This window comes from Pleurodeles waltl, chromosome 2_2 (assembly GCF_031143425.1).
Source record: "Pleurodeles waltl isolate 20211129_DDA chromosome 2_2, aPleWal1.hap1.20221129, whole genome shotgun sequence".
Lineage (NCBI taxonomy): Eukaryota > Metazoa > Chordata > Amphibia > Caudata > Salamandridae > Pleurodeles > Pleurodeles waltl.
In genome coordinates, this window is record NC_090439.1 from 988,218,433 (window position 1) to 988,290,521 (window position 72,089).

General features: G+C 44.5%; 1 protein-coding gene across 1 annotated transcript; it reads left to right on the top strand.

Annotated features, from left to right (window-relative positions):
* The first annotated feature begins 9,520 nt into the window (after positions 1 to 9,520).
* On the top strand, positions 9,521 to 57,527 carry FAM83A (family with sequence similarity 83 member A). The gene is made up of 4 exons (XM_069220690.1): positions 9,521 to 10,335; positions 18,144 to 18,311; positions 23,240 to 23,364; positions 55,520 to 57,527. The coding sequence occupies exons 1-4, from the start codon at positions 9,859 to 9,861 to the stop codon at positions 56,061 to 56,063; spliced, it is 1,314 nt and encodes a 437-aa protein (XP_069076791.1). The 5' UTR covers positions 9,521 to 9,858; the 3' UTR covers positions 56,064 to 57,527.
* The last annotated feature ends 14,562 nt before the right edge of the window (positions 57,528 to 72,089 follow it).

Here is a 72,089-nt window from a genome sequence, read left to right on the forward strand (position 1 = left end):
CCCTCTCTTTGAGTTGGTGCTTTCCTTATTGACTGTCTTTTAAAATGCTGTTTTGGACCGTGTCTCTGCAACAGATTACCTCACGATTTGACGTTAACACTGTCCCCAGTCCACCCAACACTGGACACACTATTGTTGATTTCCTGGGGTTACAGCAAACTATATCAGTTTGAATATTATGTTTTGTGTCTCAACTTTAGTGTTGTTTTAGTACTGCTGAACCACTCTGCTTACATTCTTAGGAAGAAAGTCTGCCTTTTTATACTATATCTACTAGGGTTCAGCCACTGGAGCCAGCTTTACTTATCAAGGCGCTGCTTTACTAACTTTTTGGGAGTAATGTCGTGATGTGGCATGTCTGGTTTGTCCACTGAGTTAGGAAAAGGGATGTGTGGTGACATGATGTGTGTAAGCATGGGCTGAGTAGACATGCTGTAGAATGTTGTGAGAATGTTGCTATGCGTAAAACGTTGGGGTCTGTGTACTGGGTGGAGCCTGGGAGTTGATGGGTGATGGGAGAATGGCCTACCTGCTGAGCCTGTAACCTAAGAGGCTAACGTGGAATCACCTCCTACCTGAATGACACCTGATTCTTGTACGAAGACTAAGCCCTCCAAGTATAACAAGATCATACCCTGCTCTCCCCTGAGTTAATAAGTTAATAATACAGTTTATCACAATGAGCTTCTGGAATATGTAGAAGGAGGAGGCAGACATTATACGTACGCAGAGACGACACAACTGTTTTTTTCCCTTAGCTGGAAACCACAGTCTCAATATAGATGAACTGAATATGTAGACTGAAGTAAGGCAACTGGGAAGTCTATTAACTAAAAATTTTAAATCTGTATATGCACTGTTTTTTACATTTGAAAGAGCCTAGTACACCAGAGGGGCATAAAGGGAGTGAAGTTGGCTCACACCTGATATCAGGTATGTGATACTTTATGTGTTATTGTTAAGTATCATGTTTTATCATGAATAAAGTACTTTTCTTTCAGCTACGAGAAGCACCGGGATGGACAATCACATCATTGTGGTGCTGGGTTGCTAGGTGTCTGTTGAGCTTGCAGCCTGTTGCACCCCACAATAACCCGCGTAACTGCTCATCAATGCTACATCTGACAGTCAAGTGCTGAAGGGATTGCACTTGGCCCAGTTTGCATATTAGGATGGACACCGGGACAGAACAGGCAGTATGTACCAAACATGCCCTAATTTATCTGAAATTGGACTACCATTCCCGCATTGGGTTTAGCACGTACAGTGGTGGTGATAGTGTACCATATTTGTGTGCATCACTATTTGTGACAGGAACGTTTTAATTTGTGCCACTGAAGTGAAGGCCTAATGACCCATTTGTGTAAAGTCACACTTCTATGTGCTATACTGGTTCTAGTGTTAACATCCAAGTGCATGTTCAGTGTGTGCACGTGTGGCCTGTTTGGTGCATGCAGTGCATGTATCAGTGAACCAGAGCACTCTGCTGACTTTTGGCTAAGTTCACGATAAAGAAATACCACATACATTCTTAAATAGTAATGGAGGCCTCTGAGTTCAAATTTGTGAGCATCCGGCCTGTCCATGTATACAACATGGAGGTGAAGTTGTTTTCCCTGAAAGTGGAAATGTATTGCTCATATTAGTAAACTGCAGGGAGAAGACCTACACATTTAAATGAGGAAGGAGGCAGGACTCCTTTAGAAGTTCAAATAAGTCCTTATTATTTGCATGATTAGTCTTTCTGAGCACTGCCATTTGGTAGTTGGTGGGGCTGCAGTCTATGTTGTTCAGAATGTGAATGGTCCCTTAGCGGAGGCCAGCCCTTTGTCACTTTCCTGATCACTGTTCAGTGTGGCTGTAGATATCCAGGTGCAGACAACTCACACCTCTTTGTGCCTCTGTTGTGGGTGCTCCAGGTTGGAGACAACCCTGCTGTGAGGATCATAACTCTACAACAATGCTGCGTCTGGAAAACAGTGTGGAGAGAAGATTCAGAAAGCGCAAAGAATCTACATTCCCTCTTTGCTTAGGTTGTAGAAATATGGAGGGTGCTGTCCCACTTATTGTTCTTGATCCAAGTTGTCTTTTGCTAAGAAAGGAAGTGCCCCGCAGACTGCTGTGTAACCGCAGCTGGTGTCTGACTGGTGTTTGACTGACATCTAAATTCCAAGAGGTGAGGGAACATCACCAGGAATTCGACCTGGAATGAAGGCTTCCCCCTGTCTTGAAGCACCTGGAAGCTGAACTGCCTGCTAAGAGAGGAAAGGAGTGTGCCAACCCTGCAGGAGGTTTGATTGTCCAGGACAAGCCAGAAACTGCTGACCCCAGAGCTGGGGGACTGTCCATCCAAAAACCTAAGTAGAGCAATCTGCAAGCTCCAGGGACTAGAGTGCAGTCTTTCCCACCGAAGAGCCCAGCACCACTGTTCTGTCCTGAAGTTGTGCTCAAGTCGACCATGCTGCTAGAATATCCTGAAGTTGGGCCCGAGCAGACTGCTCCACTGCGATATTCTGAAGTTGTTCATGAGCAGGCCGTACCACTGAGAACCTGTGCCCAAGTGGACTATAACACTGCAACAGCCTGAAGTGGTGCCCAAGCAGACTGGGTCGCTGTAACAAACGACTGAATGTGAGAAGATTGGGTAGCTAACCCATCGTGAGCTGAGGCAGTCCATGCCACCTGCAGAAGTGTGTCCTGAAGCGGCCCTCTAACCTCTGGCCCTGTGGCTTACCACCCAACTCATGCAAAGCCCAGAAGCAGGCCAGCCGATGACCTGTGATGACACCGAAGCCTGCACGCCAATGCCATCTCCAGGTGGCAGCACTGCCGCTTCCAGTAAACTTGATCCGAATGCCGGAGCACTTGCAGCAGGTGCATCTCCTCCTGGACGAGAGACGGAGTGCCAGATACCTGCTGTGAGTCCCAGCTTCCACACAGCACAGGGCCGTTCCTGTTGTACCCTAGCAACTGACCGAGCTAGCTGTCTGACCCAGCAAGGTTCTAGAGGGTGAGCTGAGGAGTGCAGCTGTGGCAGCTGCAGGAAGGGTGGACACAAGAAGGACGTAAGACAGGATTTTGTTGTTAGGGACTTAATAGACGCTTTTTACATTATTTTTGAAGCCTGGAACTTAAAAATGGCGACGACGATGGGATGCCTTGGCTTCAGCTGTCCAAGGGCTCAATGATAGAGCTGACTAAGGAAAAACAACAGTCCTAGCTTCACTGGTGCCTGTGTGAACGTCAAGGAAATATTTGCTGTTTGAATTCAGGAGCCGGTGAGTGACCGCGCCTTGAAATGGGATACATTTTCTGCCAGTGTGCATATTACCAGAAGGATGGTCTTGAAGTCAAAAGGGTGTGTTAGGCGATGTGCCCAGCTGCAACTTTGTTTAACTTGGAAGTGCTGTGAATTGCGTGGAAGTGTGACTTATGGAAGAAGCAAGGTGAGGTGTTTGATTTGATTACAAGAGCAGTAAACCCGCAGGAATAGTTTTGTGCAAGTTCCATTATTTGCACTTCGCAAAGCACGCATCGGAAGCGCGCATCAGAGGACGGCAGTGATGCTGACCGCGCTCTGTCACTAAAAGGGAAACTGTGAATGGGTAGCAAACAGCCAGACAGAAGTTTACTTGAGGATCGTCATTAAGTGTGTACATAGATATTTAAAAGAAAATAAACATGCTTGCATAAAGTTACTTTCAAACCGACCTTGCATTCCAACAATGTGTCAGCAAGCGAAGCAGTAGCGTTCTGAAGCCTGGAACGCGTCACGTTCGACGTGTAGTCGCGCTGAATGTGACGTCGGTAGTTTAAGCGTGCAGTCGCACTGGAGGTGAATGCTGCACGGAGCCTATGAGTTTCTCTGATGAGCTAATGCTTATTTATCCCGGGAAGAACAACCTCTACTGTGGATAAGCGGCGACGTCAGGGCACAAAGCACAGACTATACCTAGAGAGCTGTAAAGAGGACACAAATAAAACGAGAAAGGCTGAACAACAACGGAGACTACTTTTATTTTTTTGGTTTCTTATTTTTTTTAATTTATTTTCTCTCTAATCACTTTGCTTTGCTTTTGGGCGGGAGAGCATTTAAATGAGCAGTATATTGTAACGCTGAAAAGAATGGACAATTGGTGGAAAGTTGAAAGGTTGTAGTGATTGCAGATTAGATTCTTAAGGCGATGTGTTGCATATAATAACAGTATATATATATATTTTGTGTCATCACAAAATTACAATGGATGCGTCACTTTTAGCACCCCCAAAATGTTGATAAAGTCCAGGGTCTCCAGTAATAATATGGGAAGCTGGTGTGATTCATTTGAAACTTTTCTGGCGGCAGTAGGAGGTACAACTTTTGAGGCAGCACGTAAATTTGCACTTTTGAAACATTGCGTAGCAATTGAAGGGAGAAAAGTTTTAAAAACACTACTCAAGCCAACGAACAGGGTAGTGAGCAACCATGATGGGGACGGGTAAGAAGTATCTGAAGAAGAGGATAGCACGTCCGATGAGTATGTGAGTGCGATGAAGGCTCTATATGATAATTTTGGTAAGAAGATCAGCATTGTGGTAGAAAGGCACACATTCTTTTCAAGGTCTCACCTACCAGGTGAATCTGTAGAATGGTACATATCTGCATTGCGAACCTTAGTCCCAATTTGTAAATGTAAAGATTTACATGAGGAAATTGTTTGGGTTCAGTTTATAGACAGAACTAGTAATGTTAAAATTCAGGAGAAACTGTTAGAGCTGAAGGATCCTTCCTTGCAGAAAACTATTAATATAGCTAGGAGTACAGAAAATACATCTAGATATGTGAAAGAACTAAATGGTGACCAATTCCAAGAAACTGATGACAGTAGCAAAATAAATGTAGTGCATAGAGATCAAAATAATTCATCAGTTAAGCAAAAAGCTTATGTTGCTACAGAAAAACGGTTATGCTACAGATGTAGCAGCAAAAATCACATGGCAGATGTGGAATCTTGTCCAGCCACAAAGGCGAAATGTTTTAAATGCAGAAGGGTGGGACATTTTTCTCGCATGTGCAGGGCAGAAAATCATATTGTAAATAGACGTAGATTGAACCGAGTGAATGATGAATATGAGAATGTTTCTGATGATGAAGGGAATGAAAATAGGATTGAGGTTCTAGTGATATGTGAAAACAATGAAGAAAAAATAAATGTGGTGGGAGAGATAAAAGAAGAAGCATACCATCTTACCTGATGCACTACGGAAGTAAATGGGAAGAAGGTTAATTTATGGGCGGATTCGTGCTCTCCCTATACTATAGTTGACAAACGTGTATGGGAAGGTCAGGGAGAATGTAAATTGATGACAGCAGATGTGAAACTAGAAGGCTACTGTGGTACAAAACTGCCAATTGTTAATTATTTTGATTGCCAACTGGTGTATAAGGATATATGTGCCAAAAAGGGAGACCACTGTTGGTTGGAGAGAACAGAAAGCTATAGGAATAATTCTGGATCCCAATCACCCTGATCAGGTATTGCTGACTGATGAGGTGTGGGATAAAAAAAATCGCAGGAGAAATACCCTAAGTTTTTTGCTAAGGAGTTGGGGTGCACAAAGTGAGAAACATTCCTCTTGCTTTAAGGGATCAACTAAAGGAGGAGCTGGATCGCTTGTGTGAAGCAGGTGTAATAGAGCCAATTGAGTCTTCTGACTGGCTTAGTCCCATAGTCTTAGCTCATAAGGCTAATGGAAATATGCGCATGTGTGTGGATTTGAGAGTACTCAATCAGAGCATATGAGTAGACCGTCACCCACCACCACATATAAATGTCATGATATCAAGCATTAGAAATGCTAGATATGTCTCCTCTATTGATCTATCCAGTGCTTATCACCAGATCTGATTACATCCTGATTCTAAACACTTAACATCATTTATAACACCAGAGGGTGTGTTTCAATTTGTACGAATGCCTTTCGGACTTGCTTCAGCATCCTCCATAGTTCAGAGACTCATGGGGCACATATTGAAAAAAATATTGAAAGGCATGTTGAAAGTATTAGTCTTCCAAGACGATATTTTGGTATGGGGCGGACATGCAAGGTCACAACCACAGACTGGAAGAGGTGCTTTCAAAAACTGCAAGACGTGGGTCTAACTGTGTAAGTGTAAGTTTGGTGTGCAACAAGTAGATTATCTGCGGCACACTTTATCGATACAAGGTGTAAAACCAAAAATGAAACTGTTAAAAGTGACTGAATATGCTCCTTCGCCTATTAACAAGGAACAACCACGTTCATTTCTTGGCTCAGCTGAATATTATTCTAGATTTGTTCAACACTTTGCTGAGAAAGTATACGTTCTAAGAGGATTTATGAAGAAGAATGTGCAGTATACATGGACACAGGAGTGTCAACAAGCATTTGATAAAATCAGATCAGATATTGTTAAGAATGTTGCACTAACACCATTTGTCCCTCAGAATGAGTCTATTGTAGTTGTAGATGTTAGTGCTTTCGGTCTTGGGGCTCTATTAATGCAAAAGAAATGTGAGCATGAAAAAGTTATTGCCTTTGCTTCTAACATTGTATTCTGTAATTGAAAAAGAAGCGCTAGTGTGCTGGTAGGGTGTGAACCATTTTCAGACCTGTTTGTGGAGAACCACATTTGAATTGATGACTGACCACAAACCATTGATTGATATGTTCACCCCAAAAGGAGCAGGAAAGGCAACACCCAGGATTGCTAAATTGTTGTATCGTTTGCAGGAGTACAATTTTAACTTAAGGTATGTGCCTGGCAACAAGAATTACAATGCTGACTGTTTGTCTAGATTACCTGTAGCTAAAGAAGCAGAGGAAGATGAAGAAACTAATGAAGAATGGTTAGTAGCTACTGTTAATGATGTGTATAGAAAAGCAATAACGGAAGAGGAGTGGAGACGGGCCAATTTGGAGATTGAAGGGTTAAAGCAATTGAGTATGTGTTTGGCCAGCACAAATGGGTGTGGGGAAAGTGTGAAGGAGTATGGGGATTATAAAATGATTTGGTCGGAGTTAGCTATATTTGACAGAATTGCACGAAGAAATGGAAGACTGGTAGCGCCAACAAGTTTACGTAATAGGTTATTCACCTTATTACATGAAGGTGATGGGGGCATGGCTGGCATGAAAAAGAGCATGTTTAGATTTTTGGTGGCCAGGGATTAATATAAGGAGATAGAGAGATTCGTACGGCAATGCTCTGCTTGTATGTGCAGTGATAAAAGTCACAAATCAGAAGAGACACCCATTAAGGCTACACAATTTTGGCACAAACTTGCTATTGATATCTGCGGTCCATTCAATAGTAAGGGAGTAGAGGGGAGATGGCCTTTAGTCCTAATGGACTATTTCTCTAAATGGCCTGAGGTTGCATTCGTGAAGGACACCAAAGCAGGAAGTGTGATAAAATTTTGTGAAGAAACTTTTAGGAGAGAAGATTTTCCTGAATGCAGTGTCAGTGACAATGGTCCATAATTCATTGTGGAGGAATTCAAACAGTTTTCAAGAAAGGCAGGTGTAACACTTTATAAAACTGCAGTGTACCATCCTAGGGAGAATAGTCTTGTGGAGATAATTAATCGTGTGCTGAAGGAATGTATGCAATTGGCAGAGGAGTGTGGTAAAAATGGAAAGGATGCAGTCAAGGAGATGTTATAGTTATCGCAACATACCCCGTACTACCACTGGGGAAACTCCTTTCTTTTTATTGAAAGGTAGAATGGCATGTACGGAGGAAGCACCTGGTTAGATGCATAGGTTTGTTAACAAAGTCTATAATAAAGGGAGTTTGGAGAGGAGAGCAAATACATAATAATAGGTTGAAAAAGAGCAAACACAAATTTGCTGTGGGTGATTAGGTAAGGCCTGCATTAGTGAGCAACTATAAGCAAGGTCTTACTAAATGGTCCAAGCTCAAGGAGGTAAAGAAACCGATGGGTAATTGTGTGTGGTTGAGTGATGGCAAGAAAGTTAAAGTAAGGAAAGTCACTTTATGCAATGAATTGGATTGTAAGGTTTACTTGGAGAAGGAAGTTGGAATCAGGCCTTTGTCCGAAAGTTACATTGAAGAAGGAAACCGTTACAGACCAAAACTAGACTGGCAAAAGGATCATGAATTTCTGTAAAAGTTTTTGTTCAGGTATTTGTTATGTGCAAAATATAGTACTATGTTAAATTATATAGGATGTATGTATTTAGGAATCTAAAATAATTAATTTTGTGAAAAAGGGTAGTATGTTGTATCATAGCAACTGCCCAAGCTGGCTGACTGGCCTATCAAGGTTCTAGAGGGAGACCTGAGGAGTGCAGCTGTGGCAGCTGCAGGAAGGGTGGACACAAGAAGGACCTAAAAAGGGGTTTTGTTGTTGTGGATTTAAACGCTTTTTAAATCATTTTTGGAGTCTGGAACTTAAAAGTTCCCCTCTACCCCCTTCCTTCTAAGGATCTCCCTCGCAATCTTGTCCCGGGCAAACAGTGTGCCATGAGCACACACTTTCAACTTCCCTGGAAACAACATTGAAACGTGCATGTAAGTACACTAGTGCTGTCAAAGTTATTGTAAAATGCCACTTGAAATTACGCTGTGGATTTTGAGTCCAATCACTGACATAAACTTGCCTCATGCAGCAAGATGGCCAGTCATGTGGATATCATGAAGGACCTCCACTGATGCTCGAGGGGTGTACATACGCAATCAAATACTACAACATATACTGCACTCTGAGAACTTATGTCATGTAATGTTGCATGTATTTGTATGGGGGGGGGTCTCAGCCTGATGGGTGTCCTGGTGGCTAGAGGATGGTGCGGGCCTTGCTTGGTCCCTTCTGAATATCCATGTTTTCAGTTTCTTGTGGGATTGAAGCAGTGGGCCGGCGGCTCTAATGCACAGGGGTGGGTCATTCCAGGCTTTGGGAGCCAGGAATGAGAAAGGCACCAGCCCTCTCCGGCTCTTCGAATGCGGGCGCTGCGGGAGAGTAGGAGGCCGTGTAGAGATTTCTGCTCAGGGTGTGAAATTTGATGCTGCTGTTCAGGGAAGCGGGGCCTAGGTTGTGTAGGGCTTTCTATGGGACCGCTATGCCACCTTAATTAAGTACGTTCAAGGTGACATGACAAAAGACAGCCACGGGAGCTCACTGCCGGGTGCTCTATTACGACAGCGCTTCGAGTCGACTTTGTTGTTATAGCCGCGCTATTATATATTGGCATAACCACATACACATGTATGAGCGGGGATTCCAACTTGTGCTCCTGTTGCTGCTTCTAGGAACATTATTATGCTTTATAAAATCCTGGCGGGAGGGTACCTGCGCCCCAGCAGCCTAGCGCTGCACAAACCCTGCTCCTGGAAGCCTCTCAGAAGAAGCGCTGACGGTGTGAATCCTGGCGGGTCCCTCGGATGGTAAATTGTTGAATCACATGTGAAGCCCCGGGGACAGGGTAGGCGTGTTCACATGAATACACTTATGGGACTGCAGCTTCCTGCCCTCCTGTAATCTGATCAGCTGTGCACAGGTGCATCTCCCGAGCTCCCTGACAGGCCGCTCAGTGCTCGGGGCGCTCACTCTGCGAGAGCCCTGACTGGGCGCACACGAAGGGGAAAGCTCGTTAGCCACACTTTCGTTTATTTTATTTTCCTCTTTATTTAGTTTACATCTAGTTTAAGAAGGACAGCTCGGTTTCTTTTTGGTCAGTCTCTAACCTGAAGTGACTGCTGTGCTTTGTTTGATTAGTTAGGTTGTTTGTTTGGTTATTTTGGCTAATATTACAATCTTTGCAAGGAAGCGAGTTTTAAGTTGCTCTGCCGAGGCTCCCGCGCGCACTTGAGCCATGAACCGGTCCAAGCACATCGGGAAGATTCGCAAGCGGCTGGAGGAGGCCAAGAACCAATGGAGCCGGCTGGCCAAGGTGGACTTCAGCCACAACGAGAGCGCACGCCTGGCCACCGACGCGCTGCTGGACGAGGGCGTCGAGGCCTACCGCCGGACGCTGCAGGAGGAGGGCGAGGTGGACTTCCTGTCCCCCGTCGAGGCCACCTTCATCACGGAGCACGCCAGGGATCCCTGCTGCGGCGAGGGCCCGGGGGGCGAGGAGGACGCGCGGGGGGCGGCCGACGATCGGTCCGTGGGCACCCGCTACCCCATGAACAACTCGGAGAAGGGCAGCGAGCCGGCGCTGCTGCACCAGTACGGGGCGGACGAGAAGCCCTACCTGAAGGACAGGTCCGCCACTACCGTCTACTTCCAGGGCGACAAAGCCAACAGCCTGCGAGAGATCGTCCGCCGCTGCATCCACCGGACCACCCAGGTACACTCACACTGCGCGGGTGTTTGCGCGCACCACACGCGGGCTCTGCTGCGCACGTACACACGGGCATACCCTGCTGCACGCACCTCCTGGCACCGGCTGCTTCTCACACTGCGCGGGTGTTTGCGCACTGCGCGCACCACACACGGGCTTTGCTGCGCACGTACACACGGGCACACCGTGCTGCACACACATCCTGGCACCGGCGCACATACACACGGGCATACCGTACTGCACACACATCCTGGCATCGGCTGCTTCTCACACCGCGCGCACCACACACGGGCTCTGCTGCGCACGTACACACGGGCACACCGTGCTGCACACACATCCTGGCACCGGCGCACATACACACGGGCATACCGTACTGCACACACATCCTGGCATCGGCTGCTTCTCACACCGCGCGCACCACACACGGGCTCTGCTGCGCACGTACACACGGGCATACCGTGCTGCACGCGCCTCCTGGCACCTGCGCACGTAGACACGGGCATACCCTGATGCACGCACCTCCTGGCACCGGCAGCTTCTCACACTGCGCGGGTGTTTACGCGCACCGCACATGGACTCTGCTGCACACATACACACCACCCGGCACCGGCTGCTTTCATCCCACAAACTCATACCTCCTTTGTTAAACCCTACTCGTTTTTGCGCACTGGACACACCACACCGTGAAACTGTTGAACGTCCCGCACAGCCATACCCTGTTGCGCACACCCAGGTACCAGCTGGTTCTCACGCCGCTCTGAGGTTTCTGCTGTGCTGCGCATGCGCCACAGAAGGCCTCAGTGTTGTGCAGGTCACCCAATAATACCCTTCCTCAGACCCCACCAAATAGAACAGACACGGCTGCTGCTCGCACCAGGCAGGTCGGTGCCTGCGCACACTGGACACCACGCAGGCACTCACTGCTGAACATACAACGAAGGAATAGCTCATTGCACACACCACCCACACCCATGGAATAGACATTGACTGCTGCAGACACCACCCTGATAGAGACCGGATGCTACAGACATCACGCAGCTTGAGGTCTCCACACACCGCAGACAGACCCCAGCAGCACAGACGGCACTAGAGCCACAGCCGCACACAACAGGGGTGTGCCACTGCCACACCGAGAGTCCTCTCTGCACGCAGCATAAACCCCCCACCCCCCACTTACACACAGGGACCCGCTTCTGCACACATGTAAGCACCCCAGCTGCAAACAGCACTTTTGCACTAGCAATGTGTACATACTTCATGCAGGGACCCCCCTCTGCACGCGCAGACCCGGGGCTCGTGGCTGAACACCTACCGCAGAGGACTCTGTGAGTACCAAACACCAACCAGGCGCACCACTCAGGGTCTGGTGGTACACTCACCAGGGACAGACCTCGTCCATCACACGCTTCCCATAAACCGATTACTGCACACGTCTGCAGAACACCCTGCCACCAAGAGGAATCCACCAAAACCGAAATATTCCTTTAGGGTTAGATCACATCCCATGGGGGCCAGTGCACTAAGGCATTTATGAATATATGACAGGAGTACTGTTTGGTTGGATTCGAACCGGTGCACTACAGGAAACACAGATCTCTGCAATTGGTGCATAAACAGACTGAGCTCTTTTACCATCACTCACGTGTGCTGAACATCGTGTGTCAATGGCAGACGATGGAGGCCTGCCGCGGACAATGGCGACAGACACCGTCGGTTTACCGCCTCCTGGCGCGGGGTTAGCGGACACGGACACACACACACACACACACACACACACACACACACCAGCCCTCCCCCCCTTTGACTGGGCAGAGCGAGGGCCGTGAACTCCTCACTCTGAGCTGTCGCCGCCTCGGGGCCAGAATTGTCGCTCATTCTGTGCCAAACGAGCCCAGCCACGTCACCGCCCGTGACGCACAAAAAGCATCAGGAAATGCAACCGTCACTGCGCTGGGACTTTTTTCACCCCCCAGTTTAAAATCTTGCCCTGCTCGAGGTCCTGCACACGGAGGCGTGAGAATGTAAAACCTACGTTTGCGAATGTAAAGTGACTCCTAGCAGCAGACGAGAAGATGTGGCCTAAACTGTCCAACATATCAGTTTTTAGCAATTCTCGCTTAGCCACGTTGTGTCATCTTGCGCGAAGTGCTTTATTCACTACAAAGTTTTTAGTAATAATAGCGCGACCTTGCCCGAGGATCACACATTCAGGGCGCTTTACGTAGAACTTTGTTGTTCTCTGCAGAGGGAGATTTCAAACCCAAGGTCAAGCGCCTGGTGGGTAGGAGGAAATGTACCTGGGGCAGTAGCAGGCAACACACTGATTCCAGGCCATCATTTTGTGTCCTTACACTTTTCCACAGAGAGACCAGCCATAAGAAACCAGAAGTGCCCAACAGGGGCGGTCGGTCCTGAACTACCAGCCTGGCCCCTCCATGCGACCTACTTTCAGGCTATTTTGACCTTACAAGTGAGGTAAAGTTTGACTCATATCAAACACAAGTAGGGGCCCTGATTTAAAGGAGAGCGGTACAGGGGAATAATCAAAAACAACAAAAATACAACCCCGGCCTCCCTACATGCACACAGTCACAAGAAGTAAATCACTCATTTGTGTATAATAAACGATGAAGTATCGATAGCAGTAAAATATCTGTGATTTACTTCTTGTGACTGTGCACACGCGGAGAGGGGTGTGTGGGACTTTTTGTTCTTTTTGGAAGTGTGAGTCCTACGCACAGTGAGGGCGGGGGCCTCGTCCGAGCACACCTGTTAGAGCATCAGTGAGAATACCAAGGGCCCGATTTATATAGTGGCGCCCGTATACACCCTGGAACCTGCAACAGAATATACATACATACCACCAGGATGGAGGGCTGCTCGCCCGACGGAAATACGGGCAGACTTTCAGTTTGGCCAAACTTAAACTGACAGCCCTGGGGTAAGGGCCATCCGAGAAATGACTCCATGTACGCCTGCCCAATTAAGGGTGGGCATGGAGTAACTTTTTTACTCCTCCTTCTGGCGGTAACAAACAGTAAAAGCATTATAATGCTCCCTCGCCGTGGAAGAGCACTTCCATTTCGAGGAAAGCGTTATATTTTTTCCATTCAAAAAGAAAATCCAGTTTTGGAATTGTATTGTTGAAAAGAAAAAATACATCTCCATGTCGGGTTGCACCCGGCTGCCGCAGCGCCGGAGCACGGAGTGATATGCACTGTCAGGAACCGCTGTCACGGGGGCTCCTGGCAGTGATTTATAAAGGACCACTTGCTTGGCAGTCATTTATAAATTAGGTGGGCGCCTCTCCACCACGCGGATGGAGTCATTTACGGTGTCCCCAAGGCAGGATGGTGAGCCACCTGCTTAAGTATAAATCGGGCCCTTGAAAGAGTTAGTGGCGGCGCTTGAATTGACTTCAGTCAGTGGTATCTACCCTGGGCTGCGTTCCAGATCCACCTCTTCACTGTCACCCCTTGCTTCACGCACAGCCTGCAGCCCCCCCCCCCCCCCCCCCCCCCCCCCGCACACCTCAGCTATGGCCCCTTCCTTCACGCACCATCCAGGAGTCCCACATCGGCCTGGGATTTCCTACTGAATGCTTCAGAGGGTCCCCCTTTCACCTGTCCCTGTAATGTTCCAGCTGTCCACGCCACCTAGAGGGCCCCATGAAGCTAGACCTTTAGGTGACCTCCTGCTGGGAGTCATGGGAGCAGTGATTGGCAGAAAGGGGGGCTCGGTGGTGTTGAAGGGGTGGCGTTGGCAGGAGCAGGCGATGTGTGTTTTGGACTCCACAAACAATGCATCAAAGGAGAGGGACACGGTCACCCCACAGTGTACCCCATTCCGCTGGGGCTTGATACTTACAAAGCAGCCATTTTTAATAACGACAGCCCACAACCTTTATTAAACACAACCAGGGCCAGAATACTTCCTGTACGTCCTCGGAATGCGGGAGGTCAAGGGTCAAAGTTTGCAATGACGGCAAGGCCATAGAGTCCCACACAGCAAGTAATGCTGCCCTTTGTCTTTATATATATATATATATATATTTATTTATATATATATATATATATACATAGAGAGAGAGAGAGAGAGAGGGCAGCCGGTATAGTCTACTATCAGTACACCATGGGCCAGATGTAGGAAACGTTTAGCGACTCGCAAACGGCAAAAATTGCCGTTTGCAAGTCGCTAAACGCGTTTCCCAATGCAGAAATGCATATTGCGAGTCGGTACCGACTCGCAATATGCATTTCGGAATCGCAAATAGGAAGGGGTGTTCCCTTCCTATTTGCGAGTCTGAGTGGTATGCAATACCATTTGCGACCGCGTACGCGGTCGCAAATGGTGTCGCAGTTACCATCCACTTCAAGTGGATGGTAACCCACTCGTAAATTGGAAGGGGTCCCCATGGGACCCCTTCCACTTTGTGAATGGACCCAAAAATATTTTTTCAGGGCAGGGAGTGGTCCCAGGGACCACTCCCTGCCCTGAAAAAATACCGAAACTAAAGGTTTCGGATTTTTTTGTAAGTGCAGCTCGTTTTCCTTTAAGGAAAACGGGCTACACTTAAAAAAAAAAAACCTGCTTTATTTAAAGCAGTCACGAACACGGAGGTCTGCTGACTACAGCAGGCCTCCATGTTGGCGAGTGCCTATACTCGCTATGGGGCCGCAATTTGCGACCCACCTCATGAATATTCATGAGGTGGGTCATTGCGACCCCATAGCGAGTTGCAGTCGGTGTCTGAGACACCGTACTGCATACCAATTTGCGAGGTGCAAATTGCGAGTCGCATGGACTCGCACTTTGCACCTCGCAAATTTTTAAGTTGCTACATCTGGCCCCAGGTTCTTTCCATTATTATTATTAATATTGAAATTATATGTCCATGTGAAATACTGTAGTAACCTTGAATGAGTAATATCACTCCCAGTTTCAACAATAACAATTCTGTGTAGGTTTGATTATAAATTAACTAGTAATAATAAGAAGAAGGCCCGCTGGTATTAGTAGCAGTACAGCGCAGTGGTAATCACCCCCTGTACTAGCGGTGCCAACCAGAGCTGGAAGAATCACCAGCCCAGCCCGGTTCTGATGGATCGATCACTAGCAGCTGCCGCAGCAGTTACAGTGATACCGCGGTAGGAAGCGCTGCTGGGGCATCCAGCAGCCGGCGCCCCCCATGACTCCGCGCCGCAGCAGTACGGTCACCACTGACACAGGCTAGAATAAAACATGCGTTGTGGGGTGCAGGGAACCCCAGCAAGAGCAATTGTAGCAACTGCTGCTCTTATGCTGGTGCTTTTATTTTTTTGATGTTGCTTCTTGTAATAACAATAATAATAATGTTCATATCGATAACAATAACATTAATATTATCAATATTATTAATAATAATAACTATAATAATATTATCATAGAATACGATGCGATAGAATTCCAGCGGGGACTTGCCCCCTGTGCAACTCCAAATGACATCAAATGACAATTGCTATTATAATATGTAACACAAATATGCATTATGTTGCGAATATAATACAAGGGATAATAATGTGCATTACTCGCACCGCGACGGCCTGCGTTGTTATGTTTAAATCGTCTTTATATCTTTACAAACACATCCAAATAGTTAAGCGCCAAAGATGCAAACTGTAATAGCAGAAAGAATTAGTCTTCACTTGTTTCACAAAAGGGCCTCCTTGCTCGCCATCCCGGGTGCGTCTCTGAATCACTTAGCAGCTCGTAGAGTCCAGTGAGGCTTGTAGAGTCCCTGGGACCAAAGTGCTTCTTAGCAGCCGGCGCCAGGGCTGCTTGGACTCGATCCACCTCGTGCCTCTGTTCCGTCTCCCTATATTCTCTATTTCTTCCACTCCTGCAGCTTCGTTCCAAGCCCCGTAGTTTACCCGTGACACTGTTCTCCCGTGTTTCTCTTCCTCCCTTTCTCTCTTTAGTGACTTTCTCTTGCTCGAGGTGAAAGTTTGACGAAAAATATGTCCAGGTGACCAAAAACGAGCGTTGGTGCCCATCACCTCCAGCCACTGGCACGAATAGAGCACCAAGGCCCAGATTTACTAATGCTTTGTGCTGGCATAAAGCACCATAAAGTGGCGCGGGGTATTTACTATCCAGCGCACAAGGTGTTTTGCCACGTTTTGACCTGGAAAGGTGCCATTTCCCAGCACAAAAGCACTTTATGGAGTACTGCAAAGTGCAAACAACTAGGTTTTGACACGAAGCTCGACTTTTAAGGTAGGTGTAACAGGGTTAGCTGAAAAACTTGAGGCAGGTGTAAATAAGGGGAAATGTGTCACTTTTTTTTAAAGCCTCATGGCATGTGTGCTGCTGCGCATAGCATGGATCCAACCTGTGGGAACCTTCTCAAGTTGTATAGGCATAGAAATTAGCCCTTAAAGGGCAGTCATCCAGTACAAATCCTGTGCTAGACAGCTCACACTCACCTCTGCACCATATTGCAAGGCAGCCTTGTTTGAGTGCAAGCATGAGGGATGACTGGGGCAGCAGGCCCACCTAAGTAGGTATAGCTGTGTGGTGAGTTTCCCCCATTGTGCAACACAGCACAGCTAATTTGGTTTCTGGCTGTGCTGCTTGAAAAAATAATGCATCTGGGCTTAAAACCTTGCTTTGCACTTGTAAAGTTGGTCTCAAATTCCAAAATGGCGTCAAAATATTCTTTGAGTGTTTACAACAAAGTATCGTTGTTTCTGCTTCCAATTTTTTAAGTGTTAATAATATTTCTGATCAATTATTTTCGTCTTTAACCTGGAGTCAACCTTTTGATCTGGTACAGCAAAGACGTGATCCAAGCAGGAGTGGAGCATTGTACAGAGATCTTCAGAGCAGGGAGAACATCTCAGACATAGAAATGTGGGGTCTGGTGGGACCAGATTACAGAAACCAGGATGCTGTATGTAGAGAGGACATGAGGACATGTAGTTGACACGTGCTATGAAGGCACCTACACAGTTGATTCTTACATATTTAAATTATACTGAACAGGATGCTGTAAGTACATGGTTGTGGTGTCTTTTAACTGGGACATACTGTGCAGAAATCGAAACTTTTGATTTTTACATATTTTGATTATTCACATTTGCAATTAGAGGCAAAAGTGATTTTCTCAAACACTATGTTTTAGCCAAGAGCCAAAGCTGGGATTTCGTAACCCAGCCATTCATATTCTACGGTAAACAGTTTAGCCACAAGATCACAAATCTTCCAGGTATTGATAGGAGTAGAGTGTATTTTGTAATTTCCATGTAGTTCCTGGTAAGTACAGATCCAGTACCATCCTTGAGAACTAGAGAAAGATGTGTTGCTACAGATTGGTAACCATTTCTCTGACACATACACCTTAATGCAAAGAATTCCTACTTTCTCAGGTTACGTCAGACATCAATTAAATATGTGTTCCTCTCCTGTAAAGATTTTGATGTACCTATCGCACAAATGATCTCCCTTGGATTTAAACATGGGTGGCTTGCTGGCAAAGTAAAGCCCTGACATACAACTAGATAGCCACCAATCTTTAAATCGACTGTGAGGTCCTGTTGAGGTTGCATGGTGTTTTTGGTAGGGTGAGTGGACAATTTGCTTGCCATACAAAAGTATCTATCAGTGAATAACAAAACAATATTGTGCAATCGTAAAACATCACATGAAGTGTGACGTCTGAAGAGTTGTCCTTGCCAAGAGTAGATATTGACAGTGAGCTGCATCTTCTGCAGGTGTTTTGCTGTTTCGCGACAACCCCTTGCATGTGTTCTTAACCATCTCTCCTATTGTTTCAGGCCCTCGCCATCATAATGGATGAATTCACAGATGCCGAGATCTTCTGCGATGTGCTGGAGGCAGCGAACAAACGGAACGTTGTTGTCTACTTATTACTGGACCTAAGCAACATAAAGCTCTTTACAGATATGTGCGACAAGTTGCAGATCAAAGACATTCACCTCAAGGTATGTCCGGTGAAGAATAAATAAGATTAAAAAGTATTAAAATGAGTTGACCTGCTCCATCCCGGCAGGTCCAGTCCATGGAAGGTGGCCTGTTAAGTCATCAGTGGGGCCTCTCTTGCCAAGGCCTTCTTAGGACGATGAAACGGACAAAAGATAGATAGGGACTGGAGCCTCGGTACCACCAAACAACCGACACAAGCAGATAGTGAATGACTGTGCGCAAACACTGATGTGTTTTAACAGTCAGTGCTGTACCAACGAGGCTGTGCCATTGTGTGCTATAGATGAGGCCATGTGGGATCCAGGGCAGAAGAAACCAACTGCATCAGGGCATCATTTTCATTCAGTGAGCTTTGTTTGCTGCCATTAGAGCAGGGCCTGTGTTATGCCCAAGGGATAATGTGTGATGTGTTCCGGAGTTGTAATATTTGTAGCTAGCTTCTAAGGAAAGGTCTTCTTTTATTGAAGACAAGGGAAAATACTTCCCAGTGATTGTATGTAGGGAATGTGGACGTTTACCTATCCCCAAACCTCCTGGGGTCCTCTGAAAGTAAACTTGTGTTGCCTCCCAACTCAATACCCGCCTCCAACCATAGCCAGATCCACAGCTCTGCCTTTGAGGGCTCCCTTCCCCATTGGGTGCAGTAAAAAGTAGGCTCCGGGTCTTGCCATAACATTTGTATTGTGCCGCCAAGCAGCAGTTCCCTCTCGGGAGGGTACCGGAGTCTCTGTAGATGGGTCACACACAGATCGCAAGCCTGCTCCAGTCCTCTCCAAGTGCCTCAGAAATGTGGCGAAGTCAGCGTCCTCACATTCTTATTACAATTTATTAGTAGGTTCAAAAATATCCTGAGCTGGACACCCCTTTCCACGTTTATGTTTTGTACTTTTGGCACTTGCTGGAAAGGAGCAATCTTGGTGGGGGTGCATGACCCGCTGCTTTACTTTCTGAGGTGAAATGTGGAGCCCATTGGCTCAAATAATCTTTGTCAACTCCTTTTATGAGAAAAAGTGCATATTGAATTTCCACAGAACCAAACTGGTCTGATCGGTATGAATGCAACACTCCTTCCCAAGAACATCATGGTTGTAGCGCAGAGTAACCCGTTTACTCACATTTTTCTAGTGTTGACTAAGTGCAGGCACAGTCACGGCTGAACATCCTTTTCGATAGGTTTCATACTTCTCTCTGGGGTTAATGATTCGCTCTCTTTTGATATGTGTCATGTCTGCTGCTTGGCAGCACAGAGAGAGGCCTAGGGCCAGATGTAGCAAAGGGTTTTACCCATTCTGTGTCTATGGGAAAATGTGTTTGTACATATGGCCCCTAGTTCCTAGTGAAAGGCCAGATTAGCCATAATCATCTTCCCCTTCCACCCCACACACACTTTTGAACAGGAGCAATCAATGATCATGTATTGGCCAATGGGATACTGTCGTTCTGCAGCGACACTTACATTAGCACTATGGCTAAGTTTGATCATTCCAAGCAACCAAACCGGGGCAACATTTACCAAGCTGGTTCTCTTCACCTGTCCTAGCTAAAGTGTGCGGGAGCAACAAGGCAGAATGGGTCATTCAACTCAACACAGGCACATGGAGGGGGGGACCTTAGCAGAAGGAGGCTGAGGATGCAGGGGCCCGAAGGCTAGGAGGCACATCGGCACCCTAGGGGAATTGAGCCTAGGGGTGAAGTCAAGGAAGAAGAACAAATAGAAGTAACGTGGATAAGAATAAAAACAGACACCCAGACAAACAGTCCTGGATGGCAGTCAGGCACCAGGCGAGACCAAGGGGCGATGTGGGAGTGAAATTGAGGTATTCTGCGGGATCAACACTTAGGCTGCTTAAAAGAGCACCAGCCCCAGTGACTGACGACATCCCACGCGCATAGGGATCAAAACAGTTAGGCCAATACTTTTCAAGAAAAAAACATCTATCACTTGGGCTCTAGTATTCAAAGAAACTAAACAATCAGTAAAATCGCCCTGATAAAAAGTAAAACAATGATTCGTAATATCACATTCATTATTGTATTCCTTTTATTATCAAATACTATAGAAATAAACGTTTCCTTGAACTGTATTCTCAAGACCGCTATTTTTTAAGTTCTTCATAATATTCCACATAAAACAAACACTTGTTGTAAGCCCCATTATCTTCATTCTTCCTCTGTTTTATACCATAAGGAGCTTGGCACGGCTGTAAACATACAGCGCTTGACAGTCAATTTGCAGGTAAGCATCAGTTATGGGTCTAGTCGAGCATGGTCGGTGGAGGCCACCCTCTGCGTCATTCGGCTGACTTTTAGAGCTAAATTATCCACTAAAGTCTGCTTCCCGTTCATCGGCATTGTTTACATCTTCGAGAAATAACTGAAAACAGCCGGACAGCCAAGGAACCACCACAAGTCGTATCACATTTTTTATTCTAGAAATTATTGTAGATAGGTAAGGGCACAATACTACTTCCACAGGCTTTGGAAATTTGAAATGGCCCCCGGAAGCAATTGCGTGGGGCAGCCTCCAGAGGGAGCACCAGTGCTTCAGGCAGATTTTTGTTATTGAGTCTTGAACTAACTGCCCCAGCCGGTGACATCCAGTTCTAAATATGTACACAGCGTGCCCTGTAGGTGCCTTCGTGTGTTTTTCGCTGGTGACAGGCTCTGTTACTTGTCATGCTATTGTGTCTGCCTGTCAGATTTCCACAGTGGTGCTACTTATCGAGTATTAAATACTAGTAACGACCACCACACTCTATGTAAACAACCCAACCTACAGTAATATCTAGGTACCACCATTTATGCTGTATAACAACATTTCTGATCAAACTTTTGCCGCTGCTTACAAATGAAATAAAGCAGCATATTACCAAGAGAGCAGGGAGTGGAGGTCGCTCTTTCGCTTTTCTCGCCCCCGGGCTCTGGAATGCTCTCCCGGGGTCCCTCGGAAGGCAACCGTCGGAAGCCTCTTTCAGGGAATTGTTAACAACACACCTTCTCTAAACGGGACCCCGGGAAACGGATTCATCGTGGTTCTGTGGATGGGTTGGCCTGCATCTAGCGCTGGGAAGCCCGGTTGGGTAGATGCGCTATACCACAGAGGGCGACCTTCCTCACATGAAGACCTCTTACCAGTACCACAATACAAGTAGCACAGCGCCTCATGTCATGGTCTGGGGGGCGCACGCCGCCCCCCCCCCCCCCGTCATGACTGCACCCCTCGGGGGTATGCGACCACAGAAGACACAGGTGGCCGCGAAGGCCTCCTTATTCTTTCGGGAAGCTGCGTTTGTTCGCCTCCCGCACCAACCACCGCTCCGGGCCTCAGCACCAGGAGGCTGTACAATTGCCAAACGTTACGCTTTATTAAAAATGCAACACACGGAAACCGCATTCCTCGAAGAAGAAGTTCCGTTTCAGGCTTTGCAGTTCTTGTAAACTTTTATTAGACGAATAATTTAGATCTGCGAAAGGTTGACAGTGAATTTATGCGTTTCTCTCACCCTCTGTAAACTGCGGGGTAAAACGACCGTGTGCTTACTGTTAAATAATATGTACCTTTGTGTCCGGACGATTTTTTTTTTTAATCTACGCAGATAATCCGTTTGCAGGTTTGAACAGTGGCATCTGGTTCCACCTTCTATGCGAGTTAAATCTCTTTTTCACATCCTGTTATATAAGTTGTGTAACTTTAATTAAACTGGCCCTGGTGCGTGTGAAGGCTTTTCACGTGCAGGCAGTGACCCAGATTACACTGTACAACGCTAAACCCTGTGAACACACTTTCGCAGGAGTTTGTTTCGGGGAGCAATGTTGTCCTTTCCACTGTACACTAAGCTGTTTATCTTCACTAGGGAGACTTTCAGGGACTAGTAACACAGGAGTTTGCTAGTAGTGCATGGAACCAGCAAGTATGCCTCCATCAGCAAGAAGCAGAGGCATTAGTGTGTAGTCCCAATGTGCAGGATTTTCACTAGTGCATAGTTTATGTTAATGTATAGAGTTGTTGCACCAGTATGAAGAGTTGCTATCAGTGTGTGATACTAGCATAAGTATGCAGGGTCACCATCAGTGTCTAAGTTCGACACCAGCAGGTACAACCGCCATTAGTATGTACAACTGCCCAGCCCAATGTGGTGGGTTGTCACCAGTGCATAGTTCATATAAATGCATAGAATTCCTCCAGTATGAAGAGTTGCCATCAGTGTGTGGTACTGCCATAAGTATGTAGGGTCACCATCAGTGTCTAACTTTGACACCAGCAGGTATGGCTGTCACCACATGTAGGGCTACCAGTAATGTGTATGATGACCCCCATATGTAGGAGTGTCACCGACTCAGTTCCTGTTAACGCATAGAGTTCCACAAGAGTTAACATCAGTGTAGGGTCCTGCCGTTAATATGCAGGGATGCCACCAGTGGCTAGATTTCACGCCAGCCTGAGCAGCTGCCATCAGCATGTAGTGCTGTAATTAGTGTGTATGACCGCCCCAGCGTGTAGGATTTTCACTGGTGCATAGTTTTTTTATAAATCACAGAGTTGCCATCAGTGAGTGGTACTGCTCTTAGTATGTAGGTCTGACAGTGTGTAGAGATGCCACCATAGGGATGCCACCAGAGTCCACGTGTTATAGGAGGCTCCAGCACAGCTCTCAGGTGAGTTACATGGTTTGCGTAGCAGAGCCCACTTCTTCCAAAGTCAGATCCCAGATGCTAAGGAGCACCCTTTCAAGCCCTCATGTTCGGTGCACACAGTCAGGTTCTTAAGCTTTAACTGATCTTGGTAACTGATACCCTTGCACTCTCAGCTGCGAAAGGACTGATGGATAATTAGGTTCTTGTGTACATATCACACGCCACCGTCGTATAGTCAACAGAGAGCTGTTGTGCGCGAGTCTAAAACCTGTCCCTTCTGTGTCCTTTTCAGAATATGTCCATAAGAAGTGTGGCAGGTGAAGTCTACTGTGCAAAATCAGGAAAGAAGTTCTCAGGCCGAATTCAAGAGAAATTTATGATCTCGGACTGGAGGTGTGTCCTCTCGGGATCCTACAGGTGAGTTCCATAGCCGGAAAGGTTATCACTGGAAACAGAGCTGGTTGCTGTGTGAATACACTATGTCACCTTTTAAAAACAGCTTGGAATAAAAAGCACGTGGATAGGTACTCACTTCCAATCCTATACATCTGTACTAACTAGAGACTTCTTCACTGAGACATAGCAAGTGCAAAATAAAGAATTACACAAATGCCAGAGATCAATTATTAGATGACTCGTGCACATGTGTGTGTGTACACTTTGTGTGTTGGCAGTGGGAGAGGTGAAGTGATTAAGTAGATTTGTACAGTGCCCATTGTAAACTGGATCACCTCTAAGCACTTGTACGATTTCATGGTGTAAATTTAATGCCCATAAGAGCTGTACAGCTCAGAGTACTGGAGGCATATGCTATACTCCATGTCTATAAATTCTCCTCCTGGTCCACACTGTTGTCTGTTAAAATAGTTAATTTCCCAAGTTTTTCTTCCATATTTGTCTTCTTCAGTCCTGTGTATCCTAACACAGAGTAATGATGCTTGGTTAAGCAGTGAAGTATCCACCCAGATGTTGTATTAAACTCTCTACAGGCAACTACCGCCTGTATCCCAGAATCTCAGCTGAATCTGAATTCAAGTACTACTGAGGACTTCTGAGCAGGGAAGGCTCCTTTCTTTTGACATTGATCTGCATTCCGTTCATCACTTGTTCTTTTTGCATTTGTTGCCCCAAGTGGGAAGGGTATGCCTAGATGTGGGTCCCTTGCCCCCTATGCCACTGGAGTCAAGCTAGCCTGGCTGATGAAGGGTGATACCTTGAAACTGGTCCCAGGATGCTTGTTTCCACTCCAGGGAGAACCTGGCTTGGCAGATCAGGCTGGACTGTTTCCATGGGGAGCAGGGTCAAGACTGATTTGCATCTGGCTGGGTCCAAACTGGAATGGCATGGGTAGTAAAAAAAACAATGGATTTAGGTCCAGATCTCTGTAACGGGGGTGAATGTTTGACATTGTTCAGCATTCCGTCTATCACTTGTTCTTTTTGCATTTGTCACCCTAAGTGGGAAGGGTATGCCCAGATGTGGGTCCCTTGCCCCCCATTCCACTGGAGATAAGCTAACCTGGCTGATGAGGGGTGATACCATGAAACCGGTTCCAGGATGCTTGTTTCCAGCCTAGGGAGGACCTGGCTTGGCAGTTTGGGCTGGACTGTTTCCATGGGGAGCAGGGTCAAGATTGATTTGCATACGGCTGGGTCCAAACTGGAATGGATGGGTAGCAAAAAAACGATGGAGGGACAGATCTCTGTACTGGGGGTGAATGTTTGACATTGTTCAGCATTCTGTCCATCACTTGTTCTTTTTTCCTTTCTTTGGACATCAGCTGAAGTCTGGTTAAGGCATCCTATGGGTGGACATTTCATGACAAGTCAAGTCATAGGAAGTCAAAACACAGATTGTGTTAGCACCCAAACAAAGCAGCACAGATTAAGGGCCCATAGCACTGTGGTACATGCAGTTAAAGCTTTCATCTCCTTTTTCAGTCTCCAGAAGTAATGTTTCATTTAAATAGTCAGTACAGTTCACTGGTCACTAAAAGAAATCCTGACATTTTGCTTCCAACAAACCTCTTCAGAGGAACTTAACCTTGCCTGGAGGTGCTTACTTCGAATGTTACAGAACGAGCAAGGAAGGAACCCCTCGGTGTAGACTATTGCCCAGTGGGAGTATCTGCTTCCAGGCACTGGTTTCACCAAGGCTCCTCACTGCACTGCAAGACAAATATTTCTGATTTAGCAACACTAGATTGAGTCACTGTTCAAATGAGTGGCACTTATATTATTAAACTTGAAATGATAAAAGGCTAACTCTGCCCAGTCAGAGATGTGTGGCCTTTAGGCTGCCCACTGATCTCTGCAACAGGTTCTCAATCCACTGCACATCCCATTGGCTGATTAGAAGTATGCAAAGAACCTCAGAATGGCTTGGCGTATCTGGACCGATGGATGACAGTGCGCTACAATTAGTGCTTAATCTGAGCCGGTTGTGGTGAGTGACGCCCATCAGCACTCACTTTTGGGGAACAAATATTTTTCCTTAACACATTTTTATCCTGATCATGAGAGACAAACACAAATGGGTGAAAGGAGTAGGAAAAAAAGTTGGAAAAATAGTGACAAAAGAGAAAGTAGGGATGAAAATGATGCTGCAAGCATGAAGTAAAGAGGCAGGGAGTATTTGGTTGTGAATTAAAGAGGCATAAGGTGGGATCAAGACCACACAGATTTGATTTTTGATTCCATGGCCTTCAATAGGGGAGACCACAGGGTTTGAACAAAACTGGGCCCCAGCACTGATTATTTTACAAATTAAGCACTCTTTTGGGTGTGGTACACATTTAGAAGCACTTGCCTGTCCAGAGTACCAAAAACTTCATGAATGCAGCTAAACAGGCACCAAATTCTAAATTTTACCTGAAATACTGTCATATTAATTAATCAAACCTGCATACAGTGATTGTGCCAGGTATATGATGAGCACAGCCAGTAGATGATGAGCACAGCCACCTGACAGCGCTGCGCATTTGTCCTTTAGGTGCAACAGTTCACTCTGGTTGAGTATTCAACTAAGAGATCACGAGGACTCCTACAATACCATTGTTATTAGTCATTTGTATAGCGCTTCATGGCACCCCAACGTCGCCAAAAGCACTAAGGGTGACCGATGAGATGGAAAAGAGGGGCTAGACTAGAGGTAATGGTTCATAATATGGAGGGAATGAGCAGGGAAACTTGTGGATGGACTTGCACGTCCCAAATCCTGGTGTCTCTCCAGGCAAAAGTGTAGTGCATTCTGGGTAGCCTACCTAAGGCATCTGATCATTGGAAGAGGGTAATATCACAAATAAGGTGGGAGCAAGAACATGCAGGAAGAGACAGGAGAGGAAAGGAGGTAAAGGCCATGGGTGGAGGGGTGACAGTGAGATATTATGTCACACTGTTGAGGCATCCTTGGAAAGGCCACAGAGAACCTCCACCATCCCTCTCCACAGTGATTACACCCACAACCCTCTTGCAGCCTGTGCCACATAAGATACCTTTACTCGTGGGCCAACAGCTGAAGATATAGAAGGAGACCTGGGGGTGACTCATTACTTGGGTCTTTCGGCTTCCGTGACAACACATGCATCAAGATTCAAGATGAGTCCACAACAGAGTGTTTAAGACCCATGGCCCTAGCATTTGCCTCACCTCCGGTGGCAGGTATCTTGCTTCTAGCACCAAAGACCTCACCCTAGGTTTGCTAGTGGCTCCACAGATGGCCCGGTCTCTTGCACCTCGACGGCTGGAGCTTGCGTTTGCACGCAAGGTGCGGAAACTCATCTGTTTCCTTCACGACTGTTAAAGTTCCCATAGGTATGACTTCTTCATTCAGGCACAAGTGCTTGAAAAGTTAATTGTTGAACTCTGGGCTGCAATATTTCATTGGGCAAATTGAGTTGGTGAAACATATCTCCATCGAATCCTTGGTTTGGGGCTTTCTTTGTGTTTTTTACCGCCGCTTTCGTTGGCACACTCGTTGCATTTTCTTGATCTCTTGTTTGGTTGTAATTTACGTGCTAAGAAGTGTTGCTTCCCTGTCCTCGGGGCATTATTAAAAACTGGAAGGCCTAATTGTCGAGGCAGGAGGGTGTGGTTTTTGGGAATCCTAGTCTTCCAAAATTGGCTCAGAGTGGCACGCACATTTCTAAGCTCTGTTAACAAACATACTGATAAGGCCAGCATGCCCAGGCACGGCTGCTTCAGTGCTGATGTTACAGAATGGGAAAATTAGTCAAATAATGAAAATGTATGTGACGGCCATTAGCGTAATTCCGCACTCCTGGGGACTTCAGGTTCTACCGAAATTGGCTTTGTGTTCAGTGCTCTGAGCTGAAGATGCCAGGTCCTATCCTGACCCTGTGGTGACGGCTCTGTGTAAGTTGTGGGATGTGTTGTATGGTTTGAACGTGGCTCCTCCGAGGCATATTGTACCTGCTTGGGCTTCACTATGTCTTGCATTTATTCTTCGCCCTGTTAACATCTGGAATTCAGTGAGTTCCCATATTTTCGTGTAGCATGCTATCCGCGCGGCTAAGTGTTTCCCTGCACCCCCCCCCCCATAGGGGTAGTAAGTGCTATTCAAAATGGTAGACTACAATAAAAAATGGGGTATCCCTGTGGAACGATATGTCATTAAAAAGATATTACTCTGGAGAGTGTACCTGCTTCTTTGAAGGGCTGAATAGCCCCCTACTGCCATAGCCTGTGCTCTTGTTACATATCAGTGGCAATGGGCCATAACCTCACGTACACAAAGAAGGTTCATTCAGAGTCACCCATTCTTGTGCACAGATACATTTACTGCATGGTTCACTTTTACTCCTGGGTGGGTATTGTGTACTGTTCCAAGTTTCAAAGTTTGTAATGATGAATAATGTGATGCCATTCCTCTTTCTGAGCTCCTCCATATTGCACATTCTGCACTTTTGAAATTCTAGGCCCGCGTTCCACAGGTATAGTGATCCACCAGTAGCTTAGCCTCTTCTCCGTCCACAGAGCCCAACCAAGCAGGGCTTCACATTTCTTCCCCTGCTCAAGGGCAATTATTTCCTTTAATTTTACCACTAACTTGCACATTTTGTCTGACATGCCTTTGACCTCCTCTCCCTTCCATTCTCCTTCCTCCTTTGCCCACTCTGATGAAATGGCCAACTTTGCCACATTGTGTTCATTTTTCATCCAAAACTGGATGACGATGACAACAATATCAAGAAAACCATGCACCTACTTGAACAGAGTGTGGCTCCGGAATATCGAGTGTGGAATTTCGTGCTTGCTTAATTTTGTAGCCAACAAATTAAGGACAGATCGATCTATCTATCTATCTATCTATCTATCTATCTATCTATCTATCTATCTTGATAGATAGATCTTTGTTCAAGATACCTAGACGTCGAATTAAGAATAGTGAATCTATACGTCCGTATTTTTTTCGTTCTCTATTTTGTGGCTACGATATTAAGGTAGCGTGATATTCCATACTCGATATTCCGCACTACAGCCCTTGAAGGGCATCCCTGTTGCCCCACCACACCGAGACCTATGATTCCCTGTAGTTAGGGGTCTCCAGTCTGCTAATCATTGTCCCTTAGGCCTGCAGCCAGGCTGGTGTGATGGTATTTGGAGCATCACCGGAAGCTGAACTTCGCTCACACCCCCTCCCACACGTTCCCCTATTCAGCAGCTACATTGCAGAGGTTGGTGCCTCAGGGTCATAAGATGCTTTGTAAACACAGACCTGTGGATCATGGAGTCAGGTTGAGCGAATATTTACCGTGACTACCGTAGATTGGAATGCTTCTTTGTACTATTAGTTACCAGATGTCACCCGTCCCCCATTTCTTTCACACGTTGTCATTAGTCTGCCAACGCCCCCACCCACTCAGCAACCTGACCCTTTCCTGAACTGATTATTGCCTGTTTCAGAGCTCTTCGTTTAGGGGCATAGTAGTTACAAACATTACATCAGTGAAAAATAGAAAAAAGCATTTGGATCACAATTATTCATAGGTGTCAAGACATTACTCACTAGAAGAACTGATGGGCCCATATCTAAAGAGAAAATCTGCAAATCTGAACCTGAACGCGCTGCTTTCTTTACATGAAGCATATAGTGCACAAGTCCACGAACGTGAACCAAAGTGAATAGAAAAGTATGATATAGCTCAAGCCAGTCCTTGTTATGGTACGTCACAGAGTTCTGATGTAGCACATCAATTACGGCAACGGCACAAAATAAAGTGGCATTGGAATATTTTTGAAAATAAATGGCAGAAATCCATAAATCCACCATATCAAGTATGCGTTTGTAAATGCTACGTTTTTTCGTCTTTCTCAGTGGGGAAAACATTTTTCCCCATGCAGAAACTCCTTTCCTTCAAACTGCACTGCAGAACCCTTCTGAGAGGGCCACAGGGGAAAGCAGGGGCCACTGTGCCCAACCGTGGGGGTTAAAGACTTTTCCTCCCGATGTCCTGTGGTCCGACCTACTATAGAACTTGATCAACTGGGCCAAGTACAACTTCTGCACTTGACTCTCAGTGGTATCAGTGGAGGAACAGTCAAAGGCTCCTTCGGGGGAAGTGTAGAACAGATTAGTAAACATGACTCATAACTCAAAGAGCGCACAACAGTGTCAATAAATCAATATCCAGTTTTATATAAAAAATAAGTGTTTTATTTCTAACTCTACGCATGCAAAGGGAAATTAAGTATTTTATTCCTAAATCTACACATGCAAAGGAATAATGATATTTGTAAGCAACAACACAATCCCAATTGAGGTCGGGGCTTGAGTGTTTGTCAGGCAAATCCATGTCCCACCCTCCTCCTTGCAGTGTGGTCAAGGTTATTCCCAATTCGCTGGTGGTCGCATCCAGCGATTGCTCACTAGTAGGTCGTGCTGAAGAGTTCCCCTTTGAGTCTGAGAAATTAGTCAAAAGTGTCTCTTGTGCTGCAGCATCTTCAGCAGTGAGTCCCCTGGGGCCCAAGAGGCCTCATTCAACACTTACCCACTCTTGCAGTACGGAGGCCTTCAGTGTGTGTCCTGGCCCTGGGCCCTTGCAAGCTCTGATCCTGTTCTGCATAGTAGGGCTGCTTGCATTACATGTAGCAGCACACTGGAGGTGCAGACTGTCTCCCGAGCTACTCTGTCAGCTTTTTCCAATATTCTGAGAAGCTCACAGTCTAAGTAGAAAGTCAGTCTTGCCCATAATCAAGGGGGTGGAGGGGTTAGTCTTCCAGCTCCTGACCGGAGCCCAGCGAGGAGGCGATGTCTTCCTTGGTGCCCTCCAAGGTCCTCAGAGCTCGATCGGGGCAGATCTTGACGCGCAGGGCTCGACTCGATAGCCACAGCCTCACTCTTGTCCCAGGAAATAGGCCAACTCTTCGGCAACTTAGTTCCAGCAGCCCCTCCAGGCATTCAGGGTTGCTGTGGTACCTTTGAACCTCCAGTGCAATCACCCATACCACGGTGGCCCCTCCTGGCATACCGGGTCACCGCTAAGGCATTGGTCACACAATTACTTCAACAGTGCCTGCCTCCCCCCAGCATACGGGGTCACCGCTACGAGGAAGTAAGGGTTTTAGCTCTCTGCGCACAACACTCAATGCATGGTTCAGTGCAAGGCAGCCCTCTCCTGGCATATAGGGGTCATGGAATCAATCCTGCACACAGGCAACCACCTAATAAGTGCACAGTTGTATCCTCTCACCTCACACAGGGAGTTCTCTTGGTAGGGCTTCTCAATGGACCTTGCTACCTCTGACTCTCTCCTCTTCTTCACAGAGCAAACTGGTCTTGGCAAGCAGGCAGGGTCTGGTGCTCCAGGCTCAAGAGCAGGCGGTCTTGGTTTCCCTGGGTGTTGTCTCCTCACCCTTCAGGGAGATTAGTAGGCCTTGGCCCCCAGTCCTGGTCAGAGGCAGAAATCTTACAGAGCTTCCATTTCTCACACAGACCATCTGGCATCTGCACAGCTTTTGGGGTCTCAACTTCCCACTATTATAGTTCATTTTAGACACCCAATGTGATTTAGGGTCTGAGTCTTCAGTGTTTTAAGTTGCACTTTTATCCTCCTTCTTTCCTCTTGAAACGCTGTCTGTCACAGTAGGAGACACCCCGAAGCTCACTGTCCCACAACGCAGGCCATGGGAGTGACTAGAGTTCACACCTGGATGTCAGCCACATTGATGTGTGCATCAAAAGGTTAATCCTGGGCTCCCAGGCCCACTCTTTATTATTCCCTTATCAGCCCAATCTCCTTCCTGAGATGTGTCCAGACCCCTTCATTTTGATCTATCACTGAATTCAAGAGCACACTGTTGAATTTTCAAAGGAGGAGTCTCTTCCTTACTTCCTCCAGTGTGTCACAGACAGTTCACATGAATGCAGCAACATACAAATCTGTCTGGGGGGATTCCTCTACTCCTCATTTTTTCACCAGATAGGCCTGGGATTCCCAAATAGAACCCAGAGCCCTCCACGTGATGTACCATTGCAGGCACACTTACACTCAATGTATATACACAGCACATATACTGCCCAGCACTGTTACCTCTATGTATTGTGCCACCACAGACACACATACATTCAGCACACACATCCAATCTGTGTGCACTTTTCAGTACTGTAGCTTCTCTGTATTGTACAGTGGTGTGCTATTTGCAAATGCACACACTGTCAGCACACACACTTACCATGTGCACGTTGCACAACCCTTCACCCTTCTTGTATTGCACTTCTTGCAAGAACACATACACCCAGCACATGCTTTTTTTGCACCCACAATGCACAGCACTATATCTCTCATGTAATGTATGCTTCACAGATGCACATCCGCCTAGTACATGCACTGTAGAGCACTGCCCTATCCATGTACTGTTCCCTTCCCAGGGACACATACATTGGGGACAGAGTCACTACTCCTGCCCGGCTTAGCACTCTACATCAACCTGATATAGGCCAAATGTATGTTAAGCACGCAGCACCAAAAAGACACAGGGTAAAAAGGACATGTTAACTTTTAATGATCACTACACGGAATGCTGCCACCACCACACTCCTGTTACTGTACTCTTTGGCGAAGTTGGTAGCCTTCCACCACTATGAGGGTAGTGCTTTATGGATCCCTCTCAGTCCAACAAGACTGCAATCCATGAGACAGGCCTATGTCATGGCGCACACACGAGCCGTGTTTGCCAGCGACAACAAAAATCAGCATTACGGATCCAGACACTAGTACAACTGGGCACTTGGGGCAGGGGGTACTCGTTTTTAACCATGCACAGAAATTTCCATTCGAACATCCAGCAAGACGTTGGTCTTCCTGACCCCATTTCCCCCCAGAATATGGCTTTATTTCTGCCCTTGACATGACAAGTAATTCTATGATCATTTAAAGCACGAGAATTGACTATGAAGAATTTTTGAACATATATAAATTCACAAATTGTTTGTTGTTCACTAAATTAGCTGATTATTCCTGTCCAGGAATGCCCACTATGATGACTGTGAGTAGATTTACTCTCATTTAACATTGCAGCATACCAATATAATGTTACATTTGAAAATGTATGGCATAAATTCATATTTTATCAATTTTAGATATGGATTGACACTTGTAAATGTAGATAGTTGTTTATCAAAGGCATCGGGGATAATATTATTATTGTTTTGAATTTGGATGCACACATTTCTTTATGTATCAGGCTGAAACCTTCATTAAATTGAATAAAATCCATTTTGGATCGTAACCTGGGTCCTGAGACCCCAAATTGTAAGCTTGGGAATCTCAAATTGAACTTTATTGCAGCAAGCACTTGTTGTTTGACCCCAAAGATATCGTGTGATCCATTTCACAAGAACACCCGAGCCTGGTCTGATGCAATTTCTCCCAACCTGCCCTGCTTGAATACTGGATTTGATAAGACTAGTTACAGTTTTTCTGCTGTTGTCAGTTCAGCAAAGTATTCCTGATTCACATCCCCTTTTCATAATTCAGAAAGCACACACATACTCTCAAGCGCACAGAAACCCCCTTTTTGGTGCTCTTAACTACATCTAGTAAACATGGAGTTGTGCTATTCTCTGCAAGTTGGGGCAGAATCTCCTGTCTCCCGCGATCCTACGTGAGTGACGCAACATGTTTGCGAGTAACTTCAAAATAATCTAAGATGATGAATCTTGACATAAACAGGCAGATGAAGGGGCGAGGACTGCATGATGTAACGTGCATGCCAAGTGCCCCTTATGGCGTCTGATAGGGTCCATCCTGTGTGGGGAAGCTGGCCAGCCTGGTGAACGTGCCCAAGCCTGCTCCACTGACGTCGACTCTTTCTAGGAACTGGGCCCATAATGCACAATTACTGTGCTTCTAGGAAGAGGAGTGACCCTGGGCTCTTTGGCAACAATTGAGAGCTTCATCTGATGTGCCAGACAGTAAGCTGCTCGGCTTCAAGGAGTCCTGGTTGCCCCCATGGCCAGGGGTGCACAAGTGTAAGGTATACTCCGAAATAAAGCCCCAATTAGCAAAGGATGTAAAACTTGAGACCTCTGCATCCAAGCCAGCAGGTTTTCATTTGCCAAAAGATATCATGCACACCCTGAACCTGCACGCTCACAGCGACACACTTGCGTAGTCGGGTTTCATGCCGCTGGCACTGAACTGCATTGCAGCGTTTGTATAGCCCTACGAGCCCGTGAAGCACTTTTGGGTTAACAAATAAGAGACTATTCCGTTCGTTGTGCTCTGGTTGGTAAGGTGTGGGCTTATAATGTGACCTTTGTTGGAAATGTTATGGTTTTATGGGGTGAGGGAAGGAGGGGTGATTCGATCGTGTTGTGACAGACTTGTAGTAGCTATTATACATGGAGTCAAGGAAGGAGGAGTAAGAAATTGAGTTGTGTGTTTGGGTCCATCCATCTGCATCTCAGCTTCAACAATAGGGTCTTAGCACTGAACCCATCCGACACATGTGGTGCCTTAAAATTAATGATGTGTGCATCCTTTATCCTTTCATTCAGAAACATCTGCTCCCACAATAAATCCTACCTCTGGTACCTGCCATACATCCTTCAGTTTGCAGAATCATACAAAAATCATCTTTATTTTATCTAGAAGGATCTTCTTCAAACACTAATTTTGAAGCACGCTTCAAATAAGAATATTATTGTGAAAAACAGAGACCATATACAGGCAAACACGAAAAATATATATAAAATAAAAGACAATGGCAGAAAAACGGAAATTGGCAATTTTGCAAAACCAACTGCTGAAAATCATGAGGAAAAGTGTTGCAACGATGAGGTCATTTACATATATTCCATTAGACAGACCTTGCCATATACAATCTGTGATGGATTTGTAGATAACTTTTGCAACAAAGTGGAATATTATTTTCTTGAAGTTGGCATCCAGATTACACGCAGTTGAAATTGCAGTTCATTTTTAAATCGTTTGTTGGAGTCTCTCGGCCATGAGAGCAACCTTTGTTAAAAGCTGCCGGCCTGTTATTACTTGTGAAGAATTTACACCTTTTTTCACAAGCCTCAGCTGTGCAAGGCATTAGATTGCATGGGCTGGGCGTCTCTTGCTTTAATGTTATATCTGAGCTGACCTTTGCTCCCTGCCCGCTGGAGTTGTGTCTCCCATTTGACCTTGGAGGTGGAAAAATGTAAGATAGGAATCTTGGTTCCTTATCTACCTTCAAACATTCCACCCTCAGACCCCCGTGGGCGTGCAGTGGTGGCAGGCCTGACGTGGTCTGAGCTACTGCACCCAGGCCTGACGGTCTCAAAGCTAGCTAACCTGTAAGTGTGGAAACATGCACAGGATATACTTTCAGCTGTTTAACGCCCAGAGGTTGCAACACTCCTAGCATGAATCCTTGCCTAATCTAAGGGAAATTTAAGTTCTGTGCTGCCTCTTACCACATATGCCTTAAAGATACTACGAATAATTGATGTTGCTGTTTTGCAAGCTTGCTCACTTCTTATTACACAGGTGCAGGCGACCGGTGTGGATATGTTTAGGACTCAGGCATCACACTTCTAACCTACACCTTTTCTCTGCTGAGTCCACTACAGAAGTTGTAATCTCCTCTACCTAGCCAGAAGATGTGCGTGACATTCTTTGTCCCAAGAAGGACTTAAGCAAAAATCTGAGGATCCGCCTTTGTCCGCACTGAAAGAAATAATAAGAGCACATCTTACACCAAAGCCGCTAGGATGAGATTTTACTATTCCTAATGCCAAATCATCTGTCTTTCCATGTATCCAGAAGTGAATCCCTTTGGAAGACCTTGGAAGAATTGTGTCCCCGTTCGGCTCGCTCTTCCTTACTGGTACACAGTGTAGATTTGTCAATAACGGGTACCCTTCCACATTCACTATACGTATAATTTACAAAAGGATCCCCAAGGGAAGCATTTTTCATGCTAACCTCCTGCAGGCATGACCCCAATTTAAAACATTATTTTAGATTTTTACCCCTCTAGAAAAAATATTGGGAACACATTTAAAAAAACAATATAGATAGATAAACCAGTCCTATCCATTTTAAAAACCCTCTAATGCTAGACATCAGTCGCCATGTTGAACCTGCCCCTGCAGACATGGCAAGTGAGTTTAAAATTCAGGTTCACAACTCTTTAGATAGCCAAGGCATTGCTGTGAACTAAGTTAGGGGTGTTGGTAAAACAGGAAAGGTGGAAGGATATCCAGTTAGAATGCTTAGGGATACAAGGAAGAAGAGAGTAGCCGCTCTTCAGACGTACCCTGAGATAGGACAGTCTGCTTTCTTCTGGCTCATTTTCCATTAGCCAGCCATTGAGAGCTTCACCTGTAATAAATATATAACTTCAGGGTGCCCAGTGACTTTTTGGGAGCCTCCCACCGATGCTGCAAAATGGCAGTATTGCCAAATAAAAGCATCAAGACCCTGATTCTCTTTCACGCCTCCTTCTTCCAGCACCTTATACGCACTGTCCCTTCATCTCACTCTGAGAGAGGTTCTTTTTCATCACTGCTTTCTCCCCTAGTCACTGTTTTCCTATCTTTCTGTTCCTCCCTGTTCTCCATGTTTTACGTTTCTCTCTTTTGCTCTGGGTCTAGATCTAACAATGAAAAATAAGCCCCAAGCTAAGCACCCACCACCTGCATCTGTTTGCACCCTAAGAACTGCAGATCAGCCATGAATTGATTCAAAGATATCCAACAACATGGGAACTTGTTTTACAAATGCGGATCTTGGCTCGCCTGAGAACTTCTGAAGGTTTTCTGAAACTGTTCCCATTGTCCAAATGCTACTGCATTTTATTCACTTCCTAGCGATCGATGGGGTCTGTGTTGGGCATTGGAAGGTGCAATAGTACGCGCAGGGTTACAGCACCTTTTCCTCTGTAGTGTGTTACATTCAGGTTCAGACTTGGACAAAAAAAAAAAAAATGCCCCATATTAATGAAGCGTATAGTTTAAAAAAAGTGTTTCTATGTGAAAAATAAGCAGTAAACACCAGCCCACATGCCTATAAACCGGCCCAAAAACGGCTAAAAAAACCAGCCGACACAGTGATCTGTTAGACCAGCCCATTGGGGCACCACCTGCTTGATCTGTAGGCCAGTCCAACCTTGGTTGCATGATATCTAGACCTAGTAAATTGTCTTCAGTGAATGTGGCCTTGGTGTTGAAAGGTGGCCATTTTTTCATAACCTTATGAACTTTTCATGACGTGCAATGAAATACACATTTTTTACATAATCTTTTGTTGCCCAAGTTAAATCGCTGATCATTGTGTTAATCTTGGAAAGACAGAATTTGGAGTGGTGATCCTTAGAACTCTAGAATCATTTTCAGCTACTGGTACCTACTCTGGTTCTCATTTTATTTCATCTTATTTTTGCTTCCTGTGTCAGTGCAGCCAGGTGCTAACCATATGATGATGATGATTCTTTGTCATGAGCCAATAGGGACAGTACAACCCAAATGGATTGATCATGACCCCCCCCCGTAGAGGAATACATGCAACCGGAGATATGTTTCTGTCTTGTTGGGGAGGGTGGGCCATACATGTGGTACACCTTGAATCTAAAGACACAACCGATGTGCTACCCATTTCTGGGCATTTCTATGCCACTTATAACTCACATGTTTCTTCAGTCCATTTGTGTTGCATGCCACATACTAAAAAACAGAAATAGGGTGTTATGTGCTTGAAACACTGGTTGCATTATGATTCCTTCTTAGCTGGGATCTTACCAGCTCACATATTTATACTTTAGAAGCAAGGGTGTCCTTCCGCATGGGCTTCTTGACCAGTATTGTGTGAGAAATGATGGGCTGGGCTATGCCAGTTGTCGTTGCGACCCTGCAGAGGCAGCTGGTTTCTCATGTCCTAGCCTGTTCTTTCCAGTATGGTGACTGACTACTGCACTCCGCAGTATTGATCGTCACATTCAGATGTTTTCACAAATTTCGTTCAGCCTTGCCAAGCCCTAGACCTGTTTTGGTTTTTCCTTGCCTGAGCATGCTTGCAGACCCAGGAGACCTTCAGCACATCACAGATAACTCTGAACCACTACCTGCATGATCAGTCCATCAATAACCAAGCCATGACGTGAGCCGTAAACAATGGCTCTGAATGTTACGTATCTATGGGGCCAGAGAATATGTGCCCCAGTGAGATGCTTACCTTTGTCTATCGGTGAATCATATCAACACAATCAAACAGGTAGCAACGTGCAGGTATTTCTGATGAAGCAAATATTTAGTTTTCTCTCACATCACTATTTTACATCTGTGGAGCGAGGAATCCGTCTCTGTTCCCGCATGCATGAATTCTTCTGTAAGGTTCATCGATCAATTTGTTCAAAGGTAGCACGTGCGTCAGTGAGACAAAGAGCAATACTGCAACCTGTCCTTGCCCCATACCATATGCTTCACCGGTGTTTCATCTGCTGAGGCTTCCTGCCTTAACATACCCTACCACCTCCACTGAGCGAGTGAACGCGTGCCATCCACCCTCTTCCTAACCGCAGAGGCTACACCAAGGCTCGCCAAAGTGCACTTCCTCAACTATCTTTGAGGTCTGGAGTTAGACTAGCAAATTTTTATGTCCTGGATTATCTGGGGACATTTCTGTGTCTTTCCTGTGATTTTCAGGGGGAGCATAGAAATACGACTGTTTCCTGGAGGCAAAGGCCATAACACACAACGATAGCACAGTTAACAATAGCACTAGTTGACTTCCTTTTCCCCAAAGATAGACAGTTCCCTTGTTTCTAGTCTTGGCGCCATTCAGAACATATTTGATAAGGCGGCTTGGTTGGTGACAACACGTACTGCAAAGATTTCTGTAAGATAAAGGCCTCAAATTAGATTGTAGGCAGAGTAGCTCCGTCTGTTATATTTATGAAACTTATAAATATGTACCATTGAGTAATAGCATCACCTTTTCTTACAAAAGATTTTACTACGTGAGGTATGAAGGACTCTGCAAAAATGCTAGCTTATGTCAAGGCTTGAAAGGCCTTTCACCTCCTTACTATTTATGGTTTTTATTCTAGAGCGTACACACCTTTGCCATCAAAATGGCCTCCTACCGGTGATACATTATCAGGTCACCCCACAGCAAAGTGTACACAATGGCCCAGATGTACTGGCCTTCATGCGAAGGAGGGCTGCATGAAGAACCTCAATGCTACACTGCGTGAAGGACAACAAAAAAATCACAGCACCGAATTTAGCCAGAGTCGCTCACCAATGATGTTATTGGAGCAATCATGCCAAAATAGAGGTTTTCTGTGAAGCTAGCTTTGCACCGTGGAGCAAAGGTGAACAAGCACTGTCTAGCATAGGATTTTTACAGGAGGTACATCCTCCAGTACAAATTTCTAAGGACTCCACCGCTCAGCACACGTTGATCGATGGTTTGTTGGCGGGAAACATCCTTTTTTCCGACTTTTTTTTCCCGAAAGTTGTGGATAACGAAAGCGCAACAACGCTTTTTTTAACCACGACTCCGTTTTTTTGTGCCTTAACTACGTATGTTCTGAACAACGAACATACGTGGTTAAGGTACAAAGAAGGGAGTTGGCGAAGGTAAGTGGTGGGTTTAGGTTTTGGGGAGGGGGTGGGGGGTCAGGGGGTTTTAGGTTTTGGGGTGGGCTTGGGGGTTGGGGCGTTTTTGGTTTTGGAGAGTGGGTGGGGGGGTCAGGGGGTTTTAGGTTTTGGGGTGGGGTTGGGGGGGGTGGGGCGTTTTTGGTTTTGGGGAGTGGGTGGGGGGTCAGGGAGTTTTAGGTTTTGGGGTGGGGTTGGGGGGGTGGGGTGAGGGATGTAGGGTGAATGGTGCCTATTGCTAATGATTTTATCAGGAATGCCTTTACAATGAAATATCGTTGTTAAGGCATTCGTGGTAAAATCATTAGTAGTAGCAACGAGGTCGGTGTTCCGACCTCGTTGTTAAGGCAGTAGTTGTTTTTGAAGTCGTTGTTTCGTCGTACAATCTTTGTTGGCAATTTACCACTTGAGCGCTAGTTTGCCCCTGGCTTCCCTAGGTATTAAGATTTGGTACAAAGCAAGAGAATGCTGCTTTTGTAGATCTGATTTCGATCCAAAAACTACAGACATGCCCCTTTTGCATACATTTAAAAATAGTTGGCACTGTGCAAGAGTCAATATATTTTGTGCATGAAATCTTATTGTTGTGGTTGTTGATGCTGCTGTTTCGGGTTCCTTGCACCGAACTCGAGAAACAGTTTAGCAGATTTGGGCCAGTGACTCACTTGACTAAGCAAGTCTACATGTCTCTCTGGAACTTCCGATGGTCTGTCAATCCCTGTTCTTCAGAGGGAAATAGTTGCTTATACCTTCTCCACTTCAGCCTCATTAGTGGCAGTTTGTCTTCCAGCATAGGTAAATGAAAATATTTGCATCTGAAGCAATGCGATTAAAAATACTGTTTATAGCTCCTTGATGACCCAGAAGACTAATGATGATAATATAACATATTAAAGGTGTGATTTGTATACTCCCATGTTGCACCAGTCACCCCACAATGTATTATGGTAGATGTAGTTCAAGTTTACATACAGTTCCGTCATTTCAGCAATTAAATACTTGCTCTCTTAGGAATGTACTGACATGTGGTTCATGGATTTTACCATACATCAGGTATAGAGTACTCCTTTCCTTTGGGAGGTGGGAGGGATGCATGTTGCCTAGATATGAAAGTAGTTATGTTTCTGACCCAGTAGATTTCTTCTGGATGAAGCCATCTCATGGGACGCATGCCTGTTGCATGGTTGTGCACCCGATTAAGACTGCAACCGGCAGTCGACTGTATGGACGTATTAAAAGATTTCTTGGGACTTTTGGTAATTTATATTTGCCAGTTCATATGCTACTTATGCTTTCAATCTTAGCGTGCTGGGTTTCCCCACGTCCTAATTTTACACCACTGAACATCTACTACCCACCTTGTGGTTTTTTCTTTGGGCAAAAAGACCCCACAATTCTGAGTTTTCCTTCTAGTAATCAACGATAGCATGTGGGCTCGGAGCTACTATTTCCTATTCCTAAACAATTTCTCTCTTTCCAACCAGTTTTGAGGTGCAAATTTGCCTAGGAAAAACCATAAAGGTGCACAACTCCCTCCTCATCAGGTCATGGTCATCACAGTCCTTACCTCGTGAGGTATGACCCAACTCTCCAAACAGGCATCTATTGTTTTAACCCTATTTATGCCAACAAAAGCGTTACACAAAGTTTGAAATATCCAATAGACATTACAGTGTTCCTTCTATTTTAATTCTCCATACCAATCTGTAGTCCTCGCTGCATGTAGTTGAAGGCTACAATCCAAGCTCCATCTGGCGCCCTTGCCTTCCCTCATGCTTTGGGGCATAGAGCATCTGACTGGATGAAATGTGAGCCTGCTTGCTGCCCGGTTTTGGTGAGATTCTCGTGATAGCTGTGGGAGATCAGCAGGGAGTCGATCTGGCTGGAGGCGATCGGTTGTGGAGTTATGGAGGTTGTTTGGTATCAACAGAAAGCAGGAAACCTGCAAACAAAAGCACAGGCAGACACGTTTACCTTCCCTGGATTCTCCAGAAGTATCTGTCTTTCATATGACATTTCGTTAGAAACAAATCTGTTTCGTTCAAAACATGTTAATTACATTAATGTGACATTGTTTTATTGCAATCCTTTAGATTTTTATTTAAAAAAAAGTTTCTTTTTACTCGGGCTGAAACCTACCGTGTTGATATGTATCTTTGGTGAGAGTACTCTGGTGTTTCGATACTTTAAGACGTGTATTTTTTAGTTTTAGTATGTTCACATTATTGAGTGTTTCTTTGATTTATCTTTATATCGCGTCTCTGCATTTTTAAACATTATTAACTGACAACTGAACGCGGTGCTGTGTGACAATTAGAACAGGGGTTCAGTGAAGGCCGCTGTCTCCGCCACCAAAATAATTCTACCTAGAAATCCCGTTTGCCAAAACTGTGTTGATAAGACTGATTTGTGTACTTTGTAATAAGAGATATTAGTTAGAATCGTTCTTAGACTCACGATCCAAAAAGCAGACGTTTGTTCTGTTTTCTTGTACAAGCATGAGCCACGTACATGCGTTCTGTATCTAGGTAAACAAAGTCACTACGGCGTTTATTGAATATTTGCATTCTGTGCATAGACTGGGAACCCACTTGTGTGCATGTAAATTTGTATTTGCATCGGGAATAAAATGGTTATTGCACAAATAATCACTGGAAAGGCAATGAAATTATTCAGGATGTAATGGCTGTCTTAGGCAAAGGCTGGCTGCCTGCTGGCAGAGACGCGCCTGGCTTCTGTTTCTATCACTGTTCTATCTGATGTCTCTAATATTCATAACAATCTCAGTGAGAGGGGCGGGCGCTTTTACAGCCAAATTTGAATCTGTTGTTGGGGTCATACTGGGAGACCCCCATTCGTAGAACTTAAGTTCCACTTGATGTAAACACTACTTTCTTTTATAAGACTGTTAAATGCTACCTACAGCCTTATTTAAGGGCACCGCATACCACTGCCGTCTTATTTAACATGACTAAATGCAGCTGATTTTTACATAAAAGTGCTGGATGCAATTACAACCTTACTTACCATGGCTGAACTCTACCAGTCAAACTTAAGAGCATAAATGCTCCCGCTGTGCAGGTTAAGACGGCTAACATTACGTCTTATTTAAGAGCACTAAAATCTACTACAGTCTTACTCAAGGACCTGAGACTGCTGAAATCTACCCAGCCTTAGTCCTTGATTGTGTCCACTATACATTACCACACACGTAAAATAAGCAGTAAATCAGGGTATTAGTGGTACTTACCATACCACTCTTCACCGCGTTGTATACTTGCCCCTCTGGGTGAAATAAGCCCCTCCAGGGTGAAATGTAAAAGGAGTCCGCTGCCTTGTCGCCCAATGTGAATCTTGTTTACAGCAGCAGGTTTAAGAAGTTCCAGTTTCTGTTGTTTTTTTTACTTTTTGTTGGCTGTGGGAGGCGGACAAGGGCCCTCGAGGTGTGTTACAAAAAGAAGTCCCTGGCAGGAGATGCGGGCTCTTTGTTGACAGCAGCCAGATAATATCATGCTGCTACAATGTGGACCTTGTTTTGCAGCCCCTGGAATAAGACGTTTTTGTGTTGTTTTCTTTTTGGTGACTGTTGGGAGGCGGACAAGGGAGGAAAGTACGACCAAGGTTTAGAAAGAGATAATAGTTAGTTGTACTGTGTTTGCCATCAGCAAATACCTCCGGACACACAGCAGAAGCAGCAATAACCAGAACACATACAAATAAACACCCAGCGTGAGCATTGTAAAATACCCGCTTTTGATAGCAACCGCGGATTCTTTCAGGTGTCTATCGTTGAGCTAGGGCTGCTTAGAAATACAGCAGTACTGGCATGCTATCTTATATCAGTGTTCTGGGTGTAACAGTGTTGCTGATGTTGTCACTTTTTCTTATATTTTAGAGTTTTTGATATTGCTCTGCTAGATCCTAGTTTTGCCTAAGTGGTGCAAATTGACTTCTAACAACAGTTATCAATTCTTATTCCTCCAAACTCATCTTTTTATAAGTGCAGGCTGCCATGTAAAGTGTCTGCAATAAGGGTTTTGCATAGTGGGTGGTTTTCTGAACACAACAGATTTATCAGGCTGTTAGTTCAATAGTGAACTTCATTAAATACATGTTACTGGGGATAAAAGATATCAAAATAACACCATTACCAAAGGCCTGCACTGAAAACAATAAAAAAAAAAAAACACAGTGTCCACGTGAACTATCCTCAACTTCCCCTGAACCACATGATCATCTCGAGCCAGAAGCCATGTCTTATATTCCACATCAATAGAGGGTGACTCGCACCGTCCCTTGGTCTCATCTGTCATGAGGCAAACAGTGCTCCGAAGCAACAGAAAACTACTCTGCAATCACAGGCGGAGATTTATTCACAGTAAATCTATGCTAGAAAATCCATTTATGAGTGTAGAGACAACTTTTGTGAATTGAAAAATTTGATTTTTACTAGTAAATTAAGCTATTTGCAATGGTACATTGAACTTACACATACATAATAACTCTGTGTAGTCCCATTGCGCATATTTGTTATACAGTGATAGTCTGGAAGGATTTTGTACTAGAATACTGAGATTTAAATACCGACCTGCTTAAATACTGTGGTCTTGATATCGACTAGCAGAATATAGTGAAGGTAAGTATTGGTTTACTATACTTAACTCCACTCCTTGAAGAAATATATATCTTCAAGATATGTAGTTGCTGAGTTAAGAATAGTAAATGCATAACCTTACCTTTGTGATATTGTGGTAGTTGGTATTGCAGCCAAAATATTTTGACAGGCCCATATTTTTTTACATCGAAATACTGACACGACCATCTTGTGGTGAAGAGCAGGATCTTGTATGGTTAGAAGGGGTACAATATGGTTTCATTCAGTCCTCCGTGGCCTCAAGGTTAAGTCTTCTATCGCCATTTCGAGCTGAACTACAATTTAAGGGAATTTTTCTAACTGTGAGTTAACTGGCGGTGTAGAGAGTACTAGAGCTGCACATTGCCAGTAGGTGGATTCTGTTCATCGGATGTAGAAGGTTGCTGCATGTTAAATTTGCATATTGTTTTTTCAGCTTAATTTTAATTTCAATATTTAGTGATATGTACTGAAGACCAAATCCCCGAGGCTTTACACTAAAGTGTTTCCATTGCAAAGTGCAAGTTTATCTCAAGGTGTAGATATGTCTAAGATGCAAGAGTTCCTGAGAAGGAGCATGAATACATTACCATAAAGATCAGAACTTGCTATAGTCAAAACTAGTCGGAATTCTGCGCGGCATGTTCCAACTTTCTACCTATAAACATAAGAACTTTTGGTTACAAAAGAAGAAAAACACATTGTGCTGTTCTATGTATTAGCCTTCCATGTTAACATATAGAAAACATGCCAAATGTTTTGACTTATTTTATTACGTTTTCGAAAACTTGCTTGTTCACTGCTCTTGAAGTTACCTAGTATTGAACAGATCTCAACACGTTTGGCTTGGGCATGACCGTGGTTATAATAATATGCTGTCGTTGGACCCAGGGAGTGATTCGCCCTTCTATGTTTAGAATCCTAAAGGAAGCCCCTCCTCCCATTCCTGTTTTTCAATAGCACATACATTGTCAGGGTGCCTATACAGCTTCCGTCCAGCACACCTGGTGCTAATGTGCTGCCTTTTAATTTGCTATGATGCACAGCGCAACCATGCTTTGATGCGCAGTTTTCATTCATATGTGCTATTTTTAAATCTTTCAATAATTTTGCACAGAACAATGTTTTATGCCCCCATTGTCGAAATCATTGTTCAAGTGCTTACAATTTTAAACAAGTTTTCAAAAACGCCTTACTACTTTATTTAGTCAAATCAATCCAGACCTTCTTTCCCCTAACTAAGTACCAACAACATCAATGCCGGACCAGTGGCAACCAATAATAACTGGAAAATAATCCCATCCTAAAAATACAAACTACCATAGACTAAAAAAAAAATATGTATTCAAACCTTCTTCAATAATGCATAGTAATAATAAATGCTATTACTCTCTGTAAGTGTGCTTACCACTGTTAATTGCCTGCTCCACAATTAGGAGCCCGAGACTAAAGCTAGAGTCCATAATGAGTGGAAAGGGCAATCCATGTCTGTTAATGCCCTGCAGCATGTGGACAATACTGATCTGCATCTGTTACTTCAAGTCTACCCATGGAGACCCACTGGCACGTCTGATTCGCGACTCTGCGCACTGAGCGTAGAATGCAGACACAAGGCGGAAGTGTTTAATGCCAAATTCTAAACCATACAACCCAAACCATATGAGCCGACTTCATCACTCCCTAAAGCTATCACTTCCTTTTCATTCTTGTTTGGTTGATTATCATCTTGACTTGTCACAAAGTAGCATTCAAGTTAGAACACCCCCTTCAGGCAGAAGCAAAGAGCATTCAGGCTTCTGGGCAGAACACTGGGTCAGGGGGTGTCACAAGCCATGGAGAGGTTAGTAAAACAGCTGGAGGTGCCTTACTGTTACCTGCAGGTTATCACTGCATTCCTTGCAGATCACAATCATGTTGGTGCACATTTTGCTAAACAGGCTCGCTCTTTAAACACATGAGTGTTTGATGTCAGGAGGGCAGGTCAAGGCCTCTGACTTATTTGGAGACCAACATAAGCTGTGCAGTTTCTTCTTATGCGTTAGTCATTTTACTTAGAAAAGAGTGAGTGAGAGAGATAAAGAGATAAAACGACAGAGAGAGAGAGAGAATGCGTGTGTTCTTTAACTTATTTAAAGGTACCTAAAATTCAGGGACAAAGTGAGCAGTACTTACATGTTCTCCTATTTACGCAATTCCAAATAAGCCACTAGAAAATTAGACAATATGGTTTTACTACAGGAAAGGAATGTTTGCCAGAAAGATGACCCGCAATATGAAATGAGCACTTTCAAAGTCACATCCTCACAAAAGATGCAATTCTGTCCTGTTTTTTTCAAAAGTCACTTCAGAGTGAAAGTGCACAGTAAGGATCTTATTGAGTGAAGGTGCTCAGGTTTTTGGGCGTTACAATGCAATTTAGTGCCTGGCAAGCTGTAGTAAATGAGGGCTTTAGACCCTGATTCTGATCTTGGGGCGGGGTTACTCCATCCCAAACGTGACGGATATCCTGACCACCATGTTATGATACCATTATATCCTGTGGAAATCACAATACGGCAGATGGAATATCCATTTCGTTTGTGATGGAGTATTCTATCCACCAAGATCGTAATCAGGTTCTTAATGTGTTATTTTTAATACTTTGCAACAGAATATTGTCTGTACCGTTCTCATCTGTTTCTACAAATTCTGTGCTATTAGCTTGGTTCAGATTTAGAAGAGCGGTTCAGTCAGCTGATTTGACCTAAAAGGTATTTCTGGGGTAAGAGGAGGCAACTACAACATGCATTACAACTGCAGTCAAGGACATTGAGATTGTACTAAGTCTGGTGGCCAGTCAAACCTTCTTAGGGAAATCTCAGGTTAACATTAAGTCAGAGCTTAAAGGCCTCCACTGACTCCCACCTGCAGGATACATCCAATTGGAGATGGAGTGAAGTACTCATAGGGACGTTTGGCATTTCAACCCATCTTTCTACGGGTCCACTTTCAAAGGTGCTGCAGACTGGTGTTTTAGACACGGTTTGACTATCACTATGATAGTTAAGATACCGTAGTCCCTTATGCAAGCAGTTGAGAATTAAAGGGCAATTATGTATGAGGTGTGTGGGCCCTTCCTGTCCTGGTGCCCAGGTACCTGTTGTAATACTGATAAGCATGTCCATGAAGGCCAACCTTTTAATCATCCCCACTACATAGCACAAAACTAGAGGCCATCTTGTGGACCACAATCAAATGAATTGAAAGAAATTGTATTTTTAGGATTCTTCATTGGGAAGACCTAGGGCTACCTGTTTGCCACTCCACCATCTTACTTATCCACCTTTTTACAGTTTTTACTTTACCTTCATTGGATCCTAATGGCTTGTAAAGCATCCATCCAGGCTGCATGCAGCGTGCCAGACACACCTCAGAAGTGCTTGCATACATGGATAAACCCACACACTCCTGAAAACCTCCTGAAGACTGAACAATTCAAATTTGCTTATTAACAGAACTCATCACAGTTCAAATCTCTCAATGGAAGCGCATCAGAAATGGGCTCCCCCATACATTTGAACTCCAAATGACCTTTGATTGTTGTATTTTCATTCATCTGTACTCTGCTATCATCCCTAGCTCACTGTAGTAATCAGAAGTAACACGAGTGCTATACAAAACTTGAAATAAGTAACTAAATATAACTAGCACGTCATTCCCATAGTAAATCGTAAATGCAAGCAGAGGTGTTATATATAACAAGAGGCTTAAAACAATGCTCTCAATGTTACTAATGGCTGTGCACATTTAGAGTTACCAGGTGTTGCAGTGACATTTATCCCTAGCTCCAGCATGCATTGCAGGTGCCACTTCGAGGGGATAAACAATGGGAGAGGGCCTGCCATGGCAGCATGGTGGGTTTTCCATTGTCAACGCGAGTCCTGAAAATACATTCCATGAACAGGAAACACTTATAAAATGTCCCCGTCCCCCGATACAGCAGGAAGTTTGTCCCAGCACATGGGGGACATTGCTAAGGTTTTCCATCCAGGACCAGCATGGTTTCCAGCAGAGGGTTTGGGGGGAGCAACGTTATTTGGGCAGCACCTCTGATGCCATTTCTGTTGGTGCCAAATTGCAATACTTTCTGGTGGAGCCAGCAACCTCTCCCCCATCCTGAGCTCGTGAGAGCATACAAGACACCTGCTGGTTTTTGGCTGATGTCCCCACACAGCTCTCCTTTAAAAGATCCCCGAAGTATCAATCACACCGACACTTTAGAGCCACCTTGCTTGTGGCCCCTGGATCCAGGCTGTGTCCTTGCAGCCTGTAGAAGAGATTTGAGAGGCACCCCAAAATATGGCGTAATCTTTGACATTCATTAAAACAGGATTATCGAACAATTTCACAATATCACCTAACAGAGACGGAGCTTTACGGTCTTTATGCATTCCTTTTCTACAAGAAAATTGCGACAAAGACTCTTCTGAAACTAAATAACATTAAAAACAAGCTAGCAGACTTATCCCAATTTTAAACCAGACTACATATCCAAATTGGTTAATTTGTTTAACAAAATAAAAACACTGAAATCCTCAAAGCAGCTCTCCCGGCACAGCAGGAGAGCCGATACTACAATATTCACTGCACTCAGGAAACTCGCTCCGTAATGCTTTGCAGGGCATTTCTTTTTTAAAACATTTTTGCCTATGACTCAGCCTGTGGTGGTAAAGGTACTGCAGTAGGCCTACTAGGCCTGAAAATGTCTAAGGCACTACGCCCTCTTGGAGCTAAGTAAATGGTTACACTGCATTACTTTCTGCCACTTTGTTTTTATGTCATTATGCCCTCTAGGGGTAGACTATATGGTTACATGATCATGTTTCTTACAAATGCTGTTTTTATGATGGTGTCCTCTAGGGGCTGTTCTGAGCATTACAGTTAAGATAATACATTATTCGCTGCACTCAGAAACTTGACCCATAATGCTTTTTTGGGGTGTTTCTTTTCGAAAACATTTTTGCCCATAGCTCAGCCTGTGGTGGTGCTACAATAGTAGCACCACCACCACACTGTTCAGCACGACAAACTCTTTCTGTCTTCGCCATCTCTAGGTCCCCACACTAGGTTGGGGGACCCCAAAATAGTAACCTCTTCCAAAATTCAATGTCTTTGTAAGGTCTCTCATGGCTGGAGCTGTTGTTTTACAGCTGGTAGTAGATTGTGTTTTAATAGCCTTGTTTGTAATATTATACTAGTATGCCTGCTGGTAGGCCTGCTAGGCCTGAAAATGTCTAAGGCACTATGCCCTCTAGGGGTACGTATATGGTTACACTGCATTACTTTCTGCCACTCTCTTTTTATGTCATTATGCTCTATAGTGGTAGGCTATATGGTTACATGACCATGTTTCTTACAAATGCTATTTTTATGTTGTGTCCTCTAGGGGCTGTTCTGAGCATTACAGTCAAGATACTACATTATTCGGTGCACTCAGAAACTTGACCCATAATGCTTTGTGGGACATTTCTTTTCAAAAATGTTCTGCCCATAACTCAGCCTGTGGTGGTCCTACGACAGTAAGACCGCCACCAAACTGTTCAGCATGACACACCCTTTCTGTCTCTGCCATATCTGGGTCCCCACACTAGGCTGGGGGACCTCAAAATAGTAACCTATTCCAATATTCAATGTCTTTTTAAGGTCTCACGTGGGTGGAACTTTTGTTTTACAGCTGGGTGTAGTTTGTGTTTCAATAGCCTTGTTTGTAATATTATTCTAGTATGCCTGCTAATAGGCCCGCTAAGCCTGACAATGTGTAATGCACTACGCCCTGTCAGGGCTAAATATATGGTTACACTGCATTACATTCTGCTATTCTGTTCTAATGTGGTTATGCTCTCTAGAGGCTGACTATATGGACACATAACCACGTTTCTTCAAAATATTATTTTTATATTGGTTCCCTATGTGACAGATGATGTATTATGTGGCACATGCAGCAAATCCATAAATATGAGAAAATCACTGCAGGCGTACAACCACATAATTCCAGTGGCCCTGCCCATACCTTACCATATAGTATCATTCGCAATCTGAAAGGTTGGTTTCATTTTATCTTTCTACTGAAGCTTCAAGATATAATGGCCTAGATTTACTAAGGGTTGTGCAGGTACTCGTGGCGCTGTGCAATTTTGCATTGTTCCCGCTGTCTTCTATAATCGTAAGTTATTTAACACAATGTTTTGCATTGCTTTCTAGCTGTGCTTAAGTTCCACAACATGTTTATGCAATAAGTCTTGATTTCCTAAAGATGTCCTTTCACTGGGACACGTTACCCTGTAGCCGCCCTCCTCCGATTGTTGCAATAACCTCTGAGCTCTCGTTGTTGGCAGTCACAAAATGCTGATGCTCCTGATCCATCGGACTGGTGGTATCTGCTTTCGGACATGGCTCAGGAGCCCAAAGTTTATCCTAGGTATGCTTTTCTAACATTGTGATGTCCCCGTCGCGACTAACATGTATGGAAATTGCAGAAGTCTCATCTGGAATCAAAGGGTTTCTAGGAAAATAGGTGGCTGCCTATGTTCTGATTTAATATCCCTATGACAACATTTTCAAGAAACTATTGTAAGCAGTTTTTGTGGTCAAACTAATGGAAGATGATCATTGCAAATAATGTACTGAAAATGCATCAAATTAACTAGGCCTATTATGCTTGTCTTCTGACAATGTGCCAAAGACCAGGGAGTGCCTGAGCAGTGGAAATATACACTGCACACTTGCCAGTTAAGCAAACACTGGACAGACCGAAAACTGGGCTTCTGACCCAACCCTGCCCTTTTTCACTTCATAAGCATATTGATGCACACCGGGAGACTCAACAGAATGTGGTTCTAATTTCCAGAAGCCAAGCACAGCCTCAGCAGCCCTGCCAAGTACCACGCATCAGGTGTTAGTCTAACACATTTTAGTGCTGGTGTCTGCATCACTGCACTAAAATGCATTAGTCACACTATTATGGTACCCCCGACCACCGCACTAGGCGTGCTGTACGAGGAGCTGCATACAAACCATGATTGCACTGGCAATGAGTGCGCTGTATAGACAGCGGATCTCTCACTTGTTTATTCAGCAAAATCGTTTGTGGGGGGCGTGCAGTCTTTGTCGTGTGCCCGCTTTCTGTTGCTATGGACTGTCTGCAGCTTTTCTATGTCATTGGCTCCGCCCCTCTGCTCACATTCATGTACATATGGGTCGCTTCTGTCGCCCTGGAATTGCATTTAGTATGCTTCCTGATCTGGATGCAGGCTACAAGTGAGGTGAAAAATGCGCCGGGTCGTGGGCTGGGGGCTAGCGCCTTCACAAAAAGAACAAACTTGCAGAAGTAAGTGACCTGTAATGTTAAACAAGGATTGCCATGGCTATTTGGGGCATTTGTTTTCCGAGTTTAATCCATGATAGGCTACCAATGCCTGATAATATGCTTCAAATGAGAGGTGCACCTAAGAGAGCAGGGCAGTCCATTTGCAACCCTGCACTGCCTTCATTGAAACCTTCGTAAAGCATGCTAATACTCAAAGAGTTTACAGTGAACTTCATTTTTTGTTGCACCTTTCAAGGTGCAATTTCTGTAAGAATCCAACAATTATTTTGGGCACTGTGCCCCTTAAGAAAATAAATCTAAATCAGTAGAGAGCTAGCCTGCAACAAAGATTGTTCCACATTGTTTGAAATCACAGTATATTAGTGCCGTTTGATAACACTTTCAGTCATTGTCATGACACCGTAGCACTATCTTCACCAGGTCTGGCAGAGAGCTCCAAGTGGATAGGTGGGGAGGGAGGTCATGCATGCAACCGACATTGAGGAGGTCTGGTGGGTCGCTCTCACAGTGTTTTCAAAGTCGTCTAGCTGCGGTCCGCCTTAGCAGCCCTCAGGACCACAATCCACCTGTGTGGAGGGCGGACTGCAGGCCCTCCTGTCTCAAGACACAAGCGGGGTCTTTGTAGTCAGATCCAATGTCAGTGGCTGAGCGCACACTTTTTAAGTATTAGTCTGCCTTCAGGTGTCATCATCTGCTCGCTAGCTGCTACTTGTGCTGTGCTACAATGTTTAACATATTCGAAGGCTGACACTACACCGCATAACTCAGTGACATTAGGAGGAGTCACTCACTGTAGTTCCCAATGGCTACTACGGAGACATTGCAGGTGAATCTCAGTTTTGTCAGACTCACTTTATCAGACGGGTGACGTGCAGTGGCGGTAGGCTTGTATTTACAATGGGGGGAGGAGTTCAATAATAATAATTTTTAAAATGGCACACAGCATCCTCGTCTCCTTTCTTTGTCTCTCCTTTTCTCCTGGAAGCTCCAACCTGGGACCCAGGAAACTGCACTAACCAATCCTGGCAGTGCTTTCATGCTGATAACCAGCATGAAAAAAGCATCAGGATTAGAGGGACCAGCATGAAAAAAGTTTCAGGATTGGAGGGAACAGCCTCTCTCAGAGCACTGGAGGCCTGTGCTTTCTCTATCCCAGCTGTCAAGTCTTAGACAGTCTTAAAACAGCTAGGTTAGAGAAGTTTAAAGTGCGCATGTCAGGCTGGCCATCACAAGACGGCCGGCCAAAGCAACATGTGCACTTTTAATATAGTGCACAGCTCCCTGCTGCCATTCAGCAGCAATTGCCCCACCCCGTTCTGACACTCGGTTCAAGACAGGTTGCTGAAAAATAAAATGGTAATAAATAAAATGTATTACCATTTTATTTTTCAGTTATGGGGGTATTTTTTGAGCGGGGTGATGCTCCTCCACTCTTGGAGGGCCGCCTCTGGTGACGTTTCTCTGTTGGGTTTGTCGACTGGACCCAACAGATCCGCATTTCAAGCTAATTGGCTGCCTGCTGCAGAGGGTGGGTGCATACAGCACAGCTGAGCACATCGCTTGCACTATCGCAGCAGTGTGGATCCTGCGGCAGCCGGACCCCGAGCCGCGCACCAGTGCTGACGGTGGCTGATTCGCTGTTGTGAGCCTGCTCAGCTGGTAACCTGAACCAATGGGAGCTTGTCACTTTCACCACAGCCGGCGGTATACTGATCCTGCGAAAAACCGGCCCAACTCAGACTCAGCCCCACCGGCCGGACTGCTGCTGCAGACATCCTTTTGAAATAACAAGACTGGCGCAACTGAACTCGCAGCTTATAGCAGGCAGCGTGCTGGGCCCTGGCTGTGGCAGATGGCCGCTCACTTACTGATTTTGATAGTGACTGAGCTGAGACTCATTTTGAAATAATACAGCCTGCCTGGCTGTGACCTAATGTGTGCCTCACTGTCACAGCCTCCCGCTTGATTTGGCTCGCGAGAAAGGGTCACTCATAGTCCTCGTAATGTCACTCATAATTACACTGAAATTATGAAAATGTCGCACACAGAAATCTAAAACCTTGGCAGCTATGCCTCAGCTCAACTAACACAGCAGGGTGTGGCCCAAAAGCCTCCTTCGAGTCCTCAAGCAGGTTGTTTGCTCCTCAAACCTCGGTAGTGTGCATTCATGTCTTTGCCCAAAAGGTTCCCTTTGTAAATATTTAACATACTAAAACCACACTCTCGGGAATGCACCTGTCATTTCTGTGCCACAACCGCGGCATGCGCATATTCTTTGTCATGGAAAGGAGGGCGGCGCACAGACGCGTGTTTGTAACCGGCCCTGGTCGTCCCAGGCCCCGGGTGTGGAAGAGGCCTGCCTGCACTCCGTCGCTGTACTGCCCATGTCATTCATGAAGTTCGCGCGCCAATCGACGGTTCTGTCGCGTGGTCAACAGTCCCAGATGTCGACGCGTTCTAACAAGTACCCCTTGCCGCGGCATAAGATCACAGCCTCAACCCCGGAACCTGTATAACTCCCCCCGCATATAATGCCTTTGAAATGAGACATAAAATGCGTTCATGCCTGGTTTCCTCAACTACTCACCCATATTCCGAATATCTTAAAATGTGAAAGTATTCCCGAAAGCGTCACTCAAGCATTCGGTTGTTTTGAGTGTTTGCATTTTTGGAGTCACTAAATATTGTACAATACAACAATGAATTTACTGATATTACCTTATTCCTTCCTGGTCCGCAGATGTTCCACATAATGAGGAGGGTGTGGGGGAGGGGGGGGGGCGGCGGTTGACAACACGATGGTTGCAAGCTGGGAACTAGAAACATATATTTCATTTGCGTGTGTTTTTTAAAACCATACCTTTAGGTCTTTGTCTGGGCATGACATTACTCCAGACACAAAAGTGGCAACTTTGAGCTTTTGTTGTGACTGTGCTTACAGCGACAGGACAGTCAGGAATATGCTTTTCTGACGTACTTTAGTTGCTAAATCCCTAATCACCTGGACGAAAAGTCGGGCAAAGCTGCCAGTTTGTCAATTCTTACTTCAGAGTGGCATGACTGCCCCTGGAAGAATTCTTTTAGGCTTAGACTGATAATTGTGGTAAATTTATTGGATTATAAAATATTCTTTGTTTTTTATTGAACACCTTGTGACTACTGTTTGCATTCCTGCCTCCACTTTCGTTGGCATTTTTTTCTACAAATTATGCACGTGTGTACAAAGGGGAGTACAGCTCTTTATTCTGCTTTTGTGATATCCGTTGAAGTTATGAGATGGTGTTTTGAACTATCTCTTGTATTTATTATTGGAACATTTGGTTTCTTGTACCCTCTTCACCTGGATGAATAAAAAACACGTTCATTTGCAGAGAAACGTTTTAGTGCTACATGTTACGTTATATTGATTTAAATCGTGCACTAATCACCTGGGAGGGTGTTCAGGCGCTAGGACGTGTGTGTGGGTTTGTGGTCCCCAAGGTGCTCATACGAAGGCCTGAATATAGAGAGCATAGTGCTGTATAAATCGATGGCAAAAACCTGGGAATTATGATACATTTAAAATGAAAATTAGCTGTAAATGCAAGCTTCAATTACAAATCTGATTTGTTTGTCTGTGGCAAGGTCAACCACAAGGAACAAAAAAAGTGTACCTAAGGGTGATTCAGTGAGGGAGGCACGTGCCGCTGACATCTGTGTATGCCATGTTGATAACAGGTTGAAATTCCCACAGGACTGACTTCGATCTAATTCCTTTCAAGGTCAATACATTGAGTGGTATTAAACTGGATAATAATAATAATGAATAAAGGACTTCAATTAGCACCTATTGTGCCATACAAATGATCCTAAAGTAACAAAACATGACAAAACACCCATGTTGTAAGCCCCTATATGCGTGCAATCTACTTATGAGGATGGATGAAGTTCACATTGTCAACTCCTAAATTACATTTTCAGTATTTTTTTAGGATTATAATCAGGCCATACATTTTCCTTTATATTAGGATTTTTTTAAAAACACTGTGCTGCATTTTACTTGTGAACATCTGACAGAGAAATGTTGGCAATCTCTTTGTTATCATGCTGTACAAACGGGAAGTACAATTTCTTCCTACTAGAACTACAGACTTGCTCACTGCCTTCACCCGATCCACAGTACACACACACTTACTGACCTGTTTTGTTTTGATTTTATATTAATGTATTTGTTCGCATCATCCCCTATTAAATATCATTTCATAGTGTGTTAAATGAACATCTCTGGCAAAATATGATAGAAAACGAAAAATCTGTGATAAATGATATAGAAGTTTTAAGGGAAAGATGAGAATCCTTCTCGGTGGCTAAGTACATGTGCAATTATAGCAAAAACAATGAAGAACACAGTATGTTCTGGACAAGACAATTGTGTGTTTTATTTGCAACAGTGTGGTTACAACCATTCTCTTCTCTCTTCACAGTTTTACGTGGCTGTCTGGCCAGGTTCATCGCAACATTATGTCTAAGTTCTGTGGCCATGCTGTGGAGCTCTTTGATGAGGAGTTCCGGTATCTCTACAGTGCATCCAAACCAGTGATGGGTCTGAAACCTATTACGCCTAGAATTCCAGTGTTGCTGCGAGAAAATAGTGTCGCAAAGAGCACTATGTCTGAGAGCAGCACCCCAGAAAGCACTAACACCACCTCTGAGCCTCTGAGCAGCAGCTCCTCAACCCACAGCACCTCTCAAACCAAGCAGCCCCCCAGGTCACCTGTCTACACCAGTCCCATTGCAAACCCACCGTTCCAAAGAGTCAACTCTTTCCACGGCTACACAATAACCTCACCTGGGACTCCGAACAGCATGCAGACTCAATACTATCAGAGGACTTTGCTCACAAACTCCCCGTCTTCCTTCTTTACCAACGGCAACCTATACCGACCTGGAAGGAATAGGCTGGAGGACAACTACGGGTCCAGGTTCACTCAAAACTGGGGGCCCTTCACCAGGCCCACAGTCACCTGATTCCTCAACCGCTCCTTCCTCTGGTTACAGGCCAGGCTGCCAGACGTAGACTGAGTACCTTCTTACTGTGCAGTGATAATCAAACAGAATTGGAAGTGTTGAAGAAAATGCAAAAAGGAAGATACGTTTTGAGAAGGACAGTAAAGTTCTGAATAATGACATAGATAATATAGGCAGTTTTACAAACGTGAGTCTCTTATCATTCCAGCTAGCAAGTGCCCTATCATGTTTTACTCTCATTGTTTTCTGCCTCCTTTTGTCTCATACCTGTTCTTAGTTGAGAAAAAGCTAACATGTGAGGACCTGAATTTGATGTGCTTCAAGTGTGCCTGAAAGTACTTTCTTGTCGCAAATATTTCAGTATTAAGCAGTGTATCAAAAACTCAAATAACTCACCTGGATACTTGAATATTAGGTTTGGTACCAGACATGGAGAACACAGCAGCATAAAATTATCTGGGAGTGATATTCTCAGGGACTTTGACTCTGCAGTGCCACAGAAAAAGACAATCCACATTAAAATGATGTAAAACGATGCACTGCGATAGCATGACCCAGTATGCTGAAGGCTGTCTTCTTCATTATAGACTTATAACGGACCACCTAATAATGGAGAATATGGCATCTTAACAGGTGAATTAGGAGTATGCAATACTTGTTAATGCTAATGTGCTGCCAAATTGGAACTGATGATTTACCTTCCAGCATGGTGTATTCCATTAACCTTACAAGACTGCAGGCCTCCCTAATGGCTCTGAACATAAAGGCAAACAGCCGCATTCATTAGCTGATGAGATCCCTCTAAACCTGGAAGTCTCCAAAACAGTAATTCAATGCCCTGCTTGGTTCATTCGCCAGGCTCCTTAAATCAAACTTAAGGATAAAACTATAGGGTACTGTGAACTGAGCCTCATAATCAGTATGAATCTGAAGAAATGTGACCGCATTATTGATGCTAGAGCAGAGCAGTAGGTGTATGTCTGGATTCTGTGTTCAAACTGGGAGCTGACAAATGGACACGTTCCAGGCTACTGTAAGAACATACTTTTAATTTGATGAACTATTAGAACTTTGCAGTCTAATATGAAAAAATAGCTAATATGATCAAGATGCAAAGGAGAAGTAAAGGGGGACATCTCTTTACGTACATAGATCTAAAATAAGGAATGATCTACCGAAAGATATTCCGAGATACCATCTTCAACAAGATTTCAAAAGTTGCTAGAAATGTTCCGACTTATGACAAATTATATTGATTGTCTGAAATTATCTTGTTTTAAATGTGATGTCATCTGTATTTTCCTTCGATATTGTATATAAAAACGTGTATTTTAGCTGTTTATTCATATTATATGAAATTTAAAGTGTTTCATAATTTGTACAAAATCTCAGTGCCTTGGAGTAGCCTATTTAGGTGCACTGAAAGTCTTGCTGTAAACGTAATAAAGTACTGCTGCTCCCTTATATGTGTGATTTCTGCTGTATTCCAAAGGTGGTGGTAAATTTGGACCCTTGGACGAAGGTGGTTGCATTCATTACAAGCGAAAGTCCAATCATGTCCTTCAAAGAGCCCAACATGTGGTTGTCCATTTCAGAGGTCAACCTTCTTTTCTAGCTCCCTAAACACCAGGGTTCGAAGGCCTATTTGTAAATACCAGTTTAATAAACAAAGCCTTCTCTTAGAAAAGACAACACTACTGAACTGTCGTTAGGGTACAGTTAGTTATTGTCCTGCCCAATGATACGCATTCTCCCGATTGCCTCACCTCCTGTTCAGCGCTCTGCATGTGAGCCATGGTTAATAGGGAAAAGGGAATACAGAAACATAGATGCAAATAACCATAGAAACTGAAAAAAGAAATGGATGACCAACCTTTATATCGTGCACTTCATAAACACAGATATCTTCAAGGTGCTGAACAGTGAACAGTGTAGGTAAGTGCTGGAAGATCTTTAGGGCTGGGTCATGAAATGAATTAAGCAACTATGTAAAAGAACGTGACCACCCTTTCAAATGTAACTTTAATAACTACAGGGAGTGCAGAATTATTAGGCAAATGAGTATTTTGACCACATCATCCTCTTTATGCATGTTGTCTTACTCCAAGCTGTATAGGCTCGAAAGCCTACTATCAATTAAGCATATTAGGTGATGTGCATCTCTGTAATGAGAAGGGGTGTGGTCTAATGACATCAACACCCTATATCAGGTGTGCATAATTATTAGGCAACTTCCTTTCCTTTGGCAAAATGGGTCAAAAGAAGGACTTGACAGGCTCAGAAAAGTCAAAAATAGTGAGATATCTTGCAGAGGGATGCAGCACTCTTAAAATTGCAAAGCTTCTGAAGCGTGATCATCGAACAATCAAGCGTTTCATTCAAAATAGTCAACAGGGTCGCAAGAAGCGTGTGGAAAAACCAAGGCGCAAAATAACTGCCCATGAACTGAGAAAAGTCAAGCGTGCAGCTGCCACGATGCCACTTGCCACCAGTTTGGCCATATTTCAGAGCTGCAACATCACTGGAGTGCCCAAAAGCACAAGGTGTGCAATACTCAGAGACATGGCCAAGGTAAGAAAGGCTGAAAGACGACCACCACTGAACAAGACACACAAGCTGAAACGTCAAGACTGGGCCAAGAAATATCTCAAGACTGATTTTTCTAAGGTTTTATGGACTGATGAAATGAGAGTGAGTCTTGATGGGCCAGATGGATGGGCCCGTGGCTGGATTGGTAAAGGGCAGAGAGCTCCAGTCCGACTCAGACGCCAGCAAGGTGGAGGTGGAGTACTGGTTTGGGCTGGTATCATCAAAGATGAGCTTGTGGGGCCTTTTCGGGTTGAGGATGGAGTCAAGCTCAACTCCCAGTCCTACTGCCAGTTCCTGGAAGACACCTTCTTCAAGCAGTGGTACAGGAAGAAGTCTGCATCCTTCAAGAAAAACATGATTCTCATGCAGGACAATGCTCCATCACACGCGTCCAAGTACTCCACAGCGTGGCTGGCAAGAAAGGGTATAAAAGAAGGAAATCTAATGACATGGCCTCCTTGTTCACCTGATCTGAACCCCATTGAGATCCTGTGGTCCATCATCAAATGTGAGATTTACAAGGAGGGAAAACAGTACACCTCTCTGAACAGTGTCTGGGAGGCTGTGGTTGCTGCTGCACGCAATGTTGATGGTGAACAGATCAAAACACTGACAGAATCCATGGATGGCAGGCTTTTGAGTGTCCTTGCAAAGAAAGGTGGCTATATTGGTCACTGATTTGTTTTTGTTTTGTTTTTGAATGTCAGAAATGTATATTTGTGAATGTTGAGATGTTATATTGGTTTCACTGGTAATAATAAATAATTGAAATGGGTATATATATTTTTTTGTTAAGTTGCCTAATAATTATGCACAGTAATAGTCACCTGCACACACAGATATCCCCCTAACATAGCTAAAACTAAAAACAAACTAAAAACTACTTCCAAAAATATTCAGCTTTGATATTAATGAGTTTTTTGGGTTCATTGAAAACATGGTTGTTGTTCAATAATAAAATTAATCCTCAAAAATACAACTTGCCTAATAATTCTGCACTCCCTGTATAAAGCAAGAGGGGTCTAGGAATTTAGGATTTGATATTAGAGAAGGACGGCACCATCCATACAGCCTATCTTTTTTCCTTCCTTATCCAAACGTGAGAAAGGGATTGCTCAGGACTACCGCTCGCTCGATTCTTATGCTACACTAGAGATAATCCAGTTATAGAAAGAACATCTCTCTTGACATGGTGCATGGCTATTTCCATCCAGCAGGACGGTGCTGGTCGAGAGCCTCATAATTGTAATGGGTTGTATTGTATTTGCAATTATGTGGCATATCAAACCTCCCATAAGGCACCTAAGGGTAGACAAGTATGTGCAGGGGTGTAGCTTCATGCGGATGTTTAGGGTGTTACACCCCCTTAAAATGTATTCTGTAGTAAATAGTTGGGTACAAGGGATTTCAGCTGTTTATGAAGAAGTGTCAGATTTCACCTGGGATTTTTAAATGCGACAAAGACAAACACATACACACACACTCACATCTCTGTTTAGAATGTCTTAAAAAGTTGATTAGTTGTGTTTTAAGTGCCATTCACAATCTGCCCTCCTCTCTTTCCACTGCCCTGTAAGACTCCTCAGATCCTGTGCTTTAGCAAGATATCCTAGTGTGGCCTTGGGGAAACCTGAAGCTCACCACCTCCCAATTCTTATTAGTCGAGCTACGCCCCTGAGTATGTGCCGGGCATGTGACCTTTATGAAAGGTGTAGCGCAAGAGCACCACAGCTCTACTCTTATTGAGTTTTCTTACTGTGCCTGGATGTGTACTGAAGTGAAAATGAGTGCAAGATTGTAAAGTCGGAGTCCTTATATTTAGTATCGGATATTTATTAAGTATTAACAAATAATAAGGCTTGCCGAATCCACTCCGCTGCGTGTCTCCTCTTCAACCACCTCTCCGATCTCTCCCCAACTACCGAAAGTCCATTCTCGAATCCAAACAGAGACACGCGATGCAGACACGCGCACAATACAACAACATGTTTCAAATAACAACTTAGTATTTCAAATAATTACATACATAACAACACAACACATCTTCCCCCTAAACAAAATACAAAAGAGTAAATAAAAAAATACATACATATTAAGAATAAATCACAAAATATAATCATTTAACCATTTGGGTTTACAAGAAATCCCTTTACCCATTAAACTTGAACTTTCTTTGTTATCAGCATTTCCAAAGGCTAATTGCTTTTCATAGATCTAACATTTTGCCCTACTTCACTTCCTCCCACTTCACTTCCTCCAACATCACTAGTCACACATGCCGGAACCTCCTCATCCTGCAAATCTTCCACAATACACTCGGAATTCTTTTTAGACACTAGGTCCTCAACCCTGTCATGAGATTGTCACTCACCATATTCTCTTCCATTCTAATATCTTCTAAAAAATCATCTACGTTCCGCCTATTAATAGGCTGTCCTTTAAATACAGCAATCCTTTTAAGGTTCCATACCTTTCCATCACTCAAAAGAACCGCATTGCACAGAACTTTACTCACTTGAATAGGTTCCAAAAATTGACTCTCACCCTTCTTCACTTTCCATGGTTTCTTCACTTTAACCCAACTACCCACATGAACTTCTACATCCTTCTTTGAACCCCTACTCCTGTCAAAAGTTTGCTTATATTCCCTATGTTTTCTCACAATTTGATCTCTCACTTCTTCAAATGGTACCTTGCATTCAGAAGCCTCCAATAACCATTCCGGATTGCATTTTGTCCTTGGTACCCTACCCCTCATTAGCTCAAAAGGGGATAAACCAAGTGCTTCATGATAACAAGTTCTATAAGACCATAATGTTTTATTAACCTGGACCATCCAATCACTTCCATTCTTACACGCAATCTGAATCGCACCCTTCATAACTCTATTAAATCTCTCAATCATACCATTTCCACTAGGATTATATAAAGATGTAGTTCTCTGTTTAATACCAACTCTTTCAAAATACTTCTTTGTCAAACCAGACGTAAATTGCACCCCATTATCACTAATGATTTGTACTGGTAAACCTTCCTCAACAAAAGTAGAGTCCATAAATGTTAGAACCTCCCACGAATCCACTTTATCCACAACTTTCACCACTGGCCACCTGGAGAAAACATCAATCATGGCAATAATGTACTTCCCAGGATTACCAATGGGACCCATGATGTCGATGGCAATAGTATGCCAAGGTTTACTTGGAACAATTGGTTCACACTTATTAGGCCTTAAAGTATTTAAGGTTTTATCAGAATTTGCACAAACAATACACTCCCTCACAACCCTTTCAGCCTGAATATCTATTCCTGGCCTCCAATACCATCTTTTTACCCTCTGTTTAGTTTTGACTATTCCACAATGCGTTTCGTGACATAACTTCAAAATCCTGTACCTAAGTGTCATTGGTGGAATAGCTCTATCACCTCTAAAAACAGTTCCCTTAACAACTGAAAGCTCACTCCTCACCTCCCAAAACTGTTTAAGTATATTAGGCATTTTAGATTTGTTGGGCCAACCATTCACAACACATTTAAAAAAAAATTGTAAATCACAATCCTTGGAATATTCTTCCTTCCACACCTCTTCCCTTATGCTCAAATTTTCATCATCATGAATCAAAGCAATTTGTAACTCCTCCACTTCCTCTTCATCCCATTCCAAAATCTCAGAGGGCATACGGGATAAATAGTCTGCCAGTACATTATTCCTTCCAGGAACATACTCAATATTATATACAAAATCTTGCAACCGCATTGACATTCTTGCAATTCTTGCTGATGCCTTATACATTCCTTCGGTGGTCAGTAATTTCACTAACGGTTTGTGATCAGTTCGTAAAATACATTCCTTACCCCACACAAAAGATCTGTAATGCTCCAGTGCCCAAATACATGCAAGTGTTTCCTTCTCTATTACCGAAAAATTCTCTTCATTCGGCGATAATGCACGAGAAGCAAAAGCAATTATGACCTCTTTTCCTGAAGCATCAATTTGTGTCAGCACACCACCCAATCCTTTGTTGCTGGCATCCACGGTTACTACACTTGTACAATCAGGATCAAAACTACCCAAAATAGGAGCTTGCACAATTGCATTTTTAACATCTTCAAACTCCACTTCACACTCACTTGACCAATTGAATTTAACATGGTTTTTCAGCAACTGTCTGATATTGTACACTCTGCTAGAGAAACCTTTCACAAATTTCGCATAGAACTCAATGATTCCTAAAAATGACTTGACATCATCTTTACACATAGGATGTGGAGAATTCAAGATGGCATCTACTAATTTAGGTTTTATGGTCACACCATTCCCACATAACACATGACCAAGATAGGTTACTGACTGTACTCCAAATTTACACTTCGAGTGTTCTACAGTCAAACCCTTCTCTTCCAGAATACTTAGCACATCCTCCAAGACTTTATCATGTTCCATTCTATCCCTTCCAAACATTGGTATGTTTCCCAAATAACTGATACATCAATCTCTAAAAGATGGCAGCTGCCGAAGCTAAACCAAACGGTAATCTCTTGTATTGAAAACATCCCACTGGAGTAATAAACGCTGTGTACTTTTTACTCGCTTCACTTAATTTGATCTGATGGTACGCTGCGGATAAATCTATGGTGGAAAACCATCTAGCCCCCTTAACTAGTGTCAACATTTCTGAAATCCGTGGTAAAGGAAATTTGTCCACTACGATATTCTTATTCAGGTGGCGCAAATCTGTGCATAAACGAATCTTCCCATTCGCACGTTTAGCTACCACCACTGGAGAAATCCACTCGGAAGATTTGATTGGTTCAATGATATTCGCTTCCTTCAACTTATCTAATTCTTTCTCAACTTCACTTCTAATCAGAATGGGAATGTTCCTCACCTAGTGAATTTTTGGACAAGCATTAGACTTGAGAACAATATTATGTTCAAAACCCTCTAAAATATCAATTTTCCCGCTAAAAACCTTAGGAATTTTTTTTAACATTTCTTTTGCAATGCTCTCTCCCTCATCCACTAACATGACTGGTTCCGAACTATTCGGATCAAGTGTGATGTGCAAATCTCCCTGGTCCTTCCAACGTAGGACTGAAGGTCCCTTCCTTGCTATATATAATTTTCCAATAGACTTCCTGTACTTAAAAGCAAAAGTAAGTTCCCTGAAACCTAACAAATCTATTTTTTCCCCAGAAAACCCTTCTGGACTAATATCAGGTTTTTGTAAACCTTTACCTAATTTTCCAACACATTTTGACCTCCATACTTCCTCATTAATTATAGTAAAAGGAGAACCTGCATCAACATAAACTTGAATTTCTATCCCTGCTATGCGCATTAAACATACTGGTTTCTTTTTACTGCAAAATGACTCTTCACGTACATTGAAAAAAAACATTTGATCCTTGCTTATCAGTTTACTACTCTGCATGACCCTATTGATCTTATTCTCATCTTCACTTGAATTATCACCTACTCCATCCACATACTTCACAGTATTATTCTTTTTCTTTTTCTTACATACCCTAGCAAAATGTCCTATAACTCCACAAGCCACACACTTCTGCTTCAATGCTGGACAATATTTATAAGAAGCCAAATGTGAGCTACTATTACAGCGATAAAACCTTTGACCATCAAAATTTGATGTATCTTGATTCTTTCCACTTTCTTTCTTTAATTTACTCACATCCTTATATTTTATTTTGTTAACTGTGTCATCCGCAACTCCTTATTTTCCGTTTTAACTGCCTTCGCACTACGACTTGATAATTCAGCTTTCCTTACAATAGCTAAAATATCGTCCAACACAGCATCTCCATTAATCCACAGTCTTTCCTGAATTGCTGGATCACGGGTATGCATTACTACTTGGTCTCTAATTAACTGCCCCTGCAAATGATCAAATTTGCAGTCATTCGCTAAAACTCTGAGCGCAGTAACATATTCATCCACATTCTTGTTTTCTCAGAATTTTTTTTTATCTTAGGATACCTATGCATACTTTAGGTGCAAAGTAATTATCAAACTCCTTTAACACATTCTCAAATACATTAGTGTCCCCACTGCCACTAATCTTTGTCATGGATTCGTATACTTTTAGTCCTTCAGGGCCCACCGAATGTAGAAAAATCTTTTTCTTCCTTTCTGAACTCATTCTTCCTTCCTCGTCTATAGTCTTTAGAAAATTTAGAAAATACGACTTCCATTCTGTCCACTTCATACATGGATTCGCACCAGCTGGCCAAAATGTCTGTGGAGGCTGAAGGGAAAATTGCTGTGTAGCCATATTGGATCTGTTAACGTTCAAAATTATATATTAAAAGTTTTTTTTTTTAATATACAATAACTGGAATGAAAATAAAAATAAAAAAACATTCATACAAAACCTAATAAAATAAACAAAAATGTCACTAGGATGAAGTGTTCCATTAAATGTACTTGTGTAGATAAAGTTCTTGTTACAGGTTTCCACTTGTTTAACAGATGTCCAAAATAATCCAAGAAAAAACTCTTTGTATTTCGTTTCCCTGCTTGGTTGCTCCTCCTCCTCCAATTCAGCAAAACGCTCCAGCTTAAGCTTTAAGTTTCCTTGGTAACAGGAAGCGTTGCCAAGGTTTTTCCTTTAATAAACGCATAAGCGTAAAAGCACGTTCAACGTGCTCCAATCTATGCTACTAGCGCTCCCGTCACGGAACGAAGAGCACGGCTCAAAAAACGCCCAATCCAATGGTGACACCTCAACCATGAAGATTCCTGAATCCACGGTAATGACCACTGGTTTATATCATAGGTCTGTAAACATGGATGAAAGCACCGAATACACAAATATTCCGTTAGTTGTACCGGCAAGCCTTACTGGTGAAGAATATCTTCCCTGTGCTGCGTAGATTCCTAATTATGGAAGAGTACTTATTCCCTCGTCGCCAATCTGTAAAGTCGGAGTCCTTATATTTAGTATCGGATATTTATTAAGTATTAACAAATAATAAGGCTTGCCAAATCCACTCTGCTGCGTGTCTCCGTGTCTCCTCTTCAACCACCTCTCCGATCTCTCCCCAACTACCGAAAGTCCATTCTCGAATCCGAACGGAGACACGCGCACAATACAATAACATGTTTCAAATAACAACTTAGTATTTCAAATAATTACATACATAACAACACAACAAAGATTGAACCCGGAAGCATTATATGCTGGTTCATGGCTAGAACGTGTGTGTATGTGTGCAGCATGGCCTATGTGTGAATTGTTTGGTTTTTGTGCAAGTATGGAAGTAGCTGCTCAAATTGAGTCACAGTGAGCTTGTAGCTGCACACAGGCACAGCTGTAGGAGAAGTGTTACACGTGGTCAGACATAGCGGTATTGTGATCTTTACAGTGGTCTGTAACATACAGACCACCCACTTACATTATGGGGCATAAGGGCCCGCCCGGAGATGACAAGAACTGCTTCTGTGAGATGTAATATTTAGGAGCACCATATGATCAACCCAAACAAATAGGCATTATGCAAAGCAGCCATTGTGTATGCTCTGAATGGTCCACTGTAGAGGAGCAATAATTGCAGGACAGGCCACAATATATACCTGGGAAAGTGGCAGTGGAAAAACACAAATAACTAGCCATAGTATATGCCTGACCACCTAGGGGCTGCAGTAGAGCCATATATAGGAATGGGTATTATACAACATTGTCTCCTTAAACAACCTGCTAATCAGTGTACCAGTTAAAACCTGTGGATTGTTTAATGTATTTATCTTTTTGGCTCATCCATGAAACACTTTTATGCGGTGCAGTGGCAATGCCACGCCTGGAATGCATTTTCCCAGTCCAAAATAAATATTTATTTTGCATTAGTCAATGTCATAGTTAATAGGCAGCCAAACCCTAGATTTGATAAATACTGAATTAATGAGATGTTTATCCTAATGAGAATATCTTCCCCTGCAGAAGATTAAACGTGTTTTAATACTTCACACTATCGACACCGTGCAGCAATTTCAGTTTATTGAAAAGCAGGCCTAGGCAAGAACCTGTCTTATTGTTTCAGAGAGAACCTAAGGCGTGATACAGGCCTAATCAGGCCCTTCATCCAGCATCAGTTACTAGAAGCGAATCCATGCGTGAGTCCCTCAAAGTGAATAAGAAGAATACAACAGGACCATTTGATTGTATAAACAGAAAATGACAATTCTTAAACACAATAAAATGACCAAGTCTGTGTGGATCTGCTAAGAATTATATAATGTATTATTTAGTTTTAAAATCTGAAATCTATGAACATTATAAATGGGGTGCATAAATCCACACGCAATCAGCGGGTTTAGCTTACACAAAAATGTACACATGCCCAGATTTTTCCACTTTTGTCCACATATGCAAAATCTTTTCCATAAGAAGAAATCCCTTCTCATACAACAGCTGGAAATCTGGGGTATTTTGGAGCCACAACCATGTCAATTGCAAACGAACCCCAACTTTTTGTCTAAAGTAGTTTTCTGCCTTAATTTTGGGTGTGGAAATGTATTGAGAATGATTGAGAATACCTGCGGAGGTCCAGATTTTTAAGTCTTTCAAGCATTTCCTATGGCCAAACCTTACCTTTCTTGGGATTCCGACACACTGACCCAAAACCTAATACAACTGTACAAGATTAGAGTGAATAAAAAGGAAACATCAAGAAGAATACACACTGAGATATAAAATAAGTAAGAAAGAAAAACATGCTAAACTAAGGCGATTACTTTTAAGACAATTTGTAGCTACAGGGATGGCCTAGCAGTAGACAGCTCATTCCACAGGAATAGGGCAAAAGGGACAAGACCAGAAACTGGAGGGAGCACAGGGAGGATGGGGATAGTTCAAGAGACTTTGTACCACTAAGTATCGGTTATGTATTAGTTGGTACAGAATAAGACACCAACAAGCTACAAAGTGGCCGGACACTTGTAGTCCCTATTCACGAGTGGCTGAATAGGTGCAGTAAATACCCGCAATCTTTGTTAAAAAGAGAAATTATCTCCATAATTTACTACATGCTTTCACCTTGTAAATTTCAGCAAGTTTGACCTTCCGAAACTCACCAGGGAAAAATTGTACTGTTGCCACGTTTACCTTTAAAGTCCCACTTATATTTAGGACCTCAGGAAATTTGAAAGTATCACATAAGAAGTTAAAATGAAAACAATACGGGAAAGCAAAGTGGTTAAGATAAGTACAGGGTAATTGTTGCACCTGGCCTTTTTTGCAGGGTCATCCCCCGTCTTTTTGCTTCCTTTCTCCTCATTTTTCTGACCAGTGTTTGTTGGCTTTAGGACTCTGGGCACTTTACCACTGCTAAAACAGTGCTAAAGGGCATATGCTCTCTGTGTAAATTGTACTGTTGATTGGTTTATCCATGATTGGCATATTTGATTTACTGGTAAGTCCCTAATAAAGTGCACTAGAGGTGCCCAGGGCCTGTAAATCAAATGCTACTAGTGGGCCTGCAGCACTGGTTGTGCCACCCACATTAGTAGCCCTGTAAACATGGCTCAGACCTGCCTCTGGAGTGTCTATGTGTGCAGTTGATTGTGTATCTGGGTCAGTTTGACAGTTGGGCTGTTTTGCACCTATCTACACAGTTACACAAAAGGGGGCAGGGGTGTAGCCTGCATATCCTGATGAGCCATCTGAGCTAGAGGGGAGGGAGGAGTAGTCGTTCACACCTGAAAGGACTGTGGCTGCCCTCACACAACGCAGTCTCCGACAGCCTGGTGTGCATCTGGGGCCTGGCCCGGACAAGGAAGGATCTTGCAAACACTTCAGACTTTGCTTTGAAATAGGATATAACAAGAAGACCCAAAACCCCAGACTTTTCGAATCTTTCGGGAATCAAGAGGAACCTCCTGGCAGGAACCTCTTCTGCCAAGGAGAAGAGCTGAAGACCTGGAGGAGGAGTATGGTCCCTTGGCTGTGTTGATTTTCTGCACTGGCCTGCAGTTGCCTGAAAAGAGTGCAAAGGGTGAACTTTGCTGTGTGTCCGGCTTGAGAAAGTTCTCCGAGGGCTTGGAGTAGAGCTTGCCTCCTGTTGGATGTCTCAGGAAAACCAAAGACTTCAGTTTCCTCAACCTGCAGCACTAGGAACTGTGTGTTTTGTGCTGTTCTAGAGGAGAAACCACTGCAACGTCGCCAATGATGCCGCTGCCCTGCACCGTGACCTGCAGACGCTGCACCGAGTCAAACTGCCCCCTTCGCACCGCAACCCTGGTCTATCGATGCCGACATCAGACGACTTCACGAGCAGCTCCTCACACCGCGACCTGTGGGCCCGCATTCCGGCATCGCCTGCTCGCACCGTAGCCTGGGCCTCCCCGACCATGACGCTCCTGCTGGCATCGGTGCCGCTGCCTGCACCGTGGCCTGTGGACACTGCTCATGAGGAGCACGCAGCACCATCCTGTCCCGCACCGTAGCCCCGGTCCACCATCGACTCCAGTGTCATCACCAGGCATCCCTGCTTGCACTGTGGCCTGTGGACAACGCTCATAAGGATCACAAAGCACTGTCCCATCCTGCACCGCTGGCTTGGGCCTACCAACGACAGCGCTTCTGCAACGACAATGCCGCTGCCTGCACCGTGACCTGTGGGCACCGCACATCGCATTGTCCTGCTTTGCACTGCAGCCCCGATGCCATCAACGCCCGCACAACTGACTTCATCAGCCCGGAATTCGATCCACAAAGCGTGTGACTTCAAGGGCCCAACAACTCTTGCACCGGTCTGGAACCGACACCACAACGCCACTCTCCGGAGCTCACTGCAAGGATCACGACATCCTACAAATCCAAGGTACTGTTTGCGGGTCATCCCGACACCGTAGCTGGCCTGCGACGCCACAGCAGGGCTGAACTGCTGGTTTTGTTGCTCGTGATGCCGTGATAGCACCAGGTGGAGCTATTGACTTCAAGGAACTGTATTTTTGAGTACATCTTGCAGAATTCATATTTTTATTACTGTATGTTGGATTTTTATCATATTTGGTCTTGTTTTAAATAGATAAATATTGGCTATTTTTCTAAAACTGGTTTGGCGTCCCTTTGTAGTGTTTTCACTGTGTTACTGTGTGTTATGTGCAAATGCTTCACACATTGCTTCTGAGATAAGCCTGACAGCTTGTGCCAAGCTGCCAAGGGGGTGAGCAGGGGTTATCTGAGCGGGTATCTCCCTTATCCTGACTAGACTGAGGGTCCCTCCTTGGACAGGGTTCAAACCAATTGCCAACTAGAGACCCAATTTCTAACATTGGTTGTCAGCGGTGAGGATAGGATATGCATTTGCCCTTGACCCACAGTTATTGGTGTACACTGCTACCATATCGCAGACCACTACGTACTGCATACTGTGTTTTCCTTTTTGTACTCTTGTGTCCTCCTAAAGATATTGTGATATTTTTGGACTCTGTTTTTTGGTTGTGAGGCCTTTGCAGAATGGAAGGCAACTTCTGGCACCTAGAGTACTACATGTTGAGGGAGCTAAAGGTTTTCTGCAAGGAAAGGGGGCTGGCTGGGAAGAGAAGGTCCCCGAGGTGGGTCTTTGAGACAGCCCTGTTTCAGTATGAGATGAAACGCTGGGAAGCAGCCATAGCAGATCGTTCTGAGGAGGAGAACTACTCTGATGAGGAGGGCAGTGGCCCTAAAAGGGAACCAAAGAGAGAGGAATGGCTCCTAGCTCAGGAGCAGTGGATGAGAGAGCTGGGCAAACAGCTCGAGAGAGCTGAGGCTAAGAGAACCTTAGCCAAGGAAAAAGAATTGTGTGCAGCTCAGGAACTGAACTGTGAACAAATGAAGCTGAAAGCCATGAGAGCTGAGTCCAGTTCAGATGCCGGCAGCAAAAGTGTTATATCCCGTGCTGATGAAGAAGTGCACATGCCCAGAGACTTGGTGCCCGCCTTGAAGGAAGGGATTAACACACACCAGGAGGTTCAGGAGTATGAGGTAGCTCCAGTGATGCGCAAAGTCCCTTAGGGGGATTTTGGAACTGGCATAGGGAGTCATATTCCTAGTGGTGGGAGGGACACTCTACTGGCTCTAGGTGAGAGTGACAGGGAGAGGGGTTCCCCCAGGAAGAAGTCCTGGTTGTGGAGTGTGGAGACATCCCAGAAGAATGTGGGTTGAGTGTCACGGACAGTAAGGTACTGTCTCACCAGTTCCCGGAGGGTGATGTGTGGTACATTTTCAAGGCTGAGTCACTGGATGTTTGGATGAAGGGTAATTTGGTTAATTCATGTGAGGGGCTGTGTGATGTAATTGCTGGAGATCATATGTCCAGTCCCTGTTTTCCAGAGATATGCCAACACCCGGTGAAGTGTGAGTTCTCTGACCCCAGGGAGCTTACACTGGAGGGTGACCTCTGGGTGAGTACTAGAGAGTCCGAAGAGTCATTTGGGGGTGCTCCTGAAGGGCGGGGTCTAGGTGTTTCCCAACAAGGTGAGGTGGGAAAGGATTGCAGTGTCCCAGGTAGGTCCCAGTGTAGTGGGATGGGTGAGGGATCCCATGTCCAGTATCAGAGGAAAGGGAATGGAGGGTGGGCTGAGACCCAGGGTGCTCGAGATCCAACCCTAGATCCTGGAGGGTTCCATGAGGAAACGCTAGGAAGGGAGCCTAGCCTGCACCATAGGGCCATCTGCTGAGGGAGACCCCATAGTGTAAGGAGAACTTTGGGGGGGGGGAGGGCGGCTGTAGCCAGAATCCCACCAGTTCTGGTGTCTGGCAGTACCACTCTTAGTGAGGGGGTACAGAAGTCCAGACAAAGGGTTGAGAGGGGGTTGCGGGCCCCAGTGGAGAACCTGTAGGGTCAGGGGTTAGCTCTGAGGTCAGAGCCTCCCAGGAATGACCTTGGTGATACCATTTCTGGGCTGGTGGGGGAAACAGGCTCTGCCAGATGGGCAGAGGTCAGGGGACCAGCACCAGCCAGACTCTCATGTGGCCCTTAGGGAAGGTGGTTCCCTTGTGGGGGTAGGTGTGCTCCCCAGTAAGTCTTGGTTTGCCAGGCAACGGTCCAGTCTGAGGGTACAGACACTGGATTGAAGGGCTATGTTCAGGGTGTCCCCCCTGAACTGGAGGGAGGTGCTACTGCTAACAGTGCCCCTACCGTGTTTGATTCTGGGGGGGCACTCCTAGTGGGGGCGCAGGACCCCAGAAGGAAGGGCAGGGGGAGGGAAGCCTTGCCCCAGGCCGCGGTCCAACCTGAAGGTACAGGCCCCAGGTTGGAAGACCAGTTGCAGGTTAACATCACTGCACTGGTGGGAGGATTGTGCAGGGATGTTAGCCTGACAATTCTAGACTCTGGGGGTGCCGCTCTAAGAGGGAGGGTACAGAGCCCCAGAGGAGAGAACCAGTGTCAAGCTGTCATCCCTGACCTGGTGGAATGGAGAGTGGTCAAAGGGTG

Bases quoted from the DNA above. Each gene is read 5' to 3' on its own strand.
- FAM83A (XM_069220690.1), top strand. From the start codon at position 9,859: ATGAACCGGTCCAAGCACATCGGGAAGATTCGCAAGCGGCTGGAGGAG. The intron at 10,336-18,143 runs GTACACTCACAC...CTATTGTTTCAG, and splicing joins GCATCCACCGGACCACCCAG to GCCCTCGCCATCATAATGGA. The intron at 18,312-23,239 runs GTATGTCCGGTG...TGTCCTTTTCAG, and splicing joins TCAAAGACATTCACCTCAAG to AATATGTCCATAAGAAGTGT.